Source organism: Saccostrea cucullata, unplaced genomic scaffold, assembly GCF_032062105.1.
Source record: "Saccostrea cucullata isolate Sc308-1 unplaced genomic scaffold, CSIRO_AGI_Scuc_v1 ctg1967, whole genome shotgun sequence".
Taxonomy (NCBI): Eukaryota; Metazoa; Mollusca; class Bivalvia; order Ostreida; family Ostreidae; genus Saccostrea; species Saccostrea cuccullata.
In genome coordinates this window covers 2,294-74,382 of record NW_026919637.1, presented here as the reverse complement: position 1 = coordinate 74,382, position 72,089 = coordinate 2,294, and the positions used below count along the sequence as shown (strand labels likewise).

The 72,089-nt window shown below is 32.5% G+C and overlaps 4 protein-coding genes and 1 long non-coding RNA gene across 5 annotated transcripts; 1 reads left to right on the top strand and 4 right to left on the bottom strand.

Annotated features, from left to right (window-relative positions):
* Window positions 1-18,279: 18,279 nt before the first annotated feature.
* Window positions 18,280-19,611, bottom strand: LOC134235090 (uncharacterized). The gene has a single exon (XM_062717178.1). It carries the CDS (start codon window positions 19,609-19,611, stop codon window positions 18,280-18,282), a length of 1,332 nt encoding a protein of 443 aa, XP_062573162.1.
* A 23,434-nt stretch (window positions 19,612-43,045) lies between these two features.
* On the bottom strand, window positions 43,046-43,990 carry LOC134235080 (E3 ubiquitin-protein ligase TRIM45-like). The gene has a single exon (XM_062717168.1). The coding sequence runs from the start codon at window positions 43,988-43,990 to the stop codon at window positions 43,046-43,048; it is 945 nt and encodes a 314-aa protein (XP_062573152.1).
* An 8,956-nt stretch (window positions 43,991-52,946) lies between these two features.
* On the bottom strand, window positions 52,947-54,266 carry LOC134235058 (uncharacterized). The gene is made up of 2 exons (XR_009985317.1): window positions 53,301-54,266; window positions 52,947-52,997 (listed from the first exon to the last, which is right to left on the bottom strand). It is a non-coding gene; the product is annotated as an uncharacterized LOC134235058 (long non-coding RNA).
* Window positions 54,267-63,435: 9,169 nt separating this feature from the next.
* On the top strand, window positions 63,436-66,386 carry LOC134235049 (uncharacterized). The gene is made up of 2 exons (XM_062717133.1): window positions 63,436-63,932; window positions 65,711-66,386. Exons 1-2 carry the CDS (start codon window positions 63,484-63,486, stop codon window positions 65,757-65,759), a joined length of 498 nt encoding a protein of 165 aa, XP_062573117.1. The 5' UTR covers window positions 63,436-63,483; the 3' UTR covers window positions 65,760-66,386.
* Window positions 66,387-68,094: 1,708 nt separating this feature from the next.
* LOC134235039 (transmembrane emp24 domain-containing protein 3-like) lies at window positions 68,095-68,763 on the bottom strand. The gene has a single exon (XM_062717123.1). The coding sequence runs from the start codon at window positions 68,761-68,763 to the stop codon at window positions 68,095-68,097; it is 669 nt and encodes a 222-aa protein (XP_062573107.1).
* Between the last annotated feature and the right edge of the window lie 3,326 nt (window positions 68,764-72,089).

Here is a 72,089-nt window from a genome sequence, read left to right as displayed (position 1 = left end):
TTCGCATCGTAGCAATTCACATGTAGTTGTTTTACAGTTAGGCTATAACATTTTCCATATAAAGATGGTGTATTGCTTAACTGCACTTTTTTGCTGTCACATACTTTTAATCATATTGGGAATGTACCTCTTTACAAAATAAGCTCATTTTTAATATAACTATTTTGTGCATGATTTACATGTAGTTTTATGGCATTTTAATTAAAACTCTGAAGAGTTTTACACATTGTAATCATTTCACGTCACACATGCACAAACAGCGAACGGAAAAGAAAAACAACAAAACAAATCAAAAAATTTTTATTAAAGACACAAAAATAAAATCCAAATGACGGAATTTTTTAAAAGATACAGTATAAGTAAGGTGTTGCTAGTTATCATAGGGTTAAGACAGAAATAGCAAAATTATGTCCTATTTTGTACATATTGAATGCTATGTATTAATATAAACAATAAAAGTCTGGTTCGAACAGTTCCTGGTTTTAAGATATATACAGTTACTGTCTAGAAACAGTATTACGCTAGAACCAAATAATAATATACAGTCAAAGACAAAATAAAACTGACTAAAAACATGATGAAGCAGAGTCTGTCAAAGGCTCTTCCAACATCTCTCCAAGTTACTTCCTCAGCTTTGCAGAAACACTTAACGAAACAACGATAACGCGAAAACAGCCGAACAGGTTTTGATGACCCATTATACATTCGTAAGCTTACGATTACAAGTACCGTTGAAATTGCTCCATTCGATATGTAACTCGTAAGGATATAAAACAAAATAGATATGTTCGGCTCTGAAGCTTCGGGTAATTGGTTTTGTATTATTGTCATATAGACTACGATTGATAACATCACGGTTGTCGAAAACCCCACCCTATCACCAGACTCCGGGGGCAAGAGAAATACAAAACCCATCAAAAATGCGAGAGAGAAAATTGGAATGAACAGACTTGCGAAATAATACGTTGTTCTTCTTTCAAGGTGTAATCCTATTATTATTTTTATTTCAATTAACAAGATTGAATCTTGTTCTATTTCAGTTGTGTAATTAACAATTTGCCACAGTCCATTTTCTTTGTAATTCTCGAAAAATACTTCCAAAGATTCTGTTTTAATCATTAAGTAAGAAAACTCCTGGAGCGAAAACTCGAGTGTGCAAAATTGGATATCAAATGGATACTTTGTGATGTCAGTGTCACAAACAACTGCAAATGATTGCTTCGTTATCCAACCACAGTTCCCTTCATGGTCCACCAGAACTGCCGAGAGTTCATTCCCTAACATCGTGACTTCATGGTAGGGATTCGTATTCAAAAGGTTTGGGAGCCAAAGTTTGTTCTGGGGGAATTTTGTCGATATAGTGTCATTGTAGTCGCTTGAATTCCAAATAAGTCTGTCATCTTTCCACATTATGAAAAATCCGGCATTTACAGTGAATTTTCCAGTATGTTCCTCAAATTCTTTGATGTAGTAAAGAGAAAAACGCACTGCAGTAATATCTACTGGATCGTCTCTGTACTTACCCGGACTTAAATCCTTATTATACCCCGTCATCAATGTCGTGTGTAGTTTTTGTTCATCTTTTAAAGAAAATGTTCTAACATTGTCAATTCCTGAAAATCCAAATAAATAAATGAAAAATGGAAGATAGTTCATCATGTTCATCATTGTCCTTCGGTATTAGGTTCCAGGATTTAGTCTTAGCATCACGAGACTTCTGGTCCTCTAATAGCATTTTGATAGTTTATTCAACGCATGTATGTTTAAATACACATTATAGAAAACGAAAATTCTATTGGATAGTGTACCCTTTAAATAGTATTTAAATTTATGTCATCGATCGATCTTGATTATGGTGAATCACGTCTTGTATTTCAAGGATTGGTATGTCTGACAATAGATATTGTCTGCCTAAGGTATTAAGAAACAAATATTTTCAAAATTCTGTATGCATATTATACATGTTTAGACCAAAATATTAAAGTAGCAAAACCTTTTCGAGCTCAGAGGCCTAGCATTTATCTAAGTGAAAACTGTTAATCTATCCACAGGAGCCGGTAACATGATATATTTGATTTTTCATAATTACTGTATGTATATGTTACAGTAAATATGTGTAATCAGGACTTTCATGTATTTCCTGAATTTTAGGAAATACATGAAATTCCTATTCTGCTTAGAAAATACGTGTATTTACTGATTTCAGTTAGGAAACACGCGTATTAACTGAATTTTTAAATACATTTTACAAGTATTTACTGATTGGTGAGATTATCTAAAATATGAATCATACAATATGATCAGATGCACAGTCAATTCAATGTTTATATCTGTTAGAACAACATGACAATTAATAACATTTTCTCTTTCTACTTTTTTTTTTCTTCTCTTTTGTTTTTGTTATTTTGTTTTTGTTACTATGTTTGTCTATTTATTTTATATCTATATATTGTGTGTTCATTTTGACCTTGTAGGGAGAGGGCTAAAATAGGCTTTGCCTGCTGTCCACTCCCATTCACTTATGTGAATAAAATTTTGTATAAATAAAAAAAAAAAATAAATAACATTTTGAATAAAACTTTATTCATTTATAAAATTAAGATAATCATTCTGTGTGAATATTACCAAAACTTAAAAGGATGAAACACTGCTTTCATTTTTCTAATAAAGAAAATTATTAAAATCTGGTTTAAATACATCTGATATTGAAAGCTCCAAAAATAATTACTCTCTCATAAATATATTTGAATTGTGTATATCAGGGAATCCGTTTTAAAAAGGGTTATTGTCCTGAGAACTTTTTTAAAAAAAAAAATTGATTAAATGAAGAAAATGTATATTTTTAAAATTCTTTTACTTAAAAGTTTTCAACACATGTGGAAAGCATTCTTCCAAAAGATATATTTCTATTGGGCGTGAATTTACTTAATAAAAGTACTTGTATACAATTTGTCAAGTTGAAATGTCTTTTTTGTTTAATTTTGCCCTGCATGCTATGATCTAGTTGTCTGTATTTTTTTTACTTACAAAATACATTTTCTTTGGAAAATCATAAGAGTTAAAGCAACTTTTAATATGAGTAAGCAGAGCGCAAATGAACCTTAAATGGAATTTTAAAAATACAATGCACCGACTGTGCGAATCTTGCCCAGAATTGGAAATTAATGTACATTTTACATCATCAGCTTTCTTGAAGCGATTCTCATATATGCAACATCAAAATTAAAGCATTTATACTAGACTATACAAGTATTTGTTTACATACGGGATATTTTATAGTATGTGTAAAATCATCCAGCTTGATTCAGTAAAAACGTGTAAAATTAACTATAATTTTTAGTAAATACGTGAATTTCCTAGCTATTCAGTATTTACATGTATTTCCTAAATTGGCCAGTAAATACACGTATTTACTGGATGGTTTAGGAAATACATGAAATTCCTGATTTACTGTAACATATACAAAAAAAGATCTAAATGTATAGATATAGTGATTATGTATATAAATCAAATACAACATGTTCCGGCCCCTGTGGTTTTAAACGAAACTTCAAAAACCCTAGCAAAATGCATACAAAAAAATATAAATGATAATTTTCTTAAGTTAACTATCATAGGCCCTAGTTAATAACTATTACACAAAATCAAATTGTCAAACGTATCGTTGACTAATACTACATTAAAGTTTTCCTACATACTATCGAATAAGCAAAAACTCTGACAAACAAAATGTTAAAAATTACAAATTTATGTTTTCCTTCAAAATAAAAAAGGGGTTTAATTTAATTTCAAACAAGAACTCACACTTTTCCAGCAAATTTTTGCAAGAAGAAATTACCTGTCTACAAGACAAATCATCCCACTATTGGAGGAAACATCACGGTGGATCAAATCTAAGAATCTTCCATCAACGCTATTCATGAGATAAGATAAATACGATATTCATGAGATAAGATAAATACGATATATACATTATTTTCTCTAGACGGTTTTGTTTCAAAGATTACAGGTTTTCATGATTTATTACTTTTTTCCTGATCTGAAATAATTCCTATTCAAAGCAATTTCGATTTACCTTCCTGTCTTGTCATGACATATTATGTTATCTTGGAAAGTTTTTTGCGTGTCATTACCTCTCTAACGTCGTGCAAAAATTCAAGAAAGCAAAACAAATCTGAAAGCGTTTACAAGGAAGAACCCATCAAATACATTAGAGAACTGAAAAAAATCAATAAATATTACTATTGACACAAGAGGAATCCATGTTGATATTGGACAAAAGACTGTAGAACAGAACAAGAACTTGGCGAATATAAAACTGGGCGAATTTAAAACGGAACAAAATTGATTGCAAGTGCAACAGGGCGAAAATATCATGGGGCGAAAATAACCCTGTATACATTATTTGTTAATAATATAATTTATGTCTAAAGTACAAAAGTATGAGTAGGCGGAAGCCACGGATGGTGAGGTGATCTCTTGCACGAGGTGGAACTACTGGGAACAAAAGAAGTATCGAGTTTACTGAAATAGTTATAAAAACTCATATTATCTTCCGTAACGTACTTCCGTAATTCAATATAATAGTATTCAGTGTATTTGATACAGATAGGATGATTCTCTTGTCTATAAGTTGTGTATTTGAATAACACATCTCGTATGAACCAATGGTATGAATTGAAAAAAAATACTATCAAACAAAGGAACCATAAACACCACCCCACGTTGTATGAATTATTGAGTGAATATACTGGAATTACAACTGGAGACGTATTTGGCTCTTAATGGGTGCTACGAAATGAACTACAAAGAGGGATTCATCGAGTATGCAAGATTAAATATCCTTTACAAATGATGTTCTATGACGTTACAAAAATGGTAGTCAGGATATATCAGATATTTTTCCTGAAATGAATAAGTACAACTTGCAGGGTTCTTCATGAGCTGTTTTACTGTGTTGCTCCCGACACAGTAAAACTTTCTCTGACACGGTGACGATTCAAATTTTATGCTTGAGACACAGTAAAAAAATTGCTGACACAGTAAAATCTGTGATAATTAGAAAATCTATACACAACAATTCTACCGTCCTTTAATTTCTCAAAATTAAAGCACTTAATTAATAGGGCTAGGCCTTGCATAATCAAATATCTCCTAGACTCTCACCGGACTTAACGTATGACGGAAAAAGACAGATAATTTTTTTTCACACTTCCATATAACAGTTAATTGTTAGTTGCAATGAAATACATTGAATCATTTTTTTTAGAAAAAATATTTAAATATGTCTTTTCTATAGCACCATGGCTCAAGAATTATGTTAGCACTGTAAGTCAAACATAACATCGTACCGAAGTCATTTAATTGATTTTAAAAAAATTGCTTAAAATTTATATGTTCAAAGAACTCTAAAAATATTTTATTGGTCTGAAGTTTCTTTTGTAATGCGGTAACTCAATCAAGAAAACCTATAAATAATCACTGCAAATTTACTTTAAAAATTTTTAAAAGTAATTCGACTGTATCGTTCAGAATTTCCTCTGCTTTTCAGAACGTGTTTTTACTTTATCAATATGTACGACCATACCATTTATATATAACGAATAGCCAAACCATTTATAATTAACGAATAAACAATTTTTTGAATAAGTGTGGGCATGTATTCTTTTGAAATTATAATGAATAATTATTCAGTTGCGAATTTGATGGCGAAAATACAGCGAAATTTTAGTGCATACCGAATTCAATTATGAAACGGTATGTGCTAATCTCGGGCAAAATTTAGAAAAATGAATGTGTTTGAAAATTCAATTCCATATTTTAAAAATTGCATTGAATAAATAAAATTTGATAAAGTCTTATTTCCATAAAACAGTATGTTTTCCCCATGTAATTTTTATTTTGCCTTATTTGTTTTAAAAGTTCATTATAATCAATAAGAAGTCATTATATTAAACATCAAAAATGCATTGGTAACATTAAAAGTTTAACCTTTGTAAAAACATATATACAGGTTGATCACAAGTTAAAAACTGCTAAGGCACTAATACTAATGAAACATTTAGAAAATATATTTTGTAAGCGGCATTGACCTCTTGTAAATAACCACAGGCACGTAGGATACGAACCCTTCTTCCGTTCAATTTTTTCCTTGCTAAAGCCGGGGATGAGTAAATTTTTTCCTATTTTTTTATTTTAACTTCACCCTAGATGCGGGTGATTTAATCGAAATATTTACTTATCGAAGGCATATAGAAAATAAAATGGAAATCTGAAAAGAACGTGTAACATTTATTGGTGTCTGCATATTCCATTTCTTACGCTTTAGATAGTGATCAACTGAAGACGCAAGATCAAGAGGCAGACGACGAGAATTAAAACAAATTGCAAATCATCTCTTTTTATGTATCAGTCGAAAACTATATATTTAAAAAATAGCGTAAAGAGATAAAAGGTTAAAATTATTAATAACATGCGATATATGTACGTATATAAAAATCCAAAATAGGAAAAAACCCAGAAAAATGGAGGGGGGGGGGTCGATATCCCAATTGCCTGTGTAAGTCAGGGCATACGTTGTTGTTAGTTACATGTACCTATTTTATTCGCTTCGTAGCTTTCCATGTTCATTCAGTAGAATTAATGTTATATACGTACATTGAAAGTCTAAGAACAGAATAAAATCTGCCAGTTGATTATGCCACATAAAATAAATGTTTAGATTTGCGTCCCATTTACTTCTCTAAAAATTTCCTGTACGTTTTTTTTTATCCTTATAAAATAAAATCAAGTTAAGATTTAAATTAGTTAATTTCTGCCTCTATGTAAACTTAAATAAAAACATTTTCAATATATCCACTGAATGCATTAATACATGTATTTATGTATTTGTGTAACGTTGAATATTGACCCTAGTTGAAACTTGACCCGGGTGTCATTTTTCAACGTTGAATATTGAACCGGGGTCATTTTTCAACGTTGAATATTGAGACCGAAAGTTGTTGAATTTATACCCGGGGTCATTTTTCAACAGCTTGAAAAATTTTTTCTTACACCTGATGACGTCAATAAGTTGAAAATTGACCCTGTTGAATATTGACCCCACCTCAAAGTTTGAACATTTTTTTTAGCTGGGAAGTTGTTTTACGGGATTCATCATGCAATATCACTTAATTTACATTTTGGTTTCAATTTTTTACCCTTTTCAAGAATAATAGAAATAAACATACAGTATCACCCCGTGTATATATGTACATTTTGATAAGTGCACGATTTCAGTTATCTTCAAGCATGACAACTTTATTTTGAAAATACTTTCCAAAATCCATGGCATCCACAAATAACTACAAAACAACGAATAGGGCATAAAACAAAAATCTTTAAAATCTGCTGCTAGAAAGTGAGCCCTATATATATTGATCAGGCGGGTGGAACATCCCATCTAGTCAAGTTCAGTATAAAAATAACAGAATTAATAGCCTAAAAATTAGAATGAAACACATCGACCAAAATGATTCCAATGATAGGTTATATTTGTGAAAAAGAGCAATATTATAGCGACCATAGCATGTAAGTAATGCTGACTTTAAATAAATTGCTGAAATCCCTGTAACAATTAACTTATTTGTCAGTAGCTTGTCTCGGCTTAAAAATTGATCGCTTTCGGACCATAACCTTGAGAATGAGATTATTCTTATTCTAAAAAAAAATCTTATTTTATACAATGTGATTCCTATTTGATTACTTGTTATTTCTATTCCATTATTTGTAATTTGTATTCGATAAATTGCTATTCCAATTACAGGGAATGTGACAATATGATTCATATATCAGAAAATTTACATATTTTTCTCTTGAAAACACGCGTTTCCTATTCGATGTCATTAATATTTAAAACAATCGATTGCTAGTCGCTAATTTTGTCATTCCTATTCAATAATTTTATCTTTTTTATTCGATAATTATTTGGTTTATATGCAATAAAGTTGTTGATCGAAAACATACTAGCATCCATTTCTATTCGAAAAAATACGATTCTTATTCGATAAACTTCTCATCTTATTACATAATTTTATCTCTATGATCTCCTATGCGATGTTTTTTTTAAAATTCTTTTTCAATAATTGCCATGATTGCATTCTTGGAAATATGACAAATTAAACTAAAATGGGTTGTAAACTCAATTAAATAGGAATGTAAAGTTTAACATTATTATCGAATATGAATCATTTTATCACATAGATTGACAAAACAAAATTTGAAAATATGGGAATAAGGCACAAGTTTTCTCTCTTCAAGACTTAGAGACTAGAGATCAGCACAAATTAAGCTGTTGCTGTTTAATATTAAATAAACGTGTTTCGTTTTATATATTGATGGAGTAATTATAGAGGATTTAGTTATTCAGAATACTAATTTAATTATTTGATTATGTCTCGTATCAATTTTTGACAAAGATATCCATTATGTTTTAATATAAAGTACATGTAGATCCTAATTCAAGACTTTAAAGCATTGTTACGTCTCATCAATTACGGAACATTAAAAAATATTAATACAAGTTGTAGTAATTTTTTTTCAGAAACATCAAGTCATACTCTGCATTATCTTTAATTGAGAAATCAATACTATTTGATATCATTCACTTTATTGAAATTTTCTAAAAGGACTCCTCAAATATAGCATATGATCACAAGAAAAAAAACATGAAGTCAATATGCATTTCAGATTCTATAAATAGTAACTCAAGTCTTTATGCTGTTATACTTAATCATGTGATCAAGTTTGAGCCAATCAGAGAGCTTAGAATAAAAGGTGATATCACCTTTTCCTGCTAAATACTAGTAGGTGCTATCACCTATTTGAATAACTGCTATCACCTTTTCGAATAGGTGATATTACCTGTTTGAGTTTCTTACAACAATCATTATTTAATTATATAGTCTATTTATAGTCCCTATATAATCTTTACAAACGCAAACAGTTCATAACACTACATATTCACCGGATTTTAGGCCGTATTCACCGGAGGGTCAACGGCATTGTGACGTCACAATCAAAATATCAAACAACATTGTAAACAATGGTTGCAACGGCCGCAGCGAGCTACGTATCTGAGCAGGAAAACGATAATTCAAACCTTTTTCAGGATTATTTTTTAACATCTGGACGTCTTACACATAGCCAAACTCGGAAAGGAAAACACGGAGGTTACAAACAATAATCTGGAGATTTTTTTTATTTTCAACAATGGAAGATCGCAAATGAAAATGGTTTCGTCATACAGCCTTCAATGTCTTATCTATACAAATCCCGACTATATAATAAAACAATTATGGACTCTTTTGGTGTTGAATATGGTTTGTTATTCACCAGAAAAATATCCATATTGACCTCGGCTTCGCCTCGGTCAATATGAATATTATTCTGGTGAATAACAAACCATATTCAACACCAAAAGAGTCCATAATTGTATAATACTGAATGCTACCTATAATATATATACGAGGGTTGTCCAAAAAGTTCGTGGACAATGACGTTTTTGTTAAAACAAATGGTTCTATATGCATCTATTGTATATCAAAATATTTCTCATGAAAAAATAAGTCAGAATGATTTAATATTTATTGATGAAACTTAATATTTTTGTAAAAATTGGGGTCTTTAAAGATCGCAGATTGTGCGCACGGAGCAGTCTGACATTACGCTTCATTATAACGTCAAACGTTTGGATTTTGACTTAACACATGTTCATGGACACACAATGCATTTTTTTAAGGCACAACGCACTTCGAAGTGCTAGCAATAATCTTTAAGTATAGATTATAAGTTTTTTAATTTTTAAAATTCAAAACAATACACACAAATTTACGAGCGCCATCTAAATTAACAGTTTGTATATCCAAACTGAACAGCCCAGTCCGACGCTGCGCTAGATTTATAACAACTTCATGAATAGAAATCCCCATTTACAGTTAATTATATGTGTTTTTAAATTCTGGTAGACAGTGTCTTCGAATTTGTACACACTGTTGAAAAATCGTATATATGAATCCCAAATCGAAACATTCAATATATTTAAATAACTTTGAGTTGTTTTAACAAATATTTTGTCTCTTACGTCGTTTCAACCGTTATAAAACTTAATTTTTTGACCGGACTCTGCCCTGTGCCGACGGGCGACGTCATTTTTTCTGTTGAGTTTTGACACGTGCTTGCTCAGGTTTTCTTTGTGTATTTTCGTTGTCTAGATAGTAAGCGATATATTTAAGATATCATAAAATGATAACAACCTCTTAATTTGTGTTACATTAAATTTTTATTAATTTTTTTTTTTGTTTTATAAGTAAAATAATCATTTTAATCCGAACTCTTTACATCAGAGTTTACATCATTTTAACCTTGGTTCGTGCGCACTATCTGCGACCTCTAAGGACCCCGATTTTTACAAAAATATTACGTTCCATTAATAAAAACTAAATCATACTGACTTGTTTTTTCATAAGAAATATTTTGACAACAGATTTATATAGAACCATTTATTTTCACAAAAAACGCCATTGTCCACGAACTTTTTGGACAAACCTCGTAGATTACCACTGGAATCAAGAAAATTCGGACTACCTAGTTTCCATGCGTTTTCTACGATTTTCTTGTTGTATACATGATATATAAGTGAAATAAATTAAATTTGTAAGGAAAAAAAACTACAGCTGTTCGACGGGAAAAGGTGATATTACCCAATCGAATAGGCGATATCACCAATTCGAATAAGTGATATCACCTTTTCGAATTGGTGATATCACAAATTCAAATCTAATAGGTGATATCATCTCTTGGAACAGGTGATATCACTTATTCAAATAGGGGATATTACTTTTTGCAGTAAATACCAAAAAGGGGCCTCATACCTATGAATTAAATCACAGTAGAGAAAACCCAATCATAATTATGTGTTTTTATGCTGTTGAATTTCTAACCGGTTTCATGATCAAAATTCCACGACCCGGCTCAGTTTTCAACGGATTAGGGTCTAAATTCAACACCTTTGGTATCAGTATTCAACGTTGAAAAATGACCCCCGGGTCAATTTTCAACCCGAGTCAAAATTCAACGTTACACCGGGACGATAATTAGCCCGGTAGCGGAAATTCATTCAGAAGTTATCGTTGATTTGAGTGCCTTGAAACGGTAAGAAATCAGCACATTAAGAAATATAAAGAAAGAAACTAAAGGACAGATTGTTGGTTCACGCCTTTTGCGAGAATTTGGTTTATTGAATTATGATGAGATAGATATGAATTTCCTTCTTTTTAATCAGTATAATTTTTTTCTGCTCTGTATACCGGCTCGATATTCACGACGTCAAGCATGACGTTGCAATATTTTATGACGTCGTTCTTAAAAATGCTCTATTGTTCAATATGATAGCAATAATCTACGATAATTTAATTTCACTTGTATCAAGCAATTTCATTGGCTGAATCATTCAGAGGAACATATAATATTTTGTATAACATAACTTGCCTACGTCACAATGAGTTACGTCAAAAACGTATCACTCCGCTTAACGTTACTTTTAAAATAATGCTCAAATTGAAAGCTTTTTCCGGAGGAAATATTGTCTCATTGTCTACACTGAAATTAAATTATAAGGAATGAAGCTAATTCCAACTTATGTCATCCTATATAACAAAACTAGGGACAGTTTACGCTTTTTAGCTCACCTGAGCCGAAGGCTCAAGTGAGCTTTTCTGATAAAAATTTGTCCGTTGTCTGTCGTTGTCGTTGTTGGCGTTGTCGTCGTCGTCGTAAACTTTTCACATTTTCATCTTCTTCTCAAGAACCACTGGGCCAATTTCAACCAAACTTGGCACAAAGTATCCTTGGGTGAAGGGGATTCAAGTTTGTTCAAATAAAGGGTCACGCCCTTTTCCAAGGGGAGATAATCATGAATTTAATAAAAAATCTTCTTCTCCAGAACCGCTGGTCCAGGAAAGGTCAAACTCATGTGGAAGCATCCTCAGGTAGTGTAGATTCAAATTTGTTCAAATCATGACCCCCGGGGCAAGGTTGGGCCAAAATGGCGGACCCAAGTTTTGCATAGGAATATATAGGAAAAATCTTTAAAAATCTTCTTCTCCAGAATCACTGAGCCAGGAAAGATGAAACTCATGTGGAATCATCCTCGTATAGTGTAGATTCAAGTTTGTTCAAATCATGACCCCCGGGGCAAGGGTGGGGCCAAAATGATCAATCCAACTTTTACATAGGAATATATAGGAAAAATCTTTAAAAATCTTCTTCTCAAGAACCACTGGGCCAGGAAAGATGAAACTCATGTGGAATCATCCTCAGGTAGTGTAGATTCAAGTTTGTTCAAATCATGACCCCTGGGGCAAGGGTGGGGCCAAAATGGCCGACCCAAGTTTAACATAGGAATATATAAGAAAAATCTTTTAAAATCTTCCTTTCAAGAACCACTGGGCCAGGAAGGATGAAACTCATGTGGAATCATCCTCAAGTAGTGTAGATTCAAGTTTGTTCAAATCATGACCCCTGGGGCAAGGGTGGGGCCAAAATGGCCGACCCTAGTTTTACATAGGAATATATAAGAAAAATCTTTAAAAATCCTTCTCCAGAACCACTGAGCCAGGAAAGATGAAACTCATGTGGAATCATCCTTAGGTAGTGTAGATTCAAGTTTGTTCAAATCATGACCCCCGTGGCAAGGGTGGGGCCAAAATGGCCGACCCAAGTTTTACATAGGGATATATAGAGAAACCTTTTAAAATCTTCTTTTCAAGTACTTCAAAGCTATGATTAGTGATATTTATATGGAATCATCCTCAGGTAATGTAGATTCTAGTTTGTTCTAATGATGAACACCTGGAGGGGGGGTTAAATTCAAGCCCGATGTGCTCAGGTGAGCGCTGTGGCCCCTGGGCCTCTTGTTTATAAACCGCGTCGCGGTTATGTTATATCGGATAACATAAGTTGAAATTAGCTTCATTCCTTAAATAAAATTACGAGGAAATGAACCCGAAAACATATTAATTTTTTCACATAGATTTATTTCAAATCAATTCTATTTTTACATACTGCACGATTTAAAAGTTACTTATATTTTTAAATCAAAACCTTGTCTGAAAACGAGCCAAAAACGACGTTTTTACTATACAGTACGATAGAATAATGTCGAAAATGTTACTACAACAATTACATCTTTAAAATTCAAATTTTGGTTTAATGGAAGGCATATATTTTACAAAAAAAGGGTGACTCGAAGGCAATCTCATCATATCATAGCTGAACATTTGTATAGAAAAGTATCTTTGGGTCCTTTCTACACATATAGTTGTGTCCATGACAGGCAATGACACAGATCTATTTATACGTATAGAGACGGTGTATAAATTGCTTAAATGCACTTTTTTCTATAATCTATAGCGGTTTCTATAGGCAGCGGAAAGGGCAAAAATTACCATAATGAGAAAACAAAGAATTATTTTAATTTCAATGAACATAAAAACTTAACAAATGATATACAAATACAATGCATAATCATTTAAGCAAAAACAACGACCACGTACGAAACGAACATATATGAATGCAAAACCAACGATCATGTTTGCAGTACAAACGTAAATAAAAAACACGACAAACGAAAAAAAACTTTACAAACGTGCAAGCGGTAAATCTAGACTTCCCGACTCCCGGTTCCCGACAGTCCCCTATTTTTTTTCGGCGATTTCTTTTTTGTCGCGACACAGAAACTCTTCAAACTTCTCAGGTACATTTTCTTTTGAAATGAATTCAATAATATGTATAAAAAAAAAAAAAAAAAAATTAAACAAATTTGCATATCTATTGCTGAATCAGCAGTATCACCTTCCAAAAAGCGGTAAATGTTGTACTCCATTATAAATACGAAATTTAAGGTTTTTGAGATGTAAGGTAAAGGTGTATGGCCACAGATTTGAAGTTAATATTTTCTGTATAATATTATTACTTGTTCCAACTAAATATGCTTATTCAAGGTTCAAGATCAACAAAAATAAAACAAATTATGGAATAATATAAATAATGACAAAGGTTCATATTGTGGATTATAAATTTATAATTAAGAAAGTTTTTTTTACACCAGTATATATTTTAAAACTTTACTAAAGCCGTTCAGATATTTATTTTTATAAAAGTATTAACATTGCAATTTCAATGTATAGTTTTCTTATAGTTTATAGTTACTTATAGTTTTCTTCTCTTTTAAAGCTGTCAAGTATTTGTAAATGCAACCGTTTCTCAGGTCTGAAGCTTGCAGTTTTTAAGTTATCATTACAATCTGTATATAAAGTATCTTGCAATTGTCATAAATAAAAAAAAAAACTTGCATGTCCTGGTAATCTGGGAATGACCATGTCCTACTATTCTGGGAATAACCATGTCCTGCTTTTCTGGGAATAACCATGACCTGCTATTCTAGAAATAACCATGTCCTGGTATTCTGGGAATACTAGTAACCATGTCCTGGTATTCTGGGAATAACCATGACCTGCTATGCTGGGAATACTATGAACCATGTCCTGGTAATCTGGGAATAACCATGTCCTGCTATTCTGGGAATAACCATGTCCTGGTAATCTGGAAATAAACATGTCCTGCTATTCAGGGAATAACCATGACCTCCTATTCTTGGAATACTAGTAACCATGTCCTGGTAATCTGGGAATAACCATGTCCTGCTATTCTAGGAATAACCATGTCCTGCTATTCTGGGAATAACCATGTCCTGCTATTCTGGGAATAACCATGTCCTGCTTTTCTGGGAATAACCATGTCCTGCTATTCTGGGAATAACCAAGTCCTGGTAATCTGGGAATAACCATCACCTGCTATTCTGGGAATAACCATGTCCCACTATTCTGGGAATAACCATGTCCTGGTTATCTGGGAATAACCATGTCCTGCTATTCTGGGAATAACCATGACCTGCTACTCTGGGAATACAAATTACCATGTCTTGGTAATCTGGGAATAACCATGTCCTACTATTCTGGGAATAACCATGTCCTACTATTCTGGGAATAACCATGTCCTGATCCTGCCATTCTGGGAAAAACCATGTCCTAATATTGTGGGAATTACCATGTCCTGGTAATCTGGGAAAAACCATGTCCTGCTATTCTGGGAATTGTTAACGTATTGCTCACTCTTAAAAAAATCTTCATATTAAGACTTGTTTATGTTTATACAGTGAATAATGTTTGAAATCGGTGTTTCTTGTGTTTAGATGAAATACATTCGGTACAGACAGTGACGAAACAATCCTTGCAGAGAAGTTCACATAACTTTACTTTATGGACAGAACACTTTGGGAAGTCTGTAGGGGTTTTTCTATGACTGACCCCTACAACTGTGTGTGGCTTGGTCAATTCTGATGCAACATGCTCCTAAATACACGATTTACAGAGGATGACTCGACAAATTTCACTGTACAGCTGTACCCTGGCAGTTTTGCATTGGTCACATGACATCATATATCCAGAACCCTCAAGGTAGTCCAGAGTTGCTTTATGAATTGCCATCTGGGAAAAAACATTCAATTATAACAATTTGTTTTTGATTTTACTCGATGGACTAATAAGTTATATAATATTGTGAATCCTCGTCAAAAATTAGCTAAGGTTAACTATAGTTTACAGTGTTCCATAGTGCATACTACAAAACATTCAATTTTTTTAACATGAAACTTTGATTTACAACATTTCTTCACTTGATTTATGAAAGGAATTCATTCAAGGTTTAGGGATTTACAATGTCTTCAATTCTAAGTCAATTTATATTATGTGAATAATATGTGAAAAAGCAAGTTATACCGGGGGGTATTCGGCGCCTAACCCACTAGATCATGTATAAATATGTGAATAACATTTAATTATTTTCAGGCAGAAAGATACTATAAATGTATAAATATATTTTCCACATAAAAATGCAGTGTGCTTCTTATTAACCCTAAGAAAATTGTGTCACTCGCAACTTTGAGCATGGATATACATGTCGATATTTGATACGGCCTACTTTTCTTGAAGTAAATATGAAACACACATATCTAAACATTTTGAAGAAACTGGATTTTTTAAATTAATAAATCTTGAATATTAAAGAGTTATCAAATATTTTAGTCCTTATTTATTGTACATTACTAGATTGACTATCTTGTAAAAGCTGCATGTAATTTGGGAAGTCATGTGATAATACTATTAATTGTTGCTCAATACCCTAAACAAAATAAACATTCTCTAGACTTTTGAAGAAGGTGTTATAGTTTCAAATTTCTGAAATGAAAAATAATATTGCACTTAAAAGAAAGAAAAAAACACCATTAAATAAAAAATAAAAATTTTTAAATCAAATAATATTGTACTTAAAAGAAAGAAAAGAACACCATTAAATATAAAATAAAGATTTTTAAATCATCATCTCATGAGATGTGAGTATTTCCAACATGGTTTTTTTTAGCTCACCTGAGCTGAAAGCTCAAGTGAGCTTTTCTGATCACATTTTGTCTGGCATCCGTCTGTCTGTCCGTCTGTCTGTCTGTAAACTTTTCACATTTTCGACTTCTTCTCAAGAACCGCTGGGCCAATTTCAACCAAACTTGCCACAAAGTATCCTTGGGTGAAGTAGATTCAAGTTTGTTCAAATGAAGTGCCACGCCCTCATTCAAGGGGAGATATTTGGGAATTAATGAAAATTTGGTGGAATATTTTAAAAATCTTCTTCTCAAGAAACACTTTGCCAAGAAAAATGAAACTTATGGGGAAACATCCTCAGGTAGTGTAGATTAAAGTTTGTTCAAATTATTACCCCCGGGGATAGGGCGGGGCCAAAATGGCCGACTAAAGTTTTACATAGAAATATATAGGAAAATTCTTTAAAAATCTTCTTCTCAAGAATGACAAAGCCATAATTCATCATATTTATATGGAAGCATGCTCAGGTAGTGTAAATTCAAGTTTGTTCAAATCATGACCCCCGGAGGTAGGGCGGGGCCAAAATGGCCGACCAAAGTTTTACATAGAAATATATAGGAAAATTCTTTAAAAATCTTCTTCTCAAGAATGACAAAGCCAAAATTCATCATATTTATATGGAAGCATGCTCAGGTAGTGTTGATTCAAGTTTGTTCAAATCATGACCCCCCGGGGTAGGGCGGGGCCAAAATGGCCGACAAAAGTTTTACATAGAAATATATATATAGGAAAATTCTTTAAAAATCTTCTTCTCAAGAATGACAAAGCCATAATTCATCATATTTATATGAAAGCATGTTCAAGTAGTGTAGATTCAAATTTGTTTAAATCATGACCCCCCAGGGGTAGGGCGGGGCCAAAATGGGCGACAAAAGTTTTTAAAGATATATATAGGAAAATTCTTTAAAATCATTCTCTAAAAAATAGCAAATCCATGATTGGTCATGGGACTACTTTTGGATTTAAACTTTACAATGAAGAGCAATATTCTACTTTTTCCTACCCTTAGTGCTCAGGTGAGCGATGTGGCCCATGGGCCTCTTGTTTAACAATGCAGACAACCATCAAGTGAAAACCACACTTCTTTGTTATCTGATTTACCAATTACATGTAAAATGACTTACCTGTATGCAGCTGTTGGCTTAAGTAGTGTTTTGATCTAATATATCTATGTACTGTGTGTGTAAAGATAATATTCCTATCGCATGATCATCAGTGTCTGTCCGTGTTAATCAGCTTCAGTGTACAAAATCAAGAGAATATAGGAACAGTCCTTTAGACAGTTAAGAACAAATAAGTGTGTAAAAAGTCTCAATTTAATCGAAAAGTGTGTATATCTTACACCTATCAATTTTAGTGTAAAAATCTTCAGAAAAAGCTGAAGACAAATTCCATTCATCAATATCATGGGGATTTTTTTAATATTAAAATAATACTTTGACTCATATACTTTAAATCCACATTTTTTTCGTTGGATCCAATTTTGAGGGTTTGAGGAAAAAATATTGGCTTGTTGAGGGTATTTGAATTTACGATTGAAAAAAAATTTCAGTCATAAAGCATAAGAATTGTTACATTTCGTGTTTGTCAAAAAATTGTGGGTCTTTCCATACCTCGAAAACAAAATTAGTGATTTCACAGTAGTTTCTTCTGTAGATATACCCTCAAAAGACAACAACTGTTTCGTAAAAAAGTACACAATTCAATATTTTCTATTGATGTTTATCAACTGATTGCTTATAAAGTTTCATTGCATGAAACTAATTACAACAACATTTTTGTTTTTATATTGAGCAACAAACAACAAGTCATTTTCATCCGTACAGAGTCCCCATGGATTAATCAGGCCGCAATCTAGGTAACGAATGAATTGACCGTTCTTGTCAATTATGTGCACACAATGATTTATAATATCTGCAGCTAGGATATTGCTCCGACTGTCTGTTGCAATGCCTCTTGGATCAAATGGTTCGTTTTTTGGAACACGAGTATGACCAGTGTACCTGAATCTCAGTTCCCCAGCATCATTGACAACCACTACTGCTCCTGCTCTTTGATCAGATACGCAGATATCCAGGTTCTTATTCTCAGTAATATATCTATAAAAATCTCCAGAAGAAAATAGAGGGATACCCTTATAGGAAAAAATGGTTTGTTTCTCTTTGAAGCCAACATAACGGACAACTTTTGATTGTTTATAATCATCCCTAACCATAACAACTAAGATATGACCAGAAGAGGTACTACAAACACCGTGAGGTATCCAGTTTTCTAATTCGTATAGAGGCCTAAATTTACCATTTTTCAAAATGTTCACAGATCTATCATGGTAGTCAGTATAAACTAACTGTCCAGTTTTCGTTATTGCTATACTTTCTGGCCGATGTCCTGATAATGTTTTGATCGACTTGATATATACTCCCTGGTTAGAGTTAAACATTTTCATGACGCAGTGATCTCCGCTAGTCCAGATTCGCATATTACTTTGACTTGTCAAGTTGTAAAGATGAAAGTCATATCGTGTTTTAAACATGGTGATGACCTCAGGTTTATAAAGGATATCTTTAATCATTGATGGTGTAGGTTCATCTGAATGAAATGCCAATGACCCAAACCTTGCAGAAATTAAATCCTCTGGCTTTGAAAGCTTTGAAAATATTGGTAAAACTATGTCAAATTTAGGAGGTATCGTAAACTCTGGTTCAAAGTCTGTATTAATATTTAAATGTTTAGCAATATTGTTTGATCTCAGTATACCAGTGATTTGCTCCATGTATTGTTGCACTTTGTGTAAACTCTGTTGTAATTTTTCTTTGCTTGAATTTAATGTCTCTTTGTGTTGGTTTTCCACTTTTGATACTTGAGATGTTAGTTTTTTGACAACAATTTTAATTGCTTTGCACCACTCCTCCCCATGGTCAGATATTTCTGTTTTCAATTTATTGCAACGTTCATCGAAATCCGCTATTTGCTTTTCTACTTCTGATAATTCATTGTGGCATTTTTCATAGAAATCCTTTTCTAGTCTTCTCAGATAAGCTTTTACTTGATTCTGCTTTTCCTGGAATATTTTAATCATCGTTTGAAATTTGTGTTTCTCGTGTTGTTCTGCGAAAATGCATTCAGTACAAACAGGAAAATTGCATTTCCTGCAATGAAGTTCACAAATTTTCTTTTCATGGGAGTGACACCTAGGGAAAATGGTAGTTTCTCTTTCTTCGTACAAACTGATAAATGTGTGGCATTTGTTTATATCAGACGAGACATGTGTTCCAATGCATGTCCTACAGAGGTTTACATCACAAAAGGCACAGAAAACTTTTACGATACAAGATCCACAGATGTCACATCGAATTATTTCTGGGACACTATTTCGTTGATCTATAGGATTTACAAAATCTAAAGGAAGAAAAACGTATTCTCTCTTTAATGCATTTAGATTTCAATCTGACAAATCACATACGATCAATACAATGTTAATACTTAAATATTCAAATGTTTAAGATATCCTAGTGACAAAAGTGAGGCATTGGTACATGAAGGGCTAGGAAACATAATTTTTAAAATGTTCGTGATGATTTCAACTTCCCTTACTTAGCAATGAGAAATATATGTTACAATTATATGTAAACAGTAATATACAAAAAGTCTTGAAAGTTACTGTTAAATTTATCAGAGACTGTTTTGAACTTAAAAGTCAATTACTTGACAATTCTTAAAAATTATGTAAACATAATTTAACAATTTTCAGTGGGCCTTTGCCAATTATTGTAATTGTGTTTGTGCCAATGAAGTATTTGTATTTGTATTTGTATAGCAATATACACTTATCACCAAAGTCGTCTGCGTGGTGCTGAGTCTTCTCTAGAGGCACAAAGTAAGGAGTTGATCCTTACGTCGCGGGTGCGAATCCCACTGTGGTACGTGGAGACCAGTCCTTCAGATGAGACTGTATAAACCGCGCTCCCGTGTCGCAATAGGTGTTGGCAAGAAACCCCCCCCCCCTGCTCAATGGCCCTGGGTGGCAAGTATATGAGAAAATTCACAGCTCTCGATGTCGTTAACATATGAGTAAAATATTCTCGAGAATGACGTTAAACAACACAAAAAAACCCTTATCATCTCGAGATTATGTCTCTCAGTTAGATTCAATACGCAAGAGCATGCCTTATGAATTAACAATTTCTAAAATGAGGCAAGCTGTTGAAATCAATTTGATGAAACACTTTGACATCGTAAGCAAATACAACTTATCATTAGGTAAAATGCTACATTTAACTGATCTTTTCATACTTATTGTAAGACCATTTGTACATGGTGATTGGCACAGATCTTTTCACGATATTTTTCGATCACGACAGGGAGCACACGGCAGGTGTGACCGGTTTTTAGTGGATGCCTACTTCTCAATGGTACCTGATCCCACCTTTGATGTTTTTCGATATTGATGTTTGCTTTGCATCCGATTTGATCGATGAAATGGATTCTAAGCTGAATAAAGTTCGTAATCTTCATATTTCATTACAGTAAAATTACATTTCTACTTACTTAAGGAGGATGTACAAGCCATATGGGATCTAGTCTGGTGTAAAATAAGAAATACCAAGAATGCGCTTAATACTTTTCTAACCTAGCCCAGAGTTACTCAAAGTGTTTATGCACTCATTACCTACTGTTAGAGACCAAAATAAGTAAATAATTATGTTTATTTTGCTTTAATTAGGAGGAAAATAATCACGTTAGAACTCCGCAGCCACAGCTTTCACGAGATGAAAAATGCATTGAAAATAGTGTTATTTTGATTCATTGATAATATGGCTACAACCATTTGTTTCGCTTTTTTCTTGTCATTATCCATAATTCTTGAAAATTGGATTTTTCATATGGGTGTCTTCCTGGGGCCATTTGTTTATTTCGTCCGCCATTCCTCCGTCACACAGAGATCGAATAACATTGATTTTAGAATAAATGCGACCATAATGACATCAAGACAAGAAATTACTAAGTAATAATCATTTGGTTATATAACTTGCCACTTTTATTTGTTGCATCGCATCGTCTGATTAATGAAAAAGCGCGATTTTAACCCCACTCCATCAAATCGGGAAAAACTGTTCTGTTCATAGCTGGAGTTTCCTCCTTAATATCATTCCACTGAGCACGTGGTTGGCATGTGCATATATCTGCTGTGGGTAGATGAGTTTATTACCATGACTATATTTAATTTTTCATGGAACAAGTCTTGATAATTTGTTGGTTTCTTTAAAACTCAAGAAAAAAGATAAAAATGTCCTAAACATATGTATTTCAGTGGGACTTTTTTTGATAGGATTTATTTTCGAATGGGGCACTGCAAGGAGGATGCTTAGCATTTAATTTGAAAATGTTAAACAATATGCGGTTCATGAAAAACAAATTCTAATTACACATCTTACATTCGAAAAGTTAGTACATATGTCTATTTTGTTTAGCAGTTACATAGGAAAAATAGGCAGTTATAGGATCTCCTTCATGCACCTCACATAAATAGCTAGATTGTTTGCAATGACCCACACATTGTATGGAGTAATGTTTGGACATAAAAATGCACCATGTCTCATTATGTTGACAAAGTTGTAAGCTCTCGCCCATTGAACATACGAAGCTTGATAAAATATATTGAGTTGTTTCTTTGAAATTTAGAAGCGAGCAAATTGTTTGCAAAAAAAAAATGTCCATTGCATATGCTATGTCTATCTTCGCAAAAAAGTGAGAGGTTACCCTCCCCCCCCCCCCCCCGAAAATCATATGTTTGTTTTTCAAAATAGAAATAGTGCCAAAGATTAAAAAATTTTGCATTACTAAGTATGTGATGGAACATGTACTAGCCTTATAAGATCACTTCTTATAAATATATTTGGGTGCCCTCTCTCCCGATTTACAAATGACTCGACTCACTTTTTAGCTCCACCTGAGCTGAAAGCTCAAGCGAGCTTTTCTGATCACATTTTGTCCGCCGTCCGTCTGTCTAGCTGTCTGTCTTTCTGTCCGTCTGTAAACTTTTCATATTTTCGACTTCTTCTCAAGAACCGCTGGGCCAATTTCAACAAAACTTGCCATAAAGCATTCTTAAGTGAAGGGGATTAAAGTTTGCTCAAATGAAGGGCCATGCCCTCATTCAAGGGGAGATACTAGTAATTGGGAATTAATAAAAATTTGGCGGAATGTTTTAAAAATCTTCGCAAGAGCCACTGTGTCAGGAAAGATGAAACTTATATGGAAATATCCTCAGGTAGTGTAGATTCAAGTTTGTTCAAATCATGACCCCCGGGGGTAGGGCGGGGCCAAAATGGCCGACCAAAGTTTTACATAGAAATATATAGGAAAATTCTTTAAAAATCTTCTTCTCAAGAATAGCAAAGGCATAAATGATCATATTTATATGGAAGCATCCTCAGGTAGTGTAGATTCAAGTTTGTTCAAATCATGACCCCCTGGGGTAGGGCGGGGCCAAAATGACCGACCAAAGTTTTACATAGATAAATAGGAATATTCTTTAAAAATCTTCTTCATAAGAATAGCAAAGCCGTAAATGGTCATATTTATATGGAAACATCCTCAGGTAGGGCAGTTTCAAGTTTGTTCAAATCATGACCCGTGAGGGGGGGGGGGGGGGGGGGGTAGGGTGGATCCACAATGGCCAATAAAGTTTTACATGGACATATATAGGAAAATTCCTTTAAAATCATGTTCTAAAAATACCACAGCCATGGTTGGTCACGGGACTACTTTTAGATCTAACCTTTTTAATTATAATCCAATTTCTACTTTTTGCTAGCCGCAGTGCTCAGGTGAGCGATGTGTCCCATGGGCCTCTTGTTTTTAAATCCCATTACAATTTTATTTTTATTTTTCTTCCGTCAAAAATATGTTTAATTTTTATTTTGTTAAAATAAATTTTAATAAAAATCCATACCCTCTGATACTAAAACAGAAGCTTCTGTTTTAGTATCAGAGGGTATGGATTTTTATAAAAGGCTAATCTTAGCTTTATTTTTGGATTTTTAGTAGTAATACTTTGTGAATATGTCATAGAAATATATTTTAATAAAAAAAGTCAAAGAACCCTTGGAGTACGGAACACGGAAAGGGGAGGGGTCCCGACCCCAAGCACCTGTGGATAATATAAGTTATCTGTGGCAACTTTACAAACTCTTAATTCTTAACTTTGATGGTGCTCATATCTAAAGATTTTTTTATATCAATACGTACACTATTTAACAACTGATCGATAATATTACTAAAAAGTATTACTTCAAGCCACACTAAAACACATTTCCTCTTTTAAAAGTGTTCATATTATTTGAAATATTTTGCAATTGTAATTCTCTTCTACATTTAAAGATTGTTATGTGCCTCCATATTAAGAAGAGGTCTGGAAAACAAAATTCTGTGCTAAAAATAGACTTGTTGCTATTTATGAACAACTACTTTCATGGTTCTTAACACTCTTTTTGAAGACAACGGTACCTTGTTTTGAATTTGAAATTATCATTTAAAAAGTGCAAAATTTAGACAATTTCTCAACAAATGGTTCTAGAAAAAACATTAATGCACAGTTTGTATATTTTTTTGGAATTTTTAAAGCTATGTTGAATTCTGTTGCTGCGCAGTTTTAAGGAGCATATCAAAAACATTTTTTTGCAAAAGTATAGATTATATATGCACAACATACATTCGATTACGCATATTTATTGTATCTTTATCATAAGGACTTTAAATTTGATCAAAATATAATGTATTTTAGCGATTTGAAGAAATGTTTACATTTTGTTTTCACTGCACTTAAGGTGGCCGGACATCCCCCTTAAGTTTCACTTGTAGACGAACAAAACAATAAACTTTTTAAATTAGTAAGCAAAATAAAGAAAAGAAAAACAAACAATATAAATCAATATAAAGAAAAAAAGGCCCAAGCATCATCTCGTATTTTGAAAAGACAGAAATACTTACATGTTTGTTCTTGTGTGAACGATTAATTTTTTTATTGACTAGCATTTACCGTATGATGTTTAAATTTGCTTCAAGTGACGATCAGACTGCTCTATACATAGATAAAGTGCAACTATGACGCTATGTTGACTATAGAAGTAATCTGGAACATGGGTAAAGGAACAAAGATTAAATAGGAAAATGATATTTTCACTATAGTAATTGATGAATTATGTGGATATAACGAACATTATTCAGGCTCAAATCAAAGGTCGATAAAACATTAAAAAACAGGAACAGAGGAAACACTGACCTCCAAAACATAGTAATCAGGTGCCACGAAGGATTGAGCATTCCCTGCAGACGATGCTTTAGAAAAAAAATTACGATCTATTACGATCTACATGTTACTACTTTATTATGTGGCATTTAGTATTTTACAAGATGTGATTTATCAAAACCTTTTGAAATATGACGTCGTTTGATTGTTACGTAGTTTTGTTACGTCCAGCACATGTGATAATGCATTGTATACGGAGGTACCGAGTTCACGAGGTCGATGGAATCTTATAATGTAAAAAGCTGAAAACTATAAAGTAACGAGAGAGAGAGAGAGAGAGAGAGAGAGAGAATTTAATAACATTGTATACAGAACAGGCGTAAAATGTTACTCGTTAGATTATATGCACAAGTTGGAAACAAAACATAAAGTTATCGATGAGAGAGGGTATACCATGTTCTTTTATTCTCTAAAGCATTTGAATACAAATTAATTTGATTTCCCCTCTTTCACTTAATTGTGCCACTTTTTCTCTATATCATCCACAATTTATTCTTTGTTTTCTATCCCCCTCCCTCTTTCTTTAGCTTAAATTGTCCGAGTAGACGATATTTTCAATTAAATCAATCAAAATAGTTATAGTTATAACTATAATGGGAAGGCAAAACCTTAATAAATATGAATGATATTTTTCATATAATTTCTTAACTTTTATACTATGACATGTGCTTCCTTTTAGGATTAAATCCTAAATTTTGTGGCGTTTTGGATATAGTTAATTGTAACAGGTTAATAAGCAATCGTTTGGTGCGCTAGGTACCTAGATTGCAGACGTGTTTTATAGCATAATCTAACGATAACAGCTTTAGTAACCTTAAAAGTATTATCGCTTGAGTCATGTGGGTAGACCAAAGTCTGTGCATGTATTCTCTACTAGATTTTGGATGAGATACAAGTTCTAGAAATAAACACAGATACTGTCTCTAAATTAAAATGTTAAAATGACGATGTCAGTGGGGTTATCAAACGATAACATAATTTGTATCCTTAAACTGTGTACCTCAGAGTAGCTTAGACTCTATGCAGAGTTTTGTTCTGTAAATTGCTTTCTTTGAGTCCCAAAGAAATGAATTCAATGATGGCTAATTCATGGTATTGATTAAAAAAAAAACAAATAATAATTATTGCTCTTTTTTTTTTTTACATTAATCAATGTTTAAATGCTTCATTCATTAAGTCAATAAGAAGTTCATGCCATCTTTTCACTGGAATCCTAGCCAAATGCAATAAAAGAATCGAAGTAGAATAATCGTTACATTGTACGAGTCGCAGTAGTTTTGACTTTTTAAAATAGGTTATAACTGTTAAGAACAAAAGAAATATTGTTAGTATCTTTAATTGAATTGATTTTGAAGAGGACATTATGAGGGAGAATTCGCTTTACTTTAAATTTTATTTTGGGGTGGGTGTTAAGGTGCCCCCTTGGGTTTTTCAGTTGAATGGAAGATGGTAGCAATCAAAATATCTTTCCAAACTTATATGTATCAATTTGGAATTTACCAACCAATTTTTAGACCGATGTAAAGAAAATAAATCCTTATATTTACCTGCTAGTCAATATATTGTGGCATTTTTCTACTGTGTTGGTTCTCAACTAAACAAAGAGACATTAATTATTCAACCATATAATAAAACATATAAGTGTTTACTGTGATTACTTTTTAACCACAATTTTTACATACTGATTCCATCGCTATAAACATTAACAATTTTTGATATCATAAAAATTTGCAACAAGTGCAAACCGTCCTAACTTAGTACAGGCAAGCTTTAAAAACTTTGAGAGAACAGCTTTGAAAGACTTTGAGAAAACACGGATTAAAAAAAGAGAAACGATTGGCAACCCCGTTTTGTGTCAAAAATATACAAAAGAATTAAATAATCACTTTTTGAGTATGTCCGTGGGCCCCTACCCCGACTTCAAACTGCCCCCCTCATTTCAATGTCAATATGATATATGTCTTTGCGGAAAAATTGGGGGTTAAAGCCCCCTTGCCCATTTCCTCTGGTTTCGATGCCTATACATGTACTACTACCTTTTCTCTGTGATTCTTTTAAGACCCTTTTGTAACATTAACAAGAACCTAAAATATTTATGACGTCTATATCTCAGATCCAGCATGACCTCATCATCGAAAAGTTATTACAACTAGGTTAAATTATTTATTTTACATGTACCTAAGATTTGCAAGAATACATGTAGAAACTATCCCACACACATTAAAGTGTGTTAAAATGTTTGTTGTAACACTCCAACGTTGAATAAATTATGTACATTTTAGCAGACAGACGAGGTATTCTATTTTGCTTCTCACTGGTCCATGCCTGGGGGCCATAAAACATAGAAGAGCTCACTTTTGATCCCACGAGGGTTGTCCCAAAAAGTCGTAGACAATGGTAATAACTTTTTAAACACGCAACCAATACTAACCAAATTTTGCATAGACATTATACATTCAATGTTCTTTAAAATTGTGAATTCTTAATAATATATATCTTTCATATTAATTATATTGGGACGATTTATATGAAGGCCAATATGGTCTGTCGGCGCACGACCAAAATTGGGAATAATTTACGCATATAACTATTACATTTGTTTTTATTTCTTTGATACTATGTAAAAGATTGAACTAGAATTTAAATCACTGAAACCAGAATCAAAATCTTAATAATATATCAAATTTTCATATAAATAGCATTAGAAACAGACGACTGGTGGCATGATTTTCAAAGTGTTGTTTGACTTGAGATTGATGAAAATGACGTCGTCGAACGCGTACCCCGCGCACGAAAATGTAATAAATTGTGTTTGGTATATTTTATATTCATCGGAGACGGGGGAAAAGAGTACAGAAAGGACATTTCACACTGTATTTCAATAGAAAAATTGTTTTTTAATAGTCTGAGATTCAAAGATAGTTTTTCCTCTAGATCGAAAAAAAATAATTATTTCATGTAAAGTAGAGTACTAATTATTTAACGCAGACATTTGCGGGGAACATTCTGGGCCATGAATGTCGACAAACAGTGTTTATTCTATGCTGTCTAAAATGTAAGGTGATCTTTCAACTTATTTAATTTTGAATAAAATTTGAATCCACTTAAGAAAACGGACAGTAGTGAATTCAAATTATTCCCTTAGTCAAGAGTGGTTTTTCACTATAAGAAATATTCATTTGGATGTTAATAGCCTCATGTAAAGCAGAAAAAGGGCCCATGACGTTATGAGAGACGTAAATTACGCTTGCTTTCGTGCGCCGATGTACACTTACATGGTTTCTTTATTTTTTCATAATTTTCGTATTAAATGTGGTATCGTCATGAAACTAAAAACACAAGATCATAGAATGTTACTCTTTGCTATAAAAAGAAAAGAAATTTGATTTAGCAAAGAGAAAATAAACTATTTTCCCTGTCTACGACTTTTTGGGACAACCCTCGTATATTCCTTTCGTAAAGTGAGACTGTGATCAAAATGGAGCTCGTCTAAGTTTTCTATAGTTCTAAGTTTTATGGCCCCCATGCCTGAATTCATTACCTATTTGACAAGCCACAATGAAATAGAGTTTCCTACCCAATTCTATAAAGAGGACATATAATGTCTTATGATATTTGCTAGGGTTTACTTACTTAAAGTAGTAGATTTCTTATATATGTTTTTATATCTGCATTGCTTAAAAGTGTCAGTCAGTGATGTTAATTATTGAAATATTGCAGCCATTGTCAAGGCTGTTATTTTTCATTTCCCTCCTTTTCCTGGATTTTGTCCTTCCTTTGAATAAGCTGTTGTTACTTTGCCAATCTGTTTCAAGATCATCAACAATCTATGTCAAATTCAGATAATAATATATTTATTCGTATTTTTGACACATATGTACATATCATGGATATACATGACCGATATTAAATGACCAGAACTTTGTAATGTTGTGACACTTATATAAAATTTGGATACACTTGTCCTATCAAAAAACGTTCGAGGTGTCGTGTACTTAAATTATTAATTTGTTGGATGGTGTTATCAAACTATAACAGATTTCATATCCTTAAAAAAATGCACCTTGGAGTGTCTCAAAGTATAGTGTGCATGTGTTCTAAATTTGATTTTAAATCAGGTTAAAGTTGTAGAAATAAACACAGTTACTGACTCCTAATCAAAATGATATAATAACTATATTTCTGGCTGTGCAAACTACTTACAAAAGAATTATGTATATGTATTACTTAAGGAATGACTCTAATTCTTGGCCAAATTATCGAGTATAATATGGTTTGGGTCAGTTTACGCTTTATAATCCGCGAAGCGGATTATAAAAAAGCGTAAACTGACCCAAACCATATTATACTCGATAATTTGGCCAAGAATTAGAGTCATTCCTTATAATTTAATTTTAAAATAATTATTCATCTGGGGATGTTAAATTGTGTTGTTTTTATGAGTTAAAATTAACCGCGCAATAATACAACCGTAGTAACGGAAGTGATGGGAAGGGAGGGGAGGTAAAAACTGATACATAGATCTAGCAGCCATGATGCTTGTTTACATGAGGTAAGATCGAGTAACTGTTTGAAATTAAAGGTACATTCATTAAATCTGGAATTTTCCATGAATCCCAAGGACTGGAAATGAGGGGATTGATGGATACAGATGATTATACTGGTTGTCAAGGGGGTGTGTCCCCATACCAAACCAGATTATACAAAATGTTATGCGTTCCGTTTTGGAAATCAACCAATGAGAGGCAAGAATACAAGCAAAATTAAATTATATGTACTTATCACCCCTCGCCTTCCATCACTTACGTTACATGTACTACAATTGTATTATTTGGCGACAAATTTGAACTCATAAAAAGCAGCACTATCTTACATCCACATTTGTTTGAATATTTCAAAATTAAATAAGGAATGACACTAATTCTTTGCCAGATTATTCCAGTATAACATGGTTTGGTGCAGTTTACGCTTTTTTATTACCAAACCAGATTATACGCGGATTATTTGACCAAGAATTAGAGTCATTCCTTGAGTAATCATTCTCAAATCCCAATCAAGCAATATATAATAGATCAATCTCTGAAAACAGAGGTAAGATATAGGAATTCCAAAAGGTTGTTGAAAAACCTAGTCTTCAACGATGACATCTTATACGCAGGGAGAAGTTACTAGCATGATATTCATGTGTGGTTTTCTTTTAAGTTGAAACTATGTAACAAATCATTGAAAAATTATGTCATCTTTAAAATAATGTTTGCTTGTCCTTTCCCGACTCAGGGCATTATTACTGGGACAGTATAGATAGGTGGGAAATGTTTTTCCATTTTTTGTTAAGAAAAATATTTGTTGACGGAATAAGAGTAATAACAAGAACAAAATATATTGTGTCCTGGAATGTTAAAATAGTTTTGAGTCGGGCCAATTATTGGCGGACGATCGTGAGAGGAAAACCAACATTTTCTAAAGATAGACTTATATTGATAAATTTTCCATTCTGCTAGGTTTATGTATCAGACATTACCTCCCCTCGCTTCCTATTACTTCCGTTACTACGGTTGTATTATTTAGTGACAAGTCTAAACTCATAAAAAGCAACACAATTTTAAAACCACCGTTTTTTTAATGATTTTAAAATAAATTATAAGAAATTACACTTGTTCTTAGTCAAATTATTCGAGTATAACCTGGTATGATCAGTTAACGCTTTTCATAATCTGCTTTCATGCAATTTACGAAGAATTTTCGAAGAAATATATCTTACGGATTTATTTTGATATATCTATTTTTGACTCGCCCCGTGGGGATCCGGGTTAGAATAGGTCCTCAGTACCCCTTTGCTTGTCGTAAAAGGCGACTAAATGGGGTGGTCTTTCGGATAAGACCGTATAAACCAAGGCCCCGTGTCACAGCAGGTGTGGCACGATAATGATCCCTCCCTGCTCAAAGGCCGTAAGTGCCGAGTATAGGCCTAAATTTGCAGCCCTTCACCGGCAATGGTGACGTCTCAATATCAGTGAAATATTCTGGAGAGGGACGTTAAACAGTATACAATCAATCAATCATCTATTTTGCACTCCGACATCTTAACTTCTCATAAATCTAAAAGCATGGTACCTGTTTTAGTTACCTTATACCTACTATTGACCTTTTAATTGAAAAATTAATTAATCATTTTAGCCAAAAAACTTTATTGCTACATTATTTATTATTCAGATCTACCTACTTTAGCTTTCTAGGAGGTACAGTACCGCTAACAATTATTAAAAAGGCCTTGAAAAGGCAGAGACGAGTCCAATGTTTGATTCATCGACACCAGAATATAGACTCGGATCTGTGATTATAGATATTACAGATCATAGGCCTTTTTGATCCTGCATATTTAAAGGAAGAAAATGCAGCTAAAACAATCCGTCTTTTCCTTAAACTTCAATATGCCAATAAAGGAATTGACGCGGTTAATATAAGCAATATTCTTAATCAAAAAAGGGTCCAGTCTTGTATTCCACCATATTTCAAGTTAAAGACTGCACATTGTATTACCAACAAATATACATCGACCATTGCTTCTTAACTTTTCAATTACAGAAAAATTTACATGGCCTGGATACCGAATATCTGAAACATAATCCTCCATCTGTTCATGTTCTTCTTCGCGCTATAACTATAGTTCTGCTGAGCACGTTATTGCTGGTGACGTAAATATAGTTCATAATGAGGAACTTGGATCACTTATTTTAAAAGGTCTTATATATAGGGAACCCCGATTCTTCAACTGGCGTCGGAATTTCATAAATATTATGGATTCTGTTGAAAATTACGCCATACCCATACGATGGGCCAGATATGTAAAAAGAAGACGTTGACACCTTTTCAGAATGGTTAAATGTATCAGATCCATGTTAAAGTCGCGTATTAAAAGATTGAAGGGCAATATGAAAATCATATATCCTTCTGTGTTCAATAATCTAAAAGTGAAAAACATTTAGATAGATTACATGACCAATACGTAATACTGGACTCTGCCTACAAAGTAGGGAAGAACATTGTCTTCGTTTGTAAGACTCATTATATAAATTCTATTTTAGAAGAACTCTGATTTAACTCTACAAGTGAAAATCCTACTTATACTCATTCTTCCTTTTCTAAGGAAGGAATTCTTCAAAGTCATATGTCAGTTCTGAATATTTTTAATATTCCAGAGAGCCAAAATCAATTTGAACTACCCGATATATATTAGATTCCGAAACTTCATAAGAATCCTTACAAACAAAGATATATTGTAAATGTTCAACCAAGCATCTTTCGTTTATCCTCACTAAGATATTAACAGAGGTGAAGGAAAAACTTCAAGAGTACTGTTTAACAAAATATTTAAGAAGTGGTGTGAATCAGTTTTGGATTATCAAAATAAAAATTCCAAAGAACTTTTTCAAAATTTGAAATCACAAGATTTTACCAAAATCAACAGCTTAAAAACTTACGGTTTTTCAACTTTATACACAACCATCCCCCACGATAAATTAAAGTTCAGGCTTTTTATAGCATTCAAAGCTGGATTTTCAATAAAAATGGAAAGGGTAAATTTACATACCTGATCATTGGTCATTTGCAATATTATTTTGTAAAACACTTTCTGATTGCACACATAAGTTCTCTGATTCTAACATCAAACAGATGCTTGAGTTTCTGATGGACAATATCTACATTTTGGAGACCAGCTATTCCAACAAGCTATAAAAATTCCCATGGGTAAATCCGCTATTAGCAGACCTATTTTTATATCCATATATATTTATATGAAGCAGAATTTGTGCAAAATCTTATGCGTGAAAAGAAGAGAACACTAGCTGTGGCCTTCAACTCGACATTTAGATATATTGACGACGTATTGTCAATTAACAATGGTAATTTCCATTCCTACTTCGATACGATATATCCTGGTGATCTTGGGATAAAAGATACCACAGAGTTTGACATATTTGTTTCCTTGAAAAGACTTAAATGGTAATCTATCAACCAAGCTATATGATTAAAGTGATGACTTTAACTTTTCTATCGTCAACTTCCCTTACTTATGCAGCAAAATACCGTCATCACCTGCATAAGGAGTGTATATATCTCAGTTGATTCGATAGGCAAAAGTATGCTCTATGTATGAACAATTTCTAAAATAAGGTAAATCATTGACAAGCATGTTGATGAATCAAGAATATCACAGTCTCGTTTTAAGTCACCATTTCATAAATTGTAAGGTCGATACAATGCCATTGTCAGCAAATACAATTTATTATTGAGTCAAATGCTAACTGACTTTTTTCATACTAATTGTTTTTTATACACTGAATAGATGACGGATTTTCCCGTTATTTCCTAATCATGACAAGAAGCACACGGCAGGTATGACCGGTCAGTAGGGGCATACTCACTCCTGCATGGCACCTGATCCCACTTCTGATGTTTTGGAGGTCCGTGTTTGTTCTGCTCCTGTTTTGTATTGTTTTATGGACATTGATATTGAATACCGTTCGTTATCTCCATATCTTTTATTTAAATAAAGGATTATTTAGAAATAAGTAATACATATCTATTTGTACAACATATAGCTAAAAATTGAAAGAAAATCGGAGGTCTGTGTGCATATTACTGATAAATTGAAGAAGAAACTTGACTCTTTTAAATTGTAACTTTTATCACTATGATCGCAATTATTTTTCATCAATGTAAAAAAAAGCCAGTTAATAAAACCGTTTATTTTTTATTTTATTGAGTTTATATAGAAATATGTTGTTTGTAAATAAATGTCAATAAACGCGCAATTATTAACTATAATCTATAATACAAAATATGGTATTAAATATCTAAGCATACTATTAATAAATCTTAGTTCTTGACAATTGTAATTGTTAAGTTGAATAGAACTCATATTGTACAATTTGCATCAAATATGTTTTAAATATAAAATTGTTTTGATAGTTTCGATATTAAAGGTTCAGACCAAAAAATTCTCAATAACCTTCTCCAATTTGTTTGGAGGAAGGCTGTGTCTGAAAGTATTGTTTATATGTAAATAGATTTTTCAGCAATTATCAATTGCATAATAAATTATCAACTTATCAAGTGCTCAAAAGCTTAAAACTACGCAGAAGAGATAAGCCATCAAGGGAGTTAACTAAGCTAACATACCCGGTATGTAAATCCATTTGAGATATAGACTGAATCTTGCAACTCTAATTTAACAAAAACATATAGAAGGCAGACTTATTTCAGGAAAATACAAAAAACACAAGGTCGCAATCATTTAAAAAGACATAAAGTTACACATTTTACGAGACATCAGGTGTCCAGGTCCCTAGGATAAAGCTGAAAGAAAACAACTTTTTTGTTGTTGCTCGTACAAATTAGATGACAATGTTCCAAACCACAATAAAAGTAGGTCTTTTGAAATTCCGATCGGGGAAAAGGTTGGTAACACTATGTCAATATTAGGAACTTCGTCCAACGACAGCCCAGTGTCTGTATTAAACCTAAGGGTTTTGATAATATCATTAGATCTAATAATTTTATTTACTTGCTCAATTTTTAGTTGCACTTCATACAGATTTTCTTTAATATCGTTCTGAAATTGTTTGAGTTTTTCTTTGTGATCGTTTTCCACTTTGGTTATTTCGGACGTCATATTAGTAACAATGTCTTTAATTGCTTTACACAGCTCTTCTCCGTGTTCAGAAATTTCTCTTTTCAGTTTATTGCAATCCTTATTAAGTTCAGTCATTTGTTTTTCTACTTCGGATAATTTATTTTCGCATTTTTCATAGAAATTCTTCCGTAGTTCTTCCAGGTATGCTTTTATTTTGATTTGCTTTTCTTTAAAAATGCCTATTATCTTCTGAAATATGTGTTTCTCATGTTGTTCTGAAAAAATACATTCCGGACAAACAGGAGCATTGCATTTCCTGCAGTGAAGTTCACATATTCTCATTTGGTGTGAAGGACATTGAGGTAAAATGGCAGCTACATTTCGTTCATAAAAACTAACAAACGTATGACATTTGGATACATCGGACGAAACATGTGTTCCAATACATGTTCTGCAAAGGTTAACATCGCAAAATGCACAGAGAACCTTTACCTCAAAGGACCTATATATGTCACACTGAATTATTTCTTGGGCACTTGTTCGTGGATCGATGGTATAACAAGATCTGAGAAGAAAATATACATTTCAAGAATAAAGAGAAATTAATTTCAGGTAAATGGGGTCAATAAAATATGCCATTTATCATAAATATGGTAAATATATTATAAAATGTATTGTAAGTCTATTACTCAACTTTGAAACGCTCTTATTAATTTTCTCTGTCTTAAATTTTCAGATGATTTTTAAATACAAAGTACTAGCATATATCGATATTCTTTTTATCTTTCTTTTAATTATTTTTTTGATTCATTGCTAATTTATGTTCATCAAATTTGGATCACATATAAAGTAAAATAAAAAAAACGTCGCTCATTCAATTCCTTGTAGGACATGTATTTAAGTGCGTGGGAGTGTGTGTTATTATGGTCGGTGTAAATTGTCTTGTATAAGCTTGGATATAAAATTTTGGAAAAGCTTTAAGGTAGGATTCCTCTCATATTTCTAATATTTAAAAATTAATGAAATTTTCACAGAATCAAGAAGACAATATCAGTAAGTGATAGTATCAGTAAAATTAAATTTGACCGTTTTATATTAGAGGCAAGGTCAGGTCAAGGTCATTATCTTTTTCCTTGACATTAAGAATAAAAAATACTGTTGCCAATCATGTGATACCTACTTAATTCTATTTCAAAAGTTTAATGATTGTTCTTTTTGCATAAAAACATATAACTATATCGGGTCTATAGCATGGTATTACCAAATTTACATAAATAATTTTACTTAACAGGATATTGTCTAATCCGAATTTTCTCCGTTTTTCTTAATTTTTTAGGATATATTAGTTATTTTCATATGCTTCCTATATTTAACTTTTTCTTATTTTCACATATAATAAAGTAGTCTTATAAATGTACAAAATGATACAAAAACAAAAAGTTTTGATCGTTTACTAAGAGAGAAAAATACTTTTTATGGATTTTTGGCTCAAATCTGCAATTTGATAGGAAGCGTTTAAAAGCTAACAAAGTTCTAGTTTGTTTGAAAAATCATATTTGTTTGATATATTTTGAAAGTTCAGTCTCCCATTAATGATTCAACTTACATTCGAAAATTTCTCCAAGTCTTCGATTGTGTAAAAATTATAGCTAAATTTATTGTTTTATTATAATTTTGAGAGGCAGAAAAGAAGATATTTTCATACGCCACCATTCCGCCAAAAATATAGTCCCTGCTAATTTTCAAACGCAGTTAACCATTTCTATTTAAAGTTTTACATTTCTGATGAGGAAAGAAAAATATGGCCTTTTAAATTCCTTACACCTCAATATATAAGACATATAAGCAAATATACTTTGAATGTTTCATCTAATCAGAAACCAGAGAAGAATCCTACCTTAAAGTCAAACTGTTCCTGTAGCTCAGTCTGTTAAGCTCTCGAGGCGTGAATGAATGTCATGGGTTTGAACCACGGTCGGGTCTTACCAAAGTCGATTAAAAATTGGTAGCAACTGTTTCTTTGACAAGAGTTTGGCAGGTGTGACTTGTCGGCCGGGGATGCTTACTACTAAATGGCACCTAATCTCATCCCTGATGTTTTAGATCCGTGTTTTCCCTGCTCCTGATAAATGCTGTTTGACTTCATTTTAATCTTTGAGAATGAGTACTGTTAGTTACCCCCATGCAATCAAGTTTTGGCATTTTAAGAATAAGCATTGAACCATGTATCAACATTGAGAAATTCATGACCTGGGGATCAGTCCTTATAATCATATTGTTAACATGTCTAGTTTTTTTTGTTTTTTGTTTTATACAATCGATATTTAACAGTGTTTTTTATACTTAAGAGAGCGATAAGGCACTTGGACCTCTTGTTTCATATGATTGTGCAAAAATCTATTCGGCAGACCTATACAAATATCAAACAATTGTTGAGATGATTTACTACAGTAAGATATATATTGCATTTATTTGCAGATGGTAACCATAAATCTAATCAATATAATACTTCTCTTCTATCCTTCCCTCATGTAAAATTATAAGGTACTGTATTGTTTAAGGTAAGACGACACGTTCATCAAGTATATGTTTTAAATTTCGTGGTGTTATATGAAAAATTATGCATAATTGTCATTACCTTGGAATTTTATATTGTTTTAAATCTGTTTTTAAGTATAAGTACACCAAAAATTCTTATATAGGCCATTCAAAAGATAACCCATATGGGATATATAAGAAATATCACCCCGTGGTATCTTGCCTGGTAAGGTACCCTGATTTTTTTATGAGGGAAACTTGATTAAGTACCTAAACTTCAGTGACAAATTCTTGGGAAGAATTATATTTTGTTGAGGAACGTGTCGTCTAACCTTTAGGTGTAGATTTTCTCGAATTTCTCCATTTAGCCTATACATAAAAACAGTTCACTGAAACAGCACAACGTTTCGAACAAGATTATATTTAACAAATAACCCCCCCAAAAAAGGGGAAAGGAATTCATTTATTTTATGGAAATTATTACAATAAGAATCTGACGATCAGTATTTACATTTGCTTATAGTGTGGTCAGGTTAGGAGATCGTTTCATCTTACCTGTTAGTTTATGTGAACAGCTCTTACGATTACCGACATAAATTGGTCATGTGATGTACAAATTTACTGAGATGACATAAGATGTATTATCTTTTTTCTCGCATTATTTATTTGTCATTGCTCTAGATCTCTAGATAGAAATGTATTTAGTCATGGATATATTTCGATAAGAAAACTTACCTCTCGTCACCAACCCATTTATCCAACCCACCCCCAAGAAATTATTTAACAAATTCTAAATCAATAAAATATAATGGAATTAAAATATATACACCTGGCTTGAGAAAAATCGATAATAAATCTGTACGTTTCTTTCAGACGTCGATATGACTTCAAAATTAGATATTTACCCGGTACATCAAACACTTTCGTAAAACTGATACAGGGATTTTGTATGACTTTTGTAAAATTTTCTGTGTTTTTAAATCTTAAACATTCGTTGATCTATGAGTATTCATTAATGTTTCATCTATTACTGGGATCAGGTGCCATGGAGGAATGAGCATCCCCTGCCCATCAGTTTTTAAGCTTTTGATTTTGGTACAATCTTGTGATTTCAAATTGTCCAGAAGTTCTTTGGAATCTTTTAGTATCCACATCTGATTAACACTACATTCCGATTCGAAAACTGAGAAAAACATCAGAAGAAGAATATTTCCTAATTATGTTATTAATGATGCTATGTAAATGTAACAATAAGGGAAATAAGTAGTGGATGGTGTTTATATTTTTATCACTGAGATTGTTATTGTTATGAATGGGACAAGTCAAATTCTATAGACTGAATAACAGAACAGGTTCCGATTGCAATTTGTTTCATATTCCTTTTCAGATTCGGGTCCGTTTCATATTCAGAAACATCTCTAATACAGATGTTTCTAAATATGAATCGAATGTGAATCTGAATTGGAGGAAACTTGATTCCGATCTGAAAGCAGAGAAAATATCAGCACAGGAAAATTCCTATATTATACAAATGAATAAAAATTATAGTTTCATTTTAATGATTTTTGGGGGGGGGGAGGGAGGGGGGTCTTTTATTTCTCACCCTTTTGATGACAGTGGGCTTTACGGATTTTAAATTTGTAAAGTGTTTGGGCCTTTTCACCTTTTCAATTAAACTTGTTCATTATGCAAAATAATTGACTCTAACAATAAAATCAGTTAATGGTGTTTTGATTTGGTCATTTGACCCGGAGTGAAGTCAAATGGGGAGCAGGTCAAATGCTATATATAAACTGAACTGTAAACTGAAAATCAAGGGGAAATTAAACCTTCTAGTAAAGTATCATTGATGTATTATTCAACTACCTACTTGATCGTTCCTTGAGCTAATCGTGTTCTTTGAACTATTAAAAAGCCATGTTTCAATGTTAATAAACATTATACAATGCGAGGATAAGCCCAAAAACTTATCGATTTAATTTCAAAAATGATTTATTTAAAGTATATTAATGAAGGACAGGGACATAACATTGTGATTTTGATCTGAATGTACAAGTATTCTGTTGCATATATCATTGCATAATTATTAAAGTAGGATGAGTACTGACCTCCATGTGCAACCCAGTTATTATTGACCTCAATGTAATACACAGGTACTTGTTTCTGTTATAATGCGTTTAAAATTTATTGCAAAAACATGATGTAATACCATAAATTTCGACGACTTGAACTGGGACAGTTTAGTAGCGATCACTTGGGGAAACTGGGTATCAAAACCTTTCAGATTGTTCAGTTATTAAATTCAATACCTATATATATTGTATTTCAATTTTGTGTTTAAAGTGGCATATAGGCCCGAAGGGCTAGGTGTTCATTGTTATTATTTTATTAAGTCTGTAAACAAAAGAATTTAATAATTACGTACACACGTCACTATAAATAAATAAATAACCGTAACTTACTTACTTTACTTACTTATGTGGATACAAATTAATGAATTTATTTACATGGTTATAAATCTTTGGGCCTATATGCCACTTAAAACACAAAATTGAAATACAATATATATAGAAAATAATGAACACAACATTAAGAGAAAAACAAAAAAGTTCAAAAAATAAATTTTATTTATTGTGATAAATATATATGCATCAATGGCATCGGAAGCAAAGTGATAGGGGGAATATAAGTTTAAGAGAAATTTTAAGACCTACAAAAAAAAAACCTGACAAGCAGTTTTTCTCTCTAGTCACTCGGTTTCGACGCCTATGTACATTTTGTATACTTTGGTTGGTTGTGATTATTTTAAGAATTTTGGTAGATAAAAATGACATACACTGAAATACATTTTTATTTTCTAAAAGTAAAGGACTGTCTTTGCATGAATGAAAAATACTTTTCAATAGGATAATTTGATATAAGTTCACACAGTAAATCCATATCTGACCATGTCATTTGATAATTGCTAGAGTTTTTAAAGAGTTTTGATCTGTATTCAGAGTTCAAAGGACAATACATTAAAAAATGTATTTTGCCTTCTGCATTATCAAGCACTACAGAATTTTCCCTACCAAACTTGTTTTAAAATTGATTAGTCATTTTAGAATGCTTAAAATCTCACTTCTCATGTATTTGCAGTCAAGCATAAAATCAACTCAATCTTAAAATTATTATGTGATCGTACCTACAGTGTATTAAAAATGATATTTTCCCTTCATCTTGGTCATCTTAAATGTTAATTGTGGACTTATTAGTAACATAAGATAAAAACAAAAGTTTAGGTAACCATGCAGCTAAGATATTAATGATGTAGCAAGTGTCTAATAAAAAAATAATTTCAAGTACTTTGATTATATTGTTGAAGTAAATTGTATTGTGATGTTGCTACAATTTAAGCCATAATTTCATAAATTCTTTTATAATGGTCTTGATCAGAATAGCCCCATCAAGACCTTTCAACTGAAATGCAAAGTTCTTAAATTTCATCATATCTTAATATAAGAGCTATAAAATTATATTAAGACAGGAGGTATTGTGAGCAATGAGCTCACTAAATAATACCCTGCCTCCCATATGGTTATAATGGTATTAAAGTCCATGATTTGCTTTAGCCAGGAAACCCAAAATATGTGTCGGATCAAAACGTCCCAACAAATTACGAAAAGCTACAACAACCACCCTAAGAACTAGCCTCAAATGCACTTACCTTGATTTTAATAATCTTTATAATGCTAATAATATACCACCAAGCCAAAATTATTACCTCCATACAGTGCTATATATGTACAATATGAAATCAGCAAAATAATACCCTTTTCCATTAAAATACCCCGAACAAAGACACTTTTAAAGTAAAAGAAGTCAACGTAAACTTTAAGACGCCAATAAAATTTACGCAAGGATCAAAAAAAAAATTTCCAACGACAGGCACAATGAAAGCGTGACGAACACTTTAATGTCACGTGAGAAAAGTTATTATAATATCAAACGTGGTTTGATACTCGGTGACCGACTAATTTAGAAGTTAATTCGAGCGTTGTTTGGGTAGATTTTTTTTAAAATTAGATATGAGCCGCAACTTGGTCAACATTGTCCTTTGGATATGTATAAGTTTAGGTTAAAATACACATTCTGTGCAAATGAGAAAAATGGCCAAGCTACGGCTCGATATAAACATTGTCGTTGAAAACTGGTATGCATATGAATAACAATAGAAATGAGACAAAATTGTTAGACCCCCGTCTCAAAAGCTAGTGTCGCTCGGTATTATTTAATACTTTCATGTAATATAATATACCAAAACCTGCCCTTAAGATATTGTTTAATACTTGTAAAACATAAATTTAATGAATTTTGGAATTTTCTTTTGCGCAAAAGACCAGGATCCAACAATCATAGCTTAAGTGCAGTCATTCTTTATCAAACACTACAAAATAGAAGCGCAGGAAATACGGACATCAAAAACATCAGACTGAGGTGGAATCAGGTGCCATGGTGTAGTGAGCATACCCCGCCGGTCACACTCGCCGTGTGCCCCTAGTCATGATCGGGAAACAACAAAAATCTATCAACTATTCATTGTGCTAATAATTGCCTAACAATAATTATGAAAAACATCAGACAGCATTTGACACAATAATAAATTATTCATGTATTTACTGACAAGGTTATTGTATAGATTATAGAACGCACAAAGTTATGACTTTAAACGAGACTGTTGATATTCCTTTTTCATCCACTTTTTTGTCAATAATTTGCCTTGTTTTTTTTTAATTTATCATGCAGATGAAATTAAGTTAGAAAAATACAACCAGTATTCAGGAGATGGAGATATATTTCTGTAAAAGTAAGGAAATCTAACGATTAAAAAGTTAGTCTTCACGCTCATCACAAAGCTTGGTTGTTTGAGTAAGATAAAGATCGTTTTCAAGTAAAATTTCTAATATGAAACAGATGTATCAAACTCTCATATCTTTTTATTCAAGTTCACTTGGATATATTGTATCGACTTGAAAATAAAAAAAAATCATGTTGACAGTTGTTAATTGCCAATATTTTACTTTCAGTTGATCAGTTGTAAATCAGTTGAATTTGATTGGTCGAGAAACATTTGTTAAAAAACACTTTTACCCACGGTATAATGAAACCACGCCTTCCAGCGTAGCAACAGTAGCAACAGCAACGGGTGATATTAAAAAAAAAGCGACTGTGCAGAATTTATGCGCGCACGGTTCACTGTTATATGTATAAAACATTCAGTATAATATAATAAATATAGAATGTATTTGAGTGTAACATTGAAAATTTTCAACCCAAGAAAACCATTGTCAACGTCGGTGCACCTCGGTTGACAATGGTTTTCTTGGGGTGAAAATTTTCAATGTGACACTCAACTACATGCAATATTTATACAATACGTCGTCGATATATCAAAATGTCGAGTTGAAGGCCACAACGAGTATTTTGCTTCTTTTCGCGTAATAGATTTGGGACTAACCGTGCTTCATAAAAATACAAAAATAGTTCTCCTATAAACGGGGAGCAATTGGTACCCATGAGAATTCCAATAGACTGTCGGAAAACCTGTTCTCCAAAAACCACAACGATACATGTAATGTCAATCAGAAACTCAATCATCTATTTAATATCAAATTCAGAGTACTTGTGCATACAATTAGAATGTTCTTTACCTAAATACATTTGTAGAGAACCAATGGCAAGGTTAGTGAACTTACGAGTCCCATTTTTATTGTCAAAGCAGCTATTGATAATATATAAAAGCATGTTCTTTAATTTATTGCGGGGAATAGTTGTGTATTAAGTTGAAAAGTGGTAAGTTTTAAGGCTGTTGACTTTGGTAAAAATGATTGATTTCAAATGTTTCAAAAGTGCCGTGCAAATTTTAAGTATCCACATCTGATTTAATGTAAACTTATAGTGTAAACTTGACATTTTTCATTCCGATTATCAATTCTGGAACATCAGACACGCATATTTCCGATCAACACATTCAATATTATATCATTTCTAGAGAGGGCGGTAAGATGTGAAATGCCTCTGGCCAAATCGACGCGATCGAGTATTATCACTTCGATAATCTTCCCAATTAAAAACGGGAAAATTTTCTTTTGCTTTAGATAAAGGGTTGTTATATTGTTCCAATTTTTTTATTTGTTTTACAGGAATTCCAAACCACTTCCGAATTTCGTCAGTTGGTACTTTTTCTGGTGAGAAGGTAAATAAAACTATGTTGCTTTTCTTTAGAGTCGTTAGCACAGGTTGAAAGTCACATGCACACTTTAAATGTTCGGAAATGTCATTTGACGCCAGAATATTTCTAAACTTGGACATGGTTTCTCGCATCTCAGTTATTTTCTGTTGAATCTTAGTTTTTTCATCGTTTAGTTCAGCCAACTCTTGGTCTCTCAACTTATCAAGTCTGCTTTTCAGGTTGTTTACATGCTCATCAATTGCATTGTGCCATTTTACCCCTTGCTCAGAAACCAGAGTTATAAGGTTATCATAATCTTCTTTGAGACATGCCATTTGTGTTTCTAATGTAGATAACTTGTTTTGATAGTCTGGAAATAAAGTATCTTCGAATTTACTAAGCTCTGTTTTGATATTTTCTTGCTTACTCTTAAAAATGTCTATAATATTTTGAAATTTATGTTCCTCGTGTTGATCGGAAACAATACATTCAATACAAACGGGAACCTCACAATTCTTGCAATGAGCTTCACAAGTCCTTTCTTTATGGTCTAAACAAATTGGAAAATTCGGAATAGTCTTTCTCTGCTCGACCCCAATAACAGTGTGTGGCTTATTTAGTTCTAATGTGACATGGACCCCTATACAAGATTGACAGAGATTGGCTTGACAATTCCCTGAGTACAGCTGAACCTTTGCACTTTTACATATGTCACATGGCTCCATATCCCCGAGACCTTCTATCCAAACTTGATGTTTCATTTTGTCAGCTTTCATCTAAAGAAAATAGTACATAATAATATTTATTTAAATTCATTACAAGGTTTGGGTGTTTTAGAGCTAGATTGACTGGACTACAACCTTATTTCAGTTTTTGAAAAAGACGTGTTAATAATATACTGCAAACAAGACTTCAACAAAACTGCATTAAATATATTCTGTAGGTGTAACATTATATCTTTTTCCCATTGTACACGTACTCATATTTTAAGCAGTCTAACATATTTAAATGATGTATTAAAATTGTCTGTGTATAGCATTTGTACCTCACAAATTTTCTCGCAGTTTATAAATCCATGTTGTGAGTTTTTATTTTTATTTTCTAAAACTGAGCAACACACATGTACCTTAAACTTTATAAACTTTTTCACGTAGGAAGGGGGCGAAATAAGTTTTAGGAACTTGTGTCAAATTCCATTGTATATATATATATATATATATATATATATATATATATATATATATATATATATATATATATATATATATATATATATATATACGAGGGCCGTTCAAAAATTACGCGGACTGTGCTATTATTTACTCTTACAGACGTCATATAGTCATGAAATTTCACAGAAATATGTATCTTAAAGATTCCAATAAATTTTTGGCAAAATTTCTGTATTTTAGAAAAATTCAACTATAATTATCGGTATGTAGATATTGCTGATGGAAAGGTACGGAGCACGACAAAATAATTTAAGCAAAAGCGTGCGGAATCCAAAATTTAACTCATTTATTTTCTTTAATTTGCGATATTTTTCGACAATTTTCTCAAATGTATCTTTAAATTGTTCTATTATTATGTATTTAGATTTCTGACGTGATATTTGAAGTATTAACAGAAATATAGTGATTTTTCTCTGATGCGATTCCCGTGAAAACGACTGTGAAAATGACGTCTCCTGAATTGACGGCGCACCACACATTTGTTAAATTATGTGTAATGCTCAAAATATCGCCAACATAGATCCAAAATATGCATAATAAAACAAGTAGTAAAGTAGGGTATTCGTGACATTCGTCCACAAATAGTAAATTGAAATTTTAGACCGTTAGACTTCTGTAAAAAGGGGAAGAAGATTTTCGACGAAAACTTGATCCGGACTGTAAATAACGTGATTGAGAGTCACTAATATCACACTATATCTCATGAATACCTGCAGTTTTTGGTTTTAAAACAAAAAATGAATATTCTTTACTTGTTTAATAGATATTAAGCTTGACATTAAGAAATGGTGTTTGGATGTTGAGTAGATAAGGTAACTCAAACTGTGCAGGTACTCTTGAGAAATGTTGAGAAAATGAGAGATAAATCACATATTTTTTTATAATGCCTGTGACGTCGAAGATTTTGCGGCTCCGTGACTTAATGATATGTCCTGAAAAATCACTCAAAATTGATACCAATTTACAACATTTTGATATGAAAGAAGTCGGTTCACTTTATGCATAAAATGGCCCTGTAGATATACCAATAGATTGATTAACATGTGATTGTTAATTTGTAGCATTAAAATAAAATAGAGACTTAATGTTTTCATATCCTATTAAAAATTTTCTCCTAAACGTCCAGGTCTCGGAGAACTGGCTTTATGAAATTGCAATGTTCTTGAATTTTTAGGTTAACAGGTATAATTGAGTACTTTCAGAGAAGAAAAATAATATGAGCGCATTCTCTGATCGAAAAAATAAAACATGTCTTTTAATCCTCAGAAACAGTTCTACCATTTACTAGTTGCATATTTTAGATCAGAGGTTGCGCTCTATATTAAATATCGAAAAATAGCTTTAAAAATCGGCCGATTTTGTAGACTTTTTCAGAATAATAGGAAATTGACGCACTTCGTGACGTCATAATACATTGACTAGCCAGAAAAGTACGTCATTTTTGATAGATACGCAATCACCAAAGGTCTAAGTGATATTCAATGCATTGTTAACAAAAACTATGTAGTTTCAGTTTTTTCAGAAATTCTCAGGCCAAATAAGGCAAAAGTTAACCTTGTTCTTTTGAAGACGATATAAGTAAAGATTCTTTTATTATATGTGTGACATTTTGCCCGATTATGTCGCGTGATTTTTTAACGGCCCTCGTAATTACAATAAGATATGTTCAATTCAATTCAATTTGAGTACTGGACGGGGAGGGGGGGGGACGCATAGAATTTAAATGTTTGAAACAAATCATCGGGTGTTATTATTATATGATTTTTTGGTCTGGATTTTTCCCCTGTTTATATTTATGAATAAATATTATAGAAATATGTTTTAAAGAAAGAATCATTTTCAATTTCATTTATGCGTGTATATGTGAAGGGGTGGGTCATGAATCAGTAAAAACACAAACACTTCAAATGTGTGTTGCATAGTTTTAGAAAAAAGAAAATATTTTCATTTAAAAAAATAAAACTTTCAAATAAATGTCTTGAGTATTTATTTGAAAGTATTATTAACATGAGCAAATTTATTAATAAATCTTTAACAGGAGAAAATATAGTATTTGTGGTTTTTTTTAAATTCTGATTAAAATGATGTTTTGTTATGCTCCCAAATTCTGAGGGTCGCTGTACAACTAATTTAAGCATTTTATTTGTCTAACCTTGGAAGCAGGGAGGGGTTTAGATCTGCTTTAGTATTTATTACCATAAATAACAAAAAATATCTGAATGCTTTCTGACTTACCCTTGCAAATGACATTATGATACCTGTGTGAAATCCTTATGATATAGCGTTAATATGTAAACTGATAGATTTTACTTCTTTACATTGGTTTGATATTCATGAACATCATATGTCGTGTAGTTATCATATCCCTATCACGTGTTCTTTGTTTATCTCCTCTCAATGTAAGGATTATGAGAACAGTATTTCTGGTTGGATATACTAGTAGCTTTCAAAATTGTGTAAATCTTGTTTGAAAAAGTGTGGATCCTCCTTCTCTCCTGGATTAAATATTTCTGCGCCCTTTCAGAAATTATCTTGTTTTATACATGTTATATATTATCACAAAAAAGTGTTAATACTATTAACTTTAAATAAAAATGAAAAATTGTACAATACATATAAGAAATTATACAATGTAAATAAGAAATTATACAATACAAATAGAAAATATAGAATACAAATTTTAACAATATACAAAACAAATTATTTTTACAAATATAAATGAAAAATTATAAATAGAAATAAGAAATTATACAATGCAAATGGAAAATATAGAATACAAATATAAAAGTATACAATACAAATTATTTTTAACAATTCAAATTGAAAATACAGAATACAAATAAATGTAAAAAAAAAAAAAAAAACTAAATGGAAAATTGGAGATTCCAAAATATTATGCATATGTACGAGGGTCATTCAAGAAATACGTAGACAATCTTCCTCATCATCACATTATTTTTACAAAATTTAATATCAGTACGTTTTTATAAGTAAAAATATATCTTTTATAGATTTTTGAAGTTTCATTCCATCTGATTAAATGGAACTCATATTAGCCAATTTTAAAAGCAACATGTTTTGTTACAAAGAGAGCACGGTCAAAAACATTGTAACGTCAAAAACAACGTTGAAGAAAGTTTCTCAAACTCACAGTGCCTTTTCATTTTATACACGGTTTGTATCGTATTCCTCATTCATTAAAACGTATCCTTAACACTTGACACCTAGTATGCTAACAATAATTCGTGTATACCTTAAATAAGATTTTCAATGTTTTCAAATCCTTAACCGTGTAACTCTGCTCTTACAGGTTCTGCAACAGTGAAGCACACATCACGTTTCATGATGTTACAACATTACTCTTTTTACAAGATTTTGAACTATAATCTGTTTCTTTGAAGAACGCCCATCGCCAAAGAATGGGTGGACTTAACGCCCTATTTTGGATCTTTTTGTGACTCCTCTTACAATCTGTAAATGAAGTGAATCCAAAATAAATTATGTGCAATTGAAAAAGCAACATATACTTGGTTATATTAGGTGGAACATTTGTGCAAAAACAATGCCCTGTTGTCGTGTATCAAAATTGAAGCAACGATACATGAGTGTCGTCTTCCGGAATTCGACATGTACCCGGAGTGGTTTTTATGTCACACAATCAATATTTATAGGAGGCGGGGCTATCGATCGGTGTCATTGTTGACATCTCTCTCTATCCCTCTCTCTTTCCAAAAATTTGAATATGTGCTTGGCATTTTACAGCGATGTCAATATGAAATTATTTTTAAAATGTGATGACACGCAAAATTAAAACAATATTTAATTTGCTAAACTCTGAAAACGGCAACAAAACCCGCTCAAAGACATGATTTAGATCGAGGTCAGGTTGAAGAATACAATGTAACTGTTTTCACGAGTACACTCGCAGTCGGCTCTTCCCCTTTTACATGTAATATAAAATTATTTTGTTCAATATACTCGTACAACTTCAGTTTTCTTAAGAACAGCCGACAAACATGTGCTGACTATGTAATCAGACAATAAAAAACGCTTGACCCTGATTATCTCTATTGATATTCAAGAAATCTTTAGGCACCATGCTTTCGACATTTATTTAGTTTACCTCGAAAAGAGTGTTTTAAATTTACATCCGTACCATGAATACACAGTTAAGATATAGGGGGTTTATATGATGGAAAAAAAATTAACAAATTTACGGCATTTTTTCTGGCCAGTTAAGTCCACTCATTCTTTAAAGTCTTTACCCATCAAAATTGTCTTTGCCATTATAAACAAATACACGGCTCATTTTCTGTATTTTTATGTGGTTTCTCCAGCATTTTCGGACTTTGTTTTAGAAGTTTCCAAATGCAAAACAAAATTATATTGCTACTCGCTGCTCCGTGACGTCCTTCTACGTCATGATCTTTTTGTTTTTTTAATCAAGACTATCTGTCTATAGAAATTGATATCTTTTAAACAGAGCAATGTATTAAATTAATTTTTAGCTTCTGAAATAATGAAACAATACTAAATTTAAGCATATTAATTTTATTACATGTAAGGATAATTTTAAAGAGGTATGGCTATAGATTTGAAAAGTTAATAATCTGTCAATAACTCAATTATGACCCTGCTCCGTGACCCCATTTTCGCTGTCTTAAATCTTTGATAATTTTTATAAAAATCAAGATATATTCCAATTTCTTTGCTCAAAATATTTAAAACTGTTGTTAAAATATTTGTACAAAATTTGGATATAATATGACGTTAAATAAAAAATCTATAACAGAAGTCTACGAACTTTTTGAATGACCCGAGGGTCATTCAAAAAGTTCGTAGACTTTTGTCCTAACAGTTTTATTTAACGTCATATTATATCCAAATTTGGAACACGTATTTAAACAACAAATTCGAATTATTTGAGTTTAAAAATTGGAATGTATCTTCATATTTATACAAGATTTAGAACAGCAAATATGGGGCCACGGAGCAACGTCAAAATTGAGTAAATTACTAATTTTCACTTCATAGTTTCTATAGCCAGAACTCAAATAAATGAAGCTGGAACAAAATAAAATTTATATGTTTAAATTCAATTTTGCTGTATTACTTAAAATGCTATCAGGTAGTGTGATATATTTCTCCGTTTAAAAGATATCAGTTTCTAAATACATATGGACTTGCAAAAAACATGACGTTGGAGGGCGTCACGGAGCAGCGAGTAGCTATAAAATTTTGCTTTGCATTCGAGAAACTTCTTTAACAAACTTTTAAAAATCTAGTATATAAACCAGAAAATGTATGAAAAGTAAGCCAGTTATTTGTTTAATGGAAAATACAATTTTTGAGTAGTCGCGAGTTTAAATAGATGGTTCGCTAAGAAACAGGTTAAAGTTAAAAATCTTGTCAAAAAGAGTTACGAACTTCATTAAACGTGATGTGCGCTTCAATGCTGCGAAACGAATCGAGTCCCGCAATAGGCCTAAGGAAATTGAAAAACAATGACAATCTAGTTCAAGCTATTTGCACAATTGTTAGCAAACTACCGGTAGGTATCAAGTGTTATGGATATGTTTTTTTATAAATGGAGAAGACGCTGCAAACCGTGTAGGATATTGAAAAGCAAAGTAATTTTGAGAAACTTTCTCGACGTTGTTTTTGACGTTACAATGTTGGTTAACCGTGCTCCGTGGTAACAAAACATGTTGCTTTAAAAATTAGCTAACTTGAGTTCTATTTCATTAAATGTAAAGAAACTGTTCACTTCGACAAAATAAATGTTTTAATTTAGGAAAATGTGTTGATCTATAATCTTGTTAAAATATTATGAGGATGAGGAACATTGTCTACGTATTTTTGAATGACCCTCGTAATTATCCAAGAAAGTGAGATTATTGATATTATATCTATCCTGCCCTTAAATACAGCTGTGGGCCCTGATTGTATCAGCCACAAAATGTTAAAATATTGTAAAGAATCAATAGCTAAGCCACTTTGTCTGTTATCTAATAAATTTCTTAGACTTAAAGTTTATCCGGAAAGTTGGAAACTAGCACATGTCCTTCCATTATTTAAAAAAGATGACCCATCAGTCACTTCAAATTACAGACCTGTATCTCTTTTGAGTTGCGTAAGTAAAATATTTGAGAGAGTTGTATTCAAACATGTATATATAATTTTTTTCACAATTTCACAACATAAACATCTTGGTGTTATTTTTTTTAACTAAATTAGGTTGGTCAGATTACATTGATAGTATTGTCAGTAAAGGCTACAAAAGACTAGGACTTCTCAAGAAACTTAAATTTTCAGTGTCTAGAGATACGTTATCCAAACTTTACATTTCCTTTATTCGACCACAACTCCAGTATGCATCTGAAGTTTGATCAGTCTGCTCGCTGGCAGATATCGATAAACTTGAAAAGCTTCAAATGACAGCCGCAAGTGACTGGTCTTTCAGCATTAGCATCAAGAAATTCGTTGTATATTGAAACAGGCTGGGAACCTCTTGTAATAAGAAGAGACAAAGCCAAACTTTTAACAATGTTTAAAATCCATAATAATCTAGCTCCTGATTACTTAAAAAAACATTGTACCGATGGTTAGAAACACTGTTTCAAATTACAATACTCGAAATTCATTTGATTCTTCTTTACCTAAATGCAGGCTTGAATTATAAAACAAATCATTCGTTCCTGATACTGTTCGCAAATGGAATTCACTGCATGAGCAACGAAACAAGATAATTAACTTCAATAGGAAATTTTAAAAGAAAATTGAGTAATGATTATGATAAGCCTCCCAAGAATTTTTCATATGGCAATAGGGAGCTGAACATTTTACATACAAAATTAAGACACAATTGTATTTTGAATTATGATCTGCGTAGATGTATTAAAATAAGGAGTACGCAGATCATAATTCAAAATACAATTGTGTCTTAATTTTGTATGTAAAATATTCAGCTCCCTATTGCCATATGAAAAATTCTTGGGAGGCTTATCATAATCATTACTCAATAGTCGTCATTTTTTCTTTGTTTATAGAAAGTATTTTGAACCTAGACATGCTAGACGCTTAATGATGAATGCACTACTTTTAACTCATAATGTAAAAATGATTAATGTGCATAAATTGCTATGGGGAGATGATTCCTTATATTCGCAAGAAAATGAAAAAAATATTTTGTACTGTTCAAAAATTTATTCAGGAATCAGGTCGTTATAATTAACAATTGATTGTATTATCTCTGTTGAAATTATTATATTTTTGTAATATGAACAATGTATTTATTATCACCACTATTATTAATTGATATTATTTCCTTATTCATAAAACAATTGCTTTTGTTCTTGTATGTACATGTATATATTATTGTAAAACTTTATAAATATTGTATGGCTTTTAATATTTTATATATAGGAGAGGACTATCTAAGTTATGGAACTTGTGTCCAATCCCTTTGACATATTGTCAATAAAATATGTTCAAAACAAATTTCATTTGCTACAGTGAATAAGGAAAATTAATGTTCTTCATCATCAATTTGATTAAGCGTAGAATTTTTATCCGAGACGTATATTGTTTTTGTCCTATCTGTTTGTCTGTTGTCAACTTTAACCTTTGCCATAACTTTGATCCTTGAGAGATAAAGACTTGATATTTGGTAGGCATACTCCACTAATAAAGTTCTTTCAAAAACACCATGGTCAATGACCTTAAAAATTGTGACCTTTACTGTGAACTACATGCTAAAAATCGCTTTTTCGAACTTTTGCCATAACTTTCGAATCATAGGAGTTAGAGACTTCAAATTTGGTATGCATACTTCACTTATGAAACTCATACAAATTACACCAAGGTAAATGACCTTGTGACCTTGACTGTGACTTATATGCTAGAAATAGCTTTTTTCGAACTTTCGCCATAACTTTTCAACCATAGGAGATACAGACTTCATTATTTCGTATGCATACTCCACTAATAAAGATCTTTCAAATGACACCAAGGTCAATGACCTTGTGACCTTTACTGTAAACTACATGTAAATGCTTAAAAATAGCTTTTTATTACATATTCTTTCTGATCTTGATTTATTATTATATCTGCCCAATTCTATGAATAGTCTGTGTGCTGACACGTAATCTGCAAATGGGCTTTCTGTATTCAGGTTTTAATAAAATTAGATAATTAATTTTCAAGTCTAAAATTGCTCTTCAAAAATAAATAAGTGACAAGTTTGCCCTCTTTTAGTGTTTCATTTGAGTGTTTTCAATCAAGGGAGTATTTTTTATTCGTGGATTGTTTTTATGAATTCATAGAATTACCCTTAGTATATATGCAGTGTTTATTATGTTTGGAATATCAAGAAGAATTTTTCTATAGAGGAGTCCCAAGTTGTTGTGTGTAAGTAAGTAAATAAGTAATTTATTTATTTATAGTGACATGTGTACAATAAATTCTTTTGTTTACAGACTGTATAAAATAAAAGTACGTAAGGGTTGCCCGCAACCCTGTGTCTCGCCTGCTGTCGCTGTGGTTAGTAAGAAATGATTGTCTGATAAACTGAAGCATTTATTGACATTTCAGAAGGAATAACTCAAAAATACAATAATAAAGAAATGGAACAGCTGACTTAATATCTAATCCCTTGGCGATTATATTGGCATTTATATATATATACATATACCCTGTAAATTCACAAATTATTGTGATGTTTTTATTATTGCAATATTGCAACGTGTTATGACACACAATAATTTGAACTTGCATTTTGAAATCAAATCCACTGTATATGTATCAAGTCATTCATGCAGAAAATGTAGGTGAAGATTACCTAATTATGGTACTGATATTGTTGGTTACCCATGATGTGTAGACTGACAAATTATCATGCCACTATAAGTTATAGTTGCTGAGATATGGACCTCCACCATAAATTTATGCAAAGTCACTCATGCGGAAAAATGTAGGTCAAGATGACCTAATTCTGGTACAGGCGTTTGTGGTTACCCATGATGTATCCACTGACAAATTATCATGCCACTATAAGTTATAGTTGCTGAGATATGGACCTCCACCATAAATTTATGCAAAGTCACTCATGCGGAAAAATGTAGGTCAAGATGACCTAATTCTGGTACAGGCGTTTGTGGTTACCCATGATGTATCCACTGACTAACTATCATGCCACTATAAGTTATAGTTGCTGAAATATGAACCTCCATTATCAATTTAACCAAAGTCATTCATGCAGAAAAATGTAGGTCAAAATGACCTAATTCTGGTACTGATGTTGTTGGTTACTTATAACCTGTACAATGACAAATCATCATGCCATTATAAGTTATAGATGCTGAGATATGGACCTCCACCAAAAATTTAACCAAAGTCACTCATGCAGAAAAATGTAGGTCAAGATGACCTAATTCTGGTACTGACGTTTGTGGTTACCCATGATGTATCCACTGACTAATTATCATATCCCTATAACTTATAGTTGCTGGAATATAGGTCTTCACCATAAATTATCATGAAAAAACTAAGTCCAACTTAAGGAAAAAATACGGAAAAATTTGAATTTTTTTTTTCAAAATCATACTTGGGATATAAATTTTTATCCATACTGAATATTGTGTCCAAATTTCAAGAAGACTGAATAAAATTTGAGAAAGTTATTGCAGTTTATAAAACTTTGACATTTGGGTTAACCAAAAGTTGGACGCCGACGACGACGACGACGACGGAATCTATGGTCGCTATGTCTCGCTTCGCGACATTCGTCGCAGGCGAGACAAAAATCAACACCCGGCCCATTGGGCCTATATGCCACTTTAAACACGAAATACAATATATATAGAAGATAAGGAGCACAACGTTAAGAGAATAACAAAAAAGTGCATGAAAAATAAACAATTTTACAATTGTGATTAATATAATAATATTATATCTATACATTTTGTATGGTAAGATTGGTAGTGTCTGTTATAAGGATTATTGGTAGATGAAATTGAAATACATTATTATTTTCTGAACATGAAGGACTGTCTTCGCATAAATGAAAAATACAAGTACTTTGCTACCTGTCTAGGATAATTTGAAATAAGTACACAAAGTAAATCCATATCTGACCACCCCATTTGATTAATGCCAGTGTTTTCAAAAAGTTTTAATCGATATTAAAGATATGTATGCCATGTTAAACAGTATTTTTGCACAGCTGAAACCGAACAAAAATTTCTGGAGTTTGATAAGCTACCAAAAATGAAGCATTCTTGCAAATTCGATGAAATTTTATTCGGTATTAACAAAGTACTGGTAAGGAAAAGAACACGATATTCTCATGCATATTTATAAAGGACTGACGTTTATCCTGGATCTGCGCATGTGCGCGGGAAAAGCATCGCGAGAATCATCAGGTCGAGGAAAATATTTTTGTGACGTCTGTTCAGTGAGGGACACAAACAGATCAATCAGCTCAATGAGTTGCATTTAATGCATTTATAGGTTACTACATAAAATACTACATGTGTTTTTCAAAAAGGCTAGTTTTTTTTAAAATCGCTCTCAGAAAGACTTGATGCATTATGTACATTATTATCTACTAATCCCGTGCTCATATTTGCATACAAATGATTAACAATGATGAAAATTAAAGTTTTCCCCACTCCATTGTACAGGTCCGTTTGTTTAGAGTTTCCCCGTGCTGTACTGCTAGTGGACATTTTCGGTTGGGTGAACATTTACGGATCTTCAGTATGGAGCGCATATTATGCGCAAAAGATATTTTATGTCAAATACAAAGTATGGAAAGTAATTTAAACTGCTATGTTTACACCCTGAATGGGATATCGTCAATTATCCCTTTTGGTGTTTTAATATGAACTACATAACATATGTAGATGAAACTTACATACCATACATCTTGCCTTCTTAGAAATATAGTTGGGCTAATAAAATAAAATTGGTCTTCCAGGCTTCTAAAAACTATTCCAGTTTGAGAGCACAACCAAGCATTTCGATGAACACCATTAAGAAAAATTAATTCAGGTAGGTAGCATCGTTTTTTTTTAAATTGGGTGGGGGAATAGAACAGTTAGAATAAAAATCAACTAGTTCGAAGAAATCTGACAAGTAAAATAGGTTCCAATATCTTTCACTACTAAATTTTATTCATTCACTACAATTTACTGCCAAACTCCAAATTTCACTTTCGAATTAGCCCGAGCCAATGCTGATAACCTTCTTGCAAGATTTTCTTATATTATTTTCAAGGGGTCAGAAATACTGTGGTTCATATGTAAAGAATATAATTACATGTATATTATTTAGTAGTATTCTGGTTTTGGAATTCGGTGTATTGTGCAGATTTATTTATGATATTCTGTGGAATACTTTTTGTTCTTTTGAACCATTAAGAAATGCAGAATCGAATGTATCTAATAACCATTTTGATTGATCAAATTATATCATTTGTTTGTATTGGTTATTTCATTTTGGCACAACATGGTTTCCACACTTCTTTATCCATAGTCGCTGACAGCTGTAGAAGTTCACCCAACCGAAAATGTCCATTGAAAAGACAATTGCACGTGATTATTCCTCGGTACAAAAACGAACTCGGAGGTGCTCTCAATATTGACAATCCCTAACTCACGTGTTTGTAGTAAAAACGTAGTAGACCATCATGCTTTTCGGTTCATTCACGAGATTGGACCATTGTTTGCTGTAAACATGCAAGACAACGTGATCATGAATATTTCAATAAGAGGCGGTTTTTTATCCGACACGAAGAGAAAATAATTTTTACCAAATAATATTTCATAACTTTTAAAAGTGGTGGAGTGGAATTGTCTTATTTGCAGAAAGTATATAACTTATATAACTTGATGAGACACCACATATATCTATTACTTTTAAAATAAAACTCCAATACGGCATAAATAGCTTTAAGAGTATAAAGGACAATGCAGTAAAAAATGAATTTCGTCTTCTACATTATTTCTAAAGCAAAGTGTGCAAATTCGATCCACAACAGATTCACCATGATATCTACCGGTTTCTATTCGTAAAGGTAAAATGCCACATCTAAATTGTGCTAAAATTGAACGTAAATATTTAGGCATATCGAGTGCAACATAATTTTCCCTACCAAACATTGTTTTAAAATTAACATAAGTCCGCAGTTTGGGAATGCTTAAAATCTCATTGTTCCAAAGGTTTGAGTAATAATTGTGTAATTTTGATTGAACCATATCTATATCTACCATAAGCTTTGACTCGAAATAGTAATCCAGCTCTAGTTGGTGTAATATATCTTTCAAATCACTGCACCAGTTATTCTTACACTTATTGTAATCATCTTCAAAAACAATTCTTGTAATTCGATCATTGTCAAAGGATAAAACTCTATTCCAATATCTGATTACATTTATCCAACGTCTGTATTGACTTGGAATCCATCCAGTGTCTCCATAAACCCCCAATGTAGGAGCAAAACGGTGAACCCCAATAAATTAACGAATAGCTCTATTCTGAATATTATCTATAGGCTGGAATTTTTTGTAACCCCAGACACTGGATGCATAATCCAAAACAGGTATGACACAAGAGTAGAATAGTTTTTCATAAGCATTAAACCTGAAATCTTTATTACTATGAATCTAAGATATAATTTTCCCTAATGCACGTCCCCCTGCTTTAGCAAGATTTTCTGCATTTTTCATGAAATTACCAGTGTGCGTAAATGTTAAACCTAAATACTTATAATTTTCAACTGTTTCTAACTTATTTAGTCCAATAGTGAATTCAAGATTGGCTGCCCTTGACCTTGTTTTATTAAAATGTACACACTTAGATTTATTGGTGTTTATCATCTGCATATAATAAGATTGACAATTTTCGATCAACTAGTTCTATACCTAAATTAAGATTATTAATATCCTGTACAAGATCTTTAATAAAAATTGAAAACAAGGTAGGGGATAAATTATCACCCTGTTTAACACCAGTTTTGCATCTAAACCAATTTGTGAGCTTATTATTCACTCTTACACCACAAGATTCTGAGCTTTGGTAAATATTCTTTATCGAGTTGTAAGCTTTACCATCTATGTTATGCAACAAAAGTTTGTAAAGCATCATATCCCTATCGACAAAATCAAAGCATTTTTGAAGGTCAATAAATGCGACATAAAGATTTTTATTATTTTGGACTAAACTATTCAATGTAAATAAATGATCTTCACACGATCTATCCTTTCTAAAACCATTTTGTGCATCTGCTAAAATATCGTTATTTTCTAGATAATTCATAATTCTTTTGTTTATAAAGGAACTGTACAGTTTGCTAATGCATGGCAACAGACTCACGCCACGGTAATTCATTGATACACGTTTGTCTGAAGAGGGATCCTTAAGAATAGGGCATATTATTGCTTTCCTCCACACCGAGGGTATCATGCTTGTATCGAAAATATGTTGAAAAAGACGACGTATCATAGGCGTCGGAACCGGGGGGGCTAGGGGGGGCGTAGCCCCCCCACTTTTTTTCCAAATATATACCTAGTGTAGACTTAGCCCCCCACTTTTTCCAAATATACACTTAGTATAGACATTGAACATTCTTTCGTAGGTTTAGCCCCCCCCCCCCACTTTCCACAGACATGTCGCAGTTGGAGTTTGGAAAAAATTTTTGGTTTTTAATTTTGATCCTAACCCCCCCCCCCCCCCCCACACACACACACACACACACAAAATAGGATTTTCGTGTTTGGGAAATTTCCTTTTTTTTTTTTTTGCTTGTCAGGTTTTTTGAGAAGGTAATTTTTTTTTTATTAGACTTAGCCCCCCACTTTCAATTTGCTTCCGACGCCAATGCGTATTGTGTTGATGACTACTGGGTATTTCAAAACACTGTAAGGAATTTCGTCGATTCCACAAGCGGAATTGGATTTTGAACGCATCACTATGTCAGAAATTTCCTGAAACGACACATCATAATTAATTTCTTCGTTACACTGATAAAATTCTTGTTCCATCCGACGCTCTCTAATATCTTTGTCTGATTTTGTTTCGTTGTAATGGACGTTATCAAATTCGGTACTTCCACACCCGTTGTACAGATTTTCAAAATCGACTCTCCATCGTTCCAAGATTTCCCGTTCGTTGGCTATAACATTTCCTTCGTCATCCAAAACCTCCATTGGTATGTTGTGTTTATTTCTAGGGTCAAGTTTTCAAATTTTATTCCAGAATTCATTTGGATTTGTTGAACTCATATCTTCAATAACATTAGCAAATGATTTCTTGTAGTTGCGTTCAGCGCGTCTGAGAGTTTTATCAAATAAATCTCGTGCTTCTGTATATTCCCGTCTAAGAGCAGATTTGACTTTTCTTTCCCCCTTATATCGTATAAAATTATTTTCTGTTTCCCGTGTTGCGTTCCATAGATCTGTTAATTGGTCAGTCCAATATGGTTTGCTATTTTTAAAACGTTTATTATTACTTCTTGGTTTAACTTTTGGAAGTTTGGATTCCATTTCACTATGAATTATTTCACATAGTTGTTCATAAATCATAAATCATAAATTAAATTCACACATGATGACGGAATGATCAGGAAGTTTTGATTTTTCCCCGACAAACTTCAATAGTCCAAATTCCGATACAATATTTTGTATAGTTAATACCGTAAAGTTCTTGATTCGTCTAAATACATCTATTGGTATACATACATTGTATATAATCTACTACGGATTTTCCCTTCCTTGAAATACATGTGAAGTTATCATCTATGAATCTACCATTCAATACACAGAAATTTGCTTCATTGAGAAAGTCAATTAATTCATGTCCGTGTTGATTAACAGTGTTATCTATACCTCTGCGATTAGGAACATGATCAATGTCTTGAAGTTTGTCATTCGAATGGCCAATTCTAGAATTAAGGTCACCCATCACAAAAATAGCGTCACTTTCACAATTTAAATAAATCTGTGTTAAAAGATGTGTATAGTAACCTTGAGCATCTCTTCCTCTGTTAGAATATTCGGGTGGTAAGTAACATGCAAACACAATGAATTCAAAATCAGAACTACAGTTTTTCAGCTTTATTCCAAGGATACCATCAAATTTTCTGTCAATCACTGTTATTTCAAACTGATTCGTTAACCATTCTTTTATCAAAACTCCAACGCCACCCGAAGGTTTTGGTGCATTTACATGTATATCTCTTCTATTAAAACCAAACCATTTATAACCTGGAATTTCAATAACATTTCCTTCTTTTAAATGTGTTTCACTTACGGCAACTAAATCATAATTTAGTGCACAAATAATTTGATTTCTAAGTTCACCATTTTCTTTTGTCCAACCACAGACATTTAAATGACCTACTTTTAGACTGTCAACAGGCCGGGAAAGTCCCTACAGGTGATTCTCGCGATCTTGATCATGAAAATCGGGTGAGTTGTTTTGTTGTAAATTTTGAGTTTTTTTCACGATTCTTCCATTGGAAGTTATGCGAAATTGGTTGCCGTTTGGAATCTGATTCAGGATAGTTTTTGCGTTAAAGCCATATATGGCGTAACTGATCAAAAAATATATTTTTGAAAAATACAAAATTAAGTAAAGAAATATAGTTAATACATTTAAATTAAAGCTTTTCATACAATTATGAACACGGAGAACACCTCGTTTCATCTAATAACACGATTTTATCTTCTCTGTAATGTGTTATTTAAATCTTTTGTATTTTCTTCCGAGTCGGAGAAAATTCCGAGAATCCAAATTAAACTGTGATATCTTTATAACGCAATTGACTTAGATTTTGTAATTTACGGAAAAGTTCTATCTTTATATAAAGTAATGATACAAATAATAAGTTCTTATAATTTTAGTCTAATAATTTTCATTGTACATACGCCATATATGGCTTTAAGCTCTATCAATCTCTCTGCGTGTGATTTTGAGGATCTAAGGAAGACCGATTTATATGCTTCAACATTCTGCAAATCACGTTTCCTTCGTAGAACTTCTATTTTCTCGTCAACTGAGCGGAAACTAATTTTGACTAGACCAGGTTTGCCGAAACCTCTGCTCTTTAGTCGTGCCGCCGCAACTACTTTGACAGAATCACTTAGGTGACTAATCATATCGTTAGCAATCTCAAAAATGTTCTCATCCTCACACTGTCTTACGTTATTAGCGATTATCGTGAGCTCAGGATCATAAAGCGTGTTCGTATGATTTTTCTTGTTTGTAGTTGTACCACTAGCCAATTCTTGTTCGTATTCAGGACGTTCTAGATTCTCAACCTTTTGTATTCTTTCAATAAGCGTGTCAACAGACCGTGACAGCGAGTCGATTTGTCCCTGATGTCTCCCAAGTTCAAGGTCGAAATCTAATTTCATTGCTTTGAATTTGTCGTCAATGCTTGCCATAAACTCGTTACGAAATTTATCTAATTTGCTATCAAATGACGACCTTAGTTCTTTTTGACCTTTCTGAAGGTTGCTCACCGCGTCTGCTGTAACAGTCATCTGATCAATTATTTTCGTTTCAAAATCTTTGACATTCGATTTTTCCTTTCCTCCGCCATTTTGAGCATTTTGCTGGGGGGGCTTTTCAGTTTGCCCGTCTGACGAAAGCCTACGCCTTTCCCTTTCAGATATTTCTGCCATTTTCTTTTTAATGAACCATAAATATCACACTGTTTGTCAAAAAACACAAATTATACTCACAATACAAATGTTTTTCTGCACAAATCTCCAGGGTTAAAAACCCTGTCTGTCCATCTTAACGCATGCGCACATTCCCATGTGTGTGTGTGTGTGTGTTTTTTTGTTTTTGTTTTTTTGGGGGGGGGGGGGGGATGAAGTTCCTTACTTTATATAAATGCATCTTTTTAGTGAAGGGAAATCCGATTTTAAATTTTCTAATCTGTAGCAATATTTAAGTAACATGTTGAAAATATCATAGTGTTTTAGGATTTCTACCTTGTTCTGAAAGAGAAGCTGGTTCGTAAGTAAGTAAGTAAGTAAATCTTATTTAAAGTCGGCATTGTATACATTACATAACAAGAAACATGAGCTCTGTAGAGCTCTTAAGCCGACTATCACAGTTAAAATATCACAAGAAAACATTTACAGCATAAATTAACATGCAAAAACACATGTACATATATACACACACATATGGCAGATAAAACGAATTTTAAGAATTTATAATTTCTTTAGAATTAGTTAAAGAAAAAAAGACAAACTTTAAACGCAATATGATTGCATTAAGAGGAACAAAAATAAATATAACGTGAGTATTATAAATAAATAAATAAAAGTCATGTGACAGTAATAAAAATTAAGCACTACTGTAACGTCGCCTTAGCGTTCAAAGAGAGATAACTCTAATTTTCCAATCCTTACGCAAAGTTCGTTTTAAATTACACTATTTACACATCATAATAAAATCACAATAACATCCAAGAATCACACACATATAATCCCAATATTAAAACAATAATGTAATCCAAGTTCAGCAAGTGACATGTGCAAATTCTGCGCAAGTGCTACTGTCTGAAAACATCCCCCATATATAATTATAATCTTTAGGCCATTGCTCGCGAGGAGCAATGCGTTTTTGGTCATTACATAATAGTTGACCATTGCTCGCGAGAAGCAAGGGCACGTAAACAAAAGACTACATGTATCTATAATTATATAATAACGGAATCAAATATAAACAAGAAACATATTGACGCAAGCGTCAAAAATCGGCCGCAAACCAATTTATTCTTCCTTTGTTAGAAGTAATTCGAAACTGAAATTTGCGTGATCTGTTTTAAAAATTTCTTATATTTATCTGGTAAAATATCCTGGTGACATGAAATACTCGCATGCGACATTGCCGATTTTCTTCATGCATAATGCATGTACAATATTATATGTGTAAGCAAACTGCCCATATAGACCTCTGCATCTCTGCACGCAGTTTCGAACAAACGAACTCTGGTGGAAGTTTGATGTTTAAGTAGTCATTACATAAAAGTACAAAACTAAAGTTTAAACTTAGCTATAGTTTTACTTTAATTTAAACGGAACAAATATGAAATATGTGGGACTCTCTTAGAGGATGTTAACAACCCCCCAAATCCATTTAGACCCACCACTGACTATCCTTCTCTTTCAGTCTCGGTGTTGAGATGTGGCGGGAAAATGCTTGGCACATTGTAAAAACGCGCTTTATCCTAGTGTCATGGACGAAATTGTCGTACGATTCTGTGCTTTTAAGAAATCAATATTTCATCAAATTTTTGAAAATATTCCGTAGGAAATGTATATAAATATACACGGCATTTTAAAATAAGTACAACAAATCCTGTCTAGGCTGTTTAAAAAGAGAAACTAAAATTGTTGATATACAACGTGGTCTTTGTTTTAGACTATGCCTACATAAGACACTTCGTGCTAATCAGTAATGTCAGAGTTTGTCAATCAGGATTGGATGAAATATTTACCTAATTATTTATAAAAAAAATTATTTTATGATTATTGTGCTTTTTGTTAAACATTTAGAATATCTTTGTTTAATATTCTATAATATGAATGTTATTAAATATTTTTATTCAACTTGTTCTAACTCTGCAGAAACGCACGGCGACTTAAAACTTTCATATCAACTAACCGACCGCCTACTGGCGGCCGGTAACAAACATAATGAAATAATTAAAGACCGTTACACTACGTTTAACCCTTAAAGTCAGATTAAAAATAACCTTTCCTATTCAAACTAATATAATTTTACAGAACTTGATGTGTAAATGTTTTCCAGTAAAGTTTTTCTTAGCAAAGTTGCATCGATACTTCATTAGATTGCTTTATTTTTGTTAACATTAAATATTCCATGAATTCAAATCCGGATTTCATAACCGTTACCAGTTTTAAGTTTAGTTTAAAGCGTGCGTGTAAATCGGATTGACATTGATCTTGTTGACAACAGGCTTGGTAACACGACGCTTCAAGATGACGGCCCTCAGTATGGGCGCCTTTGGCGCCTACAAACACGCTTACAGTAAATATCTACAGGAAAGAGAGGCAGCGCTCGCGAGAAACCAGCCGACAGAAACTGTCTGGGTCACCAAACGCTACATCCCCACAGATCTCAGGTCCACGGCGCCTGTCCCACGACATAAGCTTCTGGCGCCAAAACAACTTCCGTCCGCGGAGCACCACTGGATTCCCGTCACAGACCCGCCCCTGAGAACTTTTGATCGTGGTCCCGGGAACGCTATATTTAAGTCTCATCCTAGCACGCGGTGTGAGGAGTATTCAACACTTAGGCAGATGCTTCCTTCCAGGGGATACCTGGTGGCCTTTGAACCGCAAAACTGGGGCACGGGGAGTGAAATGCCCATAGCGTATGCTGACCGACCCCCCAAAAGGTTTCCCATTATTAACAGCCCGATGGGGAGGTAAGTGTCCTTTTTACATACTGTGTATAAAAAATATACAACCCTAGGTCTAGCTATACACCTATACACAATCACACACAAAATTAAAAAATAATGAAAGATACATTTTTTAAAAAAGTGGACTATGGTATTATATATATGCAGTTTGAATAACTAAATCATCTTGTTATAACTGTCAAAACAATGATGGCCGTGTTCACACATACACCTTCATATAAACATAAACCCATACTTATCAATGCTATCAGTCTTTTGTGTCTGAATTTGTTAACCTGTGATACAAATCCTCTTAACTGTTTGTTCATTCAAACAGACATTGTATAGATCTTTTTCTTTACAACAGATGAAATAAGACATTTAAGTTAAAAAGGGTGTTTATATATTGACAATCAGTTTAAATACCTGACACACATTGTAGATTATTGATTGTACGGGACTTGCTTAAATATCTTTAGATCTGTCATCTGTAAATTTTTCAGTAGGTAGCACTTCAACGAAACTTTTATCAATAATTTCAAATATTTTCTGAATACTGAAGTTTAAATTGTGTCAAAGTCTGACAGGTAAAATATTTAAATCGTGAAAAAGCCTGGAAAATGTCAGATATTTCAGTCAGACCAAGTCTGATAGGGTGTGTTAGTGTATGACAATGAAGATTTATATTTTGATAGAAACATGACATTTTATTGTTAGTGTAACTTAGTATCTGGTTTGTTGTAAAAAGAAAAAAATCAAAGAGAGTTATTTTTTTTTCGGGGCATAGAAAACAAATAATATACTTGTAATGAATAGAAATTAATTTTTAAACATTTTTAAAAACACTTTAAGCATGAACCAAAAATACCACACTCGATCATAATTAAAATTTTTGTTCTTGAAATATGGTATGTGTTTACCCATCCCTTTTCTATCTCCTCCTTCCCCCTAAAGTTTATGTAACAGTATACAGTTATATATACATTGAGTACATGTGGATTAACATACAGTCATCATCATATACACAAGACATCTCAGCTGACAAAGTCACATAAAACATCAGAACAAAAATTTGTAGCCTGTTAATGTTCAGAAAGTTTTAAGATCTGGTTTTCTGTCAGAAAAAAAGTAATCAAGAAATGACAGAAGTTTTATTAAAAAAAAAAAATAAATATTGAGAAAATACTCCTCCTCTACTAAAATTTTGTTTTTGCTAGTAGTGGTTGTTCTTTAATTTTTTTTATATAGGGTGAAATATTTTTTAAACAGAGGTTGAAATGTATTTCCCGGTAATTTTTTAAAAATGAAAGCAAGAATTTTGTGCACAGAGATCATAGAGAAAAATGGTAGACAAGCGCTGATCAATAACAGATCTGTTTAACACTTAAGGGTTGTCTCTCCTTGTTGAATATAGTCAGATGGCCAGGCATAAAAATTAGGAATGGAAGATAATTTCACAGTCTCTCAGGTTTTAGTAAAAAAAATTGCTAAATTCATTGATTTGAATAAATAATGTTATAATGTTTTTTTAAGAAATAAAGAGTTGATAAAAAAAAAACAACAAGAAAACAAAACTTAAACAATAAATAAATATCAATTTAATACATATAAGAAATGTAGAAATTAACTTGAAAAATACATCAGCTGGAAAGATTTTTTAGTAGAAACCTTATGATACCTCATTCAAGCTACTCTTATAGGTTAATACATCAATCTTATTGTTACTGTACACCTAAAGTAGGAAAAAAAAGAATTTGCAGTTAGCTGATAAAAGGTCATTAATTTTCAATGTTCTGTTTTAGGTATGTTGATGAAATGCACACCACCAACAAGCTATTCAAGTTACACTGATTATGGAAGAGTTATCTTTCCTGTTCATTCCAAAGGAATTCCCATTCAGTGAGTGATACCAGTATTAATACCAGAAACAGTTTGTCATTCCCTTTTTCTTCTTGATGTTTGTTTTTTTTATCCTGTGTATGCCATTCAAGCATAATATATGTGATATTGACATTTTTTTTAATGAAACACTTAACAGGAAAGTGGGAGACTTTAATTAAAGTTATGATATATTTGATCAGTATTAATTAATTATTTAGAATCTGTACATTTGTTGATCACATTCATTAAGTGCACATATTTGTCTCATGGTGCTTTATGTTGTCATTTTGTGTGTTTTTTAATTTTTAAAATATACATATTTATACCTTTTTAATCTTTGTAGATTAAATTCTATATTTGTTACTTGCTCAGATTTTGCAGTGGAGTTTATTTAGAGATAGGGATATATTAAGTAGACTTTGTAGTAGAGATAAGACAGAGACAACGAATTGGTCAATATGTTGAGGTGTTAGCCGTCAGAAGTATTATAATTATTTATACATATTGTTGTTTGAAGTGAAAATTGTTTTTTGTTTAATTATACATGTAGCTCAATGTACCTGTTATTTTCCCTTGATTAAAATCAGAAAAACTTAATTGTTTTTTTAATTTATATAAGATTTTATACTGAGGTAAAATTCATCGACCCCCCCCCCTCTACACACACACACACACACACACACACACACACACACACACCCTCCCTCACACACTCCCCTCCCTCTTAATATTCCTGAGTAAAGAGCAATTTAATACTGTAATATTTACTCCTTTTTAAATTTAATGTTTTAGATCTTAGACTTTATTTTTTGTGAAAGGATTACATTTAAATATCCATGCTTTAAGAGAATTAACAGTCAAGGTTGGACAATATGAAATACTTGAAGTATAATCCAGACCAGTTATTATTTCTTTGAATAGTTAGAGTGGCTTAGTGACATAACACTTAGTCTAGCAATAGTGACCACACACCTCTGTATATTGTTGTACTCTTTAAGATATGAACGATTTTATTTACAGTACAAATTAGATAGAAGAATATCAAACTTTTTGTCTCAGAGACAGATATGATACAAACATGTATTTATCGATTAATTGGTACAGTATTTCATTTTGGACATATTTTGGTTGTAAATCATGCGAATATTTTTGTAAAATATTGAAAAATTGTAAACTTAATTTCTATGATGTTCAACATTCTATTTTTTTGCAACCACTTTTAATTTAAACAACTTTTTTGTCACTTTAAATCAAAATTTTCAAGATTTTGGAATGCATTTACATATGCATATACACATGAATAAATTACATAATGTTTGTAAAATTTAACATCTATTCTCAAAGATGTGAGACCATTATAATGGAGATGAACATATCCACTTTACAACATATCAACAAAAAGCTGTACAGTACCCTCAAACAGCTGACACCATACATGCTATAGCTTGTAAAAAAAATCAACAAGCTATGAACACATCGCAGGGGACAGCCATTTTATTCTGAAAGGGAATGGGATTTGGCGTTTTTTTTTTTGTATGTGTGTGTCAGATTATATATTTTCAAAGGGGTAGTGGTTGACAATTTTTTGTTTATTTATTTGAAAGATGTTCAGAGACAGATATTTTTGTATTCTTCACTTGAACAAAATTTGACAAGCATAAAGGAGGTATAAAATGTCCAAAGTCCACAAGTCTGTATTTTGCGGAGGGAGGGGAAGGGTAATATAGTAACACAGTGAAACTAAGATTATTTGTTTTAAATACTTTTTACCCCCTCCCAAATGAAAAGGTTATCTCCTGAATTAGTTTAAACACAGGGGCTTGTTCGCGGTGTGTGTAATTATTTATTTTTAAAAATGATATATGGTAATACTAAAAGTGTGTATTTTTAAAATCAGTTTTTACCGTAGATCCATATGATTTTTTAAAATAAATAATTATTACACGCCTGGAGCAAGCCCATTGGTTTTAAGATAAGTATATATACATCTCGAGTCCATTCTACATGTAGATTTATAATGTAGACCTACCGCCAGTAGTTGTTGGTACATGAATATCAAGAGTTCATCATGATAAAATGTTACAAGCGAATTTAAAAAAGGTAAAACATACCACAAGTAATATTGTTTATGCAATAGAAATGATATTGGTATAAGGTATCTGCCATGGTTTGACATCAATGTAAAATACGAAAACATTTCATTGAACAATTAGGCATTGATTGAATTGAAGTATAATAAAAATCAAGCAATAAGTACTGATATATGATAAATTTAAGTAGTCATTACATAAGTGTCTGGTCGTAATCAAGCGTCCTGCTTTATTGGCGATTTTTCTGTAAAGAAAGTCTTGAGCAGAAGGACTTGCCCCACACCGGCCAGTAAAATGAAAAACGTTTGTCCCACGGACCACCACGAGACCCCTTTATTAATATTCTCTGCCACATGGCGCCCCATAGCTTCCTTCAAACGATACTCTCGTTGATAGCTCACTACAGACGACATCCGCTCGTGAATGACGTCACAAGAGGCTTCAGCGGAAGTTTTCACGGTGGGGATTTTGTCTCCTGCTTCAACAGCGAGGTTAGAAATTTCCATGTTTCTCAACTCAAAGTATACAATCTTATGAGTAAAAGTTGAAAACTCATTTCCAAAGCAGAATCTGAATTCCCCTCTGGAAGCATCAAAGACGAACTCTCCCTCGTGATTCTTAGATTCCCTGAACAAAACTAATCCATTAGGGGAGATAACTTTGGCATCCACATCATTATTTCCTCCTCTTATAACTTTATATTGAAATTTGAACCGTTTTCCTACCGTTATTCCATCAAAGTCTTCAGAAAAACAATAGTTTTCTTTGTCAGGCAATTCGAATATCAACGAGGCACCACTGACATTCCCATCGGAAATTATTGCGAACGTTATAAACAAGAAAACCAGAGGAACACTCCCGAGGCGTGTATGATAAGTTCCCATGATGTATTAACTGGTTCTCAATCATTTTCTTTAATGTTCAATCAATGATTTGTTTGTCAGATTCGAGGACCAGATCACTAGAATGATGTTGCCCGCCACGTTACACTGTATATTGAGCGGTCAATGCAACAGCTGCTGTGCTTTTTGGACGTGTCGCTCAATAACGAGTTGCCCTACCATAAGGCTTATGAAAAGAAGAAATAATAAAATCTTTCCACCCCTGATCATTACATCTTTGTGGTTTATGTTTGAAATAAGATTGAACCGAAAAAAATCCCTTATTTTTTTACTTCATGAATTGTGTAATGTATAGGGCTCTTTCTGAGCAGGAGACATTTTTTTCGTTAAAAATAAATCCGGAAACAACATACCATCTTCAGCTAAAGAAAAGTTTTTCAAAAAACCTTTCGTAGCCAATGCTTCTGATCTACTCCCTCTTTGACTATTAAGGAGGAGATAGGAACCCTAGACTTATCTGAAGTGTTTTTCTGTGTGAAAAAATACAAGAAAAATACCCGTTTTCAACTATTTTTCTCCCATAATTATATTTGCATTATCATTTAAAATGAATCCACTGAATTTGTATACCTATTCGAATTTTAATTAAAAGTCACGATTTATACATGTGTATACACAACAAAATTAGGGATAGGAAAAGTAATAAAGCCCAAAAGTTCGTTTAAACAATGCAATGGAGCAGAGAAAACATGGACTCTAAAACATAAGACATGTGGTCAACAGACAAGGAGGAATGATCATTCCCTGCCGACTGGTCACAACTGCTGTGTGCTCCTTGTCAGAATTGTTTAAAAAAAAACGTCGACAATTCAGTGTGTAATGAATGACGTGACAATAAGTATGAAAAACGCCAGAAAGCTTTTGACTGAATGATACTTTAAGTTGTTTTCGCAGACAAGATCGTTGTATCGACCAAAAACTTGCGAGATGAGACTTCAAACAAGACTGCTGATATCCTTGTTTTATCAACTTATTTCATAAAAATTGCCATGTTTTAGAAATTGTTCATACAAAGAACATATTCTTGTGTATCGAATCAAGAAAGAGACTTACAACTCTTATGCAAGTGTTAGGATTATATTGTTGTATACATATTGTTACACAAGGGAAGTTGATAATGCGATAGAATGACAAACAACTGACCCTTCCTTTTCCTTCTTGGTTCTAGATTATTAGTTATTAAATTATAACTTCATTAGAATCAGTATACACTCTTGCTAACTTCTGATCTCTGGACATGACGTATCCAATTAACAGAATCACTTTTGATTGTGAAATCCAATGATTTCATAAAAAAAAAAACCAGCCCTTTTCAATTCAAAAGTTTCAGAGCTTAAATCGTTTGCTCACATTCGACCAACTGTCAACAATTATTCATTAATTTAACAATTGAACATTAAAATTGCTGCTTTGCCCGCAGAATCTTTATTTGCAATATTACCATCACAAAGAGGATCTGATCTTATCTTATCTCTGATTATATCCAGCGCGACAGAACACTTCCAAATGTCAGAGTTTTTGCAAAGAGTTTCTGAGTCCAATACACAGCCCTTTAATTGACATGTCTTGTCCAATGAATCAGGTTACATAAAATAGAACTAAATCATCCAGACAACGAATTGCTTGCTGGGGAAGATTAATCTGATGGACAAAACTGTGTTATCCTCAAAGTTGTTCAACTGGCTATCCCTCCCCGTGGTGTACCCCCAAAGAGAGAAAGAGAGAGAGAGCACATCATATATTCCGTAATGAAAACATACATGTATTAAATTTTACGTCTCATTTCCTACTAAGTTGTACTGTACATGCTACATGTACCGGGTATATATAGAATTTTCTGCCAACTTGACTGCCCCCATCCCCAACATCTACATTTAGTGGCGGCTAGAGTAAACTTTTAATCATTCTGGGAATTCAACCCTTTTAGTGGTTCTGCATATGATTTGATCCCACCTCTGATTTTTGTTTTGGAGGTCTGTGTTTGCTCTGGTCCTCTTTCGTATTGTTTAAATGAATTTTTGAGCTTGAATACTTTTCGGTATTTTAATATATTTCATATTACTGTTAAATCAATTGCGGCCACGTGTGGCCATACCAGGATACTACAGACAATCAGAAAGCTTGAAATCACATATATGCTGCTACATGTACTATACTTAACTTTCATTTGGAAACGTATTTTATCTGACCACGCCTAGTATTATACTTCATGTATAATCCTACGCGGTCAATAAGTGTAAGGAGTAGATGAGAAATCACAAATGTCCATCTCTGAGATACCAGGTACGTAATTACCTGACCAAAGTTCTAGTCCAAATTTAAACAGCGGAAATCTTAACTTAAAGGCTGGTGAGTTATGTACAATCATGTAAGGTTTTTGTCTATTTCATACTTTAAGATATTCATAGCATGTTCTCTTTAATGGTAAACCTCAGAAATAAAAACATGATATCTATCGAATTTCACTGATCTAACAATAAATTGAAGCAGGCAGTGTAATTTTATGATCAAATTGGTCATAACATTCATTAATTTCCCCATGATGAAAAAGATGTCTTCTTTCTTTCCTAGTAATTCTACAAAGTTAATCAATGAAAAATTGATTAGGTCCATGTTGGAGATAAACAGAGGGTAATCTTTATATCAATACAAGCTGACACAGTAAACACAACTATTGTTTAATTGGGTAATTGTGAATCCTGAAAGCATAGGATGTAGTTAGAATCCAACTATAGCAATTAGGTCATCCCATAATAAGCAAGAAAAAGAGAAAGCGCACGATAGATGATTATATTTTGTATATTGTTTAACGCCCCTTTCCAAATTATTGTAATGTTCTTCTTGTGGAATGCCACACATTTTGATATATCATGAAAGATATGGAGAAAACAAGATTCAAAATCAAAAGTCCATAAAACAATACAAAATTGGAGAAGAGCAAACTCGGACATCCAAAACATCAGAGGTGGGATCAGGTGTCATGGAACAGTGAGCATCCCCTGCTGACCGGTTGTAGCATGGAAAGATTTTGTTCATTAAGCCAACTCCTGCTATGGCATAGTATCTCGATATATAAAACGTAATACAATCAATAATCAAGAGCCTTTGCTACCAGTAGGTTAAATATAGCCACAAATTCTAGCTATATTGAAATTGCTGTAGAAATAAACACTTTTAGTGGCGTGTTTGCATCTTTATTAATATTTTATTTTAAAAAATGATGAGATTCTAAAAGAAATAGACTGTTTTTATCACCCTTTTTCACCTCCAATCAAGTGAAAACGGAGAAACCTCGCATTTTGCCTTTG

Coding starts and splice junctions, on each gene's coding strand:
- LOC134235090 (XM_062717178.1), bottom strand. CDS start 19,611: ATGATTAAAATATTCCAGGAAAAGCAGAATCAAGTAAAAGCTTATCTG.
- LOC134235080 (XM_062717168.1), bottom strand. CDS start 43,990: ATGAAACATCAAGTTTGGATAGAAGGTCTCGGGGATATGGAGCCATGT.
- LOC134235049 (XM_062717133.1), top strand. CDS start 63,484: ATGACGGCCCTCAGTATGGGCGCCTTTGGCGCCTACAAACACGCTTAC. Junction 63,933..65,710: donor ATTAACAGCCCGATGGGGAG/GTAAGTGTCCTT, acceptor GTTCTGTTTTAG/GTATGTTGATGAAATGCACA.
- LOC134235039 (XM_062717123.1), bottom strand. CDS start 68,763: ATGGGAACTTATCATACACGCCTCGGGAGTGTTCCTCTGGTTTTCTTG.